The sequence below is a fragment of the Symphodus melops genome (genome assembly GCF_947650265.1).
Source record: "Symphodus melops genome assembly, chromosome: 6".
Classification (NCBI taxonomy): domain Eukaryota; kingdom Metazoa; phylum Chordata; class Actinopteri; order Labriformes; family Labridae; genus Symphodus; species Symphodus melops.
This window is the reverse complement of record NC_136696.1, coordinates 15,593,434-15,645,533: the sequence shown is the minus strand read 5'-3', so window position 1 is coordinate 15,645,533 and position 52,100 is coordinate 15,593,434. Positions and strand designations below refer to the sequence as shown.

General features: G+C 40.2%; 5 protein-coding genes across 7 annotated transcripts in view; 3 read left to right on the top strand and 2 right to left on the bottom strand.

The window, feature by feature from the left end:
* The window catches only part of znf710a (zinc finger protein 710a), a 6,735-nt gene extending 5,835 nt beyond the window's left edge, over positions 1-900 (top strand). For both annotated transcript variants that reach the window (XM_079346845.1, XM_079346846.1), the window contains exon 5: positions 1-900. This exon is cut by the window's left edge and continues 738 nt beyond it. The gene's annotated coding sequence lies outside the window, so the exon portion shown is untranslated.
* Positions 901-1,015: 115 nt separating this feature from the next.
* On the bottom strand, positions 1,016-11,935 carry idh2 (isocitrate dehydrogenase (NADP(+)) 2). Its single transcript, XM_079346847.1, has 11 exons — positions 11,618-11,935; positions 6,744-6,835; positions 5,971-6,136; positions 5,666-5,826; positions 5,436-5,579; positions 4,016-4,152; positions 3,693-3,844; positions 3,446-3,558; positions 3,117-3,214; positions 2,943-3,035; positions 1,016-1,429 (listed from the first exon to the last, which is right to left on the bottom strand). Exons 1-11 carry the CDS (start codon positions 11,730-11,732, stop codon positions 1,345-1,347), a joined length of 1,356 nt encoding a protein of 451 aa, XP_079202973.1. The 5' UTR covers positions 11,733-11,935; the 3' UTR covers positions 1,016-1,344.
* An 8,330-nt stretch (positions 11,936-20,265) lies between these two features.
* Positions 20,266-25,252, top strand: LOC306825024 (retinol dehydrogenase 13-like). The gene is made up of 7 exons (XM_079345506.1): positions 20,266-20,509; positions 21,554-21,694; positions 21,864-22,055; positions 22,163-22,324; positions 22,441-22,557; positions 22,701-22,905; positions 24,746-25,252. Exons 1-7 carry the CDS (start codon positions 20,434-20,436, stop codon positions 24,846-24,848), a joined length of 996 nt encoding a protein of 331 aa, XP_079201632.1. The 5' UTR covers positions 20,266-20,433; the 3' UTR covers positions 24,849-25,252.
* A 748-nt stretch (positions 25,253-26,000) lies between these two features.
* On the bottom strand, positions 26,001-28,823 carry ankrd34c (ankyrin repeat domain 34C). 2 transcript variants are annotated; one of them, XM_079345504.1, is made up of 2 exons: positions 28,527-28,823; positions 26,001-27,674 (listed from the first exon to the last, which is right to left on the bottom strand). In XM_079345504.1, exon 2 carries the CDS (start codon positions 27,622-27,624, stop codon positions 26,023-26,025), a length of 1,602 nt encoding a protein of 533 aa, XP_079201630.1. In that variant the 5' UTR covers positions 27,625-27,674; positions 28,527-28,823; the 3' UTR covers positions 26,001-26,022. The 2 variants fall into 2 exon arrangements, with proteins under 2 accessions (XP_079201630.1, XP_079201631.1); XM_079345505.1 differs by having other exon boundaries at positions 26,001-27,669.
* Positions 28,824-31,335: 2,512 nt separating this feature from the next.
* Positions 31,336-36,359, top strand: LOC306824960 (uncharacterized protein). The gene is made up of 6 exons (XM_079345394.1): positions 31,336-31,423; positions 33,061-33,170; positions 34,321-34,536; positions 34,685-35,773; positions 35,861-36,029; positions 36,178-36,359. Exons 3-6 carry the CDS (start codon positions 34,323-34,325, stop codon positions 36,311-36,313), a joined length of 1,608 nt encoding a protein of 535 aa, XP_079201520.1. The 5' UTR covers positions 31,336-31,423; positions 33,061-33,170; positions 34,321-34,322; the 3' UTR covers positions 36,314-36,359.
* Positions 36,360-52,100: the final 15,741 nt, after the last annotated feature.

Sequence of the window (52,100 nt, the reverse complement as noted above, 5' to 3'; positions counted from 1 at the left end):
TTTTTATTGTATATTATTGTACAGAATGCATCAGTATGTCGGCTGGTATTCTAATCAGTGCATTGCACTGAGGGCCACAGTGTCTACATTTTAGGTTTCTGCATTAACAAGCAGCATCCCATATTGATCTCTTATCCATGAATGTAATTGTTTCAGGGGAATGTTTTAAAATGCTAATGAAAAGTAAATCAAAATAACCATTTCAGTAGTAGGACCCCTTCACCAAAGAATCAGATCAAACCTTGCAGAGTAAAGTCGGGACATTGGATTTCTTGGGGTCTATTCGCAGACCTCATGAAATTACATTTAGGTTTCCCTCCCACCCATATATAGATCACTTCAAAAGATTACCACAGAGAATAGACTCTAGTACAGCACCTCTTACAGAAAATATCACTATTTTCATCCTATCCAGGCCTTGAGACTCAAGGCAAGACTGCAGCATTTCTCAAAAGCATTGCAAACCCTGTTTCCATATTGCAGTTGTTTTTGTATGGATAAATCTAAACAAGAAATGTCCCAAAAATCTTGGACAGAAATATTAAGTGCCCCAGTGTGTCTGCAAGAGCATGCCATCCATCATGCTGTACACTGCTCTGAAGTGATGAACGACAACCTCCCAACATGTGACAGGGCCGTGGACCTTGTGGAAAATGATTTGGGAAATGCTCAATATATTCAGTTTCCCAGTGCTTAGCTTTTCAAACGTGTAACCTGCAAACAAGATGCCCATTTGCAATGTTTAAATAGTGCATTGAAAATAATGAATGCTCAATTTTGTGAGTTTTTTTTAAGCCTCTCCGTTTCATCACTTGCATTACATCACTCTTTTTAGTGATGATACAAAGTGGGAGGCGTTCAGTTTAAATGGCTTTCTGTAATAGACATTAGTGTGGAGATCATGTGGATAGAAATGTACGTACAATGTTGTGTTCCAGACAAAACTGTAAAATAATACATTTATTTACCTTTAAAATGCAGTTTTGTCTTTCTTTAAAATCAACAAAGACGAATATTAAAGGTGAGTCAAACAAAGGATTTATTGGCAAACATGTTTGACAAAGACTTCAGTCCTGCCTGAGGCATTACACAGTAATTGAATACAGTACTTCACGTTACAAAAATAAAACCTTGCAATAATAGGACAGATAGTTAGGGAGGCATCAGGTGGAAGTACAGCTGTCGACCATTTAATAACCTATTAGAATACTACATATTCTACACACAGTACTTTTCTTTACTTCAGTAATACGTGGGTTTATTGACCTTTTAAGTTAAAAATGAGGTACAAAAACAGATGAGTGGAATTGCAATCTCCAGGCTAACTAAATGTTTTCAAGTTCTTTAATTGCCGAGGGCTTTGTCCAGATTTGTCTTGATGGCGTCAAGGAAGTCTGTGGTATTGACGTAGTGCTCGTTCAACTTGACACTGAGAAGGCAAGACAAGAGCAGAAAATTCAATACGATGCTTGAGCTAACTATAGAGAATATCACTGGTTCAAAATCAAAAGCTTTCTCATTACCTGTATATTATTTAGTAAAAAATTCTGAGCGAGATCCAAGCTAATGTGACATTGGTACTATTTTTTGATAAAATCTGTCCCTCTAGACATCTCCCTCAATGATTGCAGATAAAAATCCTGATCATAACCGAAAAAAGTTTCAAGCAATAACCTACAGATGTATACTTTGCCATATGTCATGGATGAACAATGCTTTAAATGTGTTGATAAGCAGGTGTGCTTGTACATTTACCAGTGATGTGCAGAAACATGTTAGTGAACAAGTAAGCACATACCTCTGCTGGAGTAAGCCAACCCTTGAATTAGGGTTACATCAAATGTTTGAGGGGGGAAAAAAAACCCTCTTTCACCTGTACTTTGATCTAGATATGAAGGAAATCATGCAGTTCCTTTGTTTATTCATGTGCATTTGTGAGAAATGAGCACAATAAAACCTTGATTTATTTTTCAAAATACAGTATATGGAAACCTTTTTAGTCACGTAGATCTACATTTCAACCTGGACTATGACCGCTAAACCACTGAAACCAGTTTTGCAGATACACTGCCAACAAACAAGACATCCAAACGCTATCTTAGGAAACATAACAAACTGACTGCAGAAGTTCCTCCCCACTGACACTATCAGCTATGGACAGGAACTAAGCTTGTTTGGGTCAGACTTTTAAGTTGTCATCTTGCATGCTGGAAGGTCAGAATAAAACACTGTGTATTGTGGTGTTTCAGACTGATAGTGATGCTCTTTTATTAGGAAACCATTCTTAAAGAGTTTGAGGAAATCTGACAGCTAAAGCACCAAGTAAGTCTTGTGTTATTGAGTGATTGACTAATCTTCAGATCGTTTCCTTCAAATGTTTTTTTTTTTTTTTTATAAATATAGTCAACACTGATCATAGCTATAGACCAGCAGGAGGGACAGGCCAGCTTACATTTGATGCTGGAACTGGGGTTCGTTAACTGACTTCAATGTTTTGATGATTATTAAAAGGTCGGCAGACACATTGACCGATCTGTCTACTCTATTGCCTTCTCTATAACTTAGGTGAAAAACAATAGTCCCTTCTTTGTAGATTAAATGAAGCAGCACTGGACATAAACACCCTAAATACAAAATGTATTACACAGCTGCACTCGTGCCTTTTAGTCTAAGGATTCACAGTGCGACGTCTCGTGGACAGAAAAAGCTTTCTGTTCCGTATTTAACCGTCAGAGATGCCATCATGTTAACTTGCAGTACCTCGAAGATATTTAACCAGTTCAGGCACGGTATATCGCATTCACCAATGTACAGTATATGCCGAATAACCGAGAGAGGATCTCTGTCGCACATCGTCCATATGGTATTTTGTAACAGAGTGGTCAAATCTGCATCAACAACTACTGCGCTAAATGAAGGAAGTAACGCAGATAAGAGCTTACTTGGACAGGCCGTGGATGCAGCCTGCAAGGTCCTTGGTCATCGTCCCGCTCTCGACAGTCTCGACACACACCCTTTCCAGAGTCTGAGAGAACCTGCAGGTGATGAAATAGATTTAGGGAAGACGTCTTTGTGTTTCAGACACATTGCATTTTCTTCAAATTGACAACTCTTACTTAATAAGGTCAGGGTTGCCATCAAGTTTGCCACGGTGCTCCAGGCCTCTGGTCCAGGCAAAAATGCTTGCAATGGGGTTGGTGCTAGTCGGCCTTCCCTGAAAAGTAAGTTGAGGATCCTTTGAATGCCTTTAAAATATTCTGCAGAGCTTCAACATTTTCTAGCATAATCATATTTGTCATTCTCAGTGATCTCCACATGGTGGCAGTATAACTCAACAGACTACAATTCGTTTGCAAGACCAAAATGTGGGACACTCTCGTTTCATTTGCTCACTTGAAATGTTTTCCAACACGGAGCCCTGAGATTTACGAGGATGGTAACTGACCTTTTGGTGCTCGCGATAGTGCCTGGTCACAGTGCCATGGGCAGCCTCAGCCTCAATTGTCTTCCCATCAGGGCACACCAGAACTGAAGTCATAAGTCCCAGAGAGCCATAACCTAACAAAGGAAAGACAAAATGAAAATTTCACCAACCCACACCAAAAAATGAAATATGCTTACAGGTAGCAGTATTTCAGAACTAAAATCATTTCCAGAGGAGCTGTACTCGTGTTGCTTTTCAAATATCCCACCCTGTGCAATGATGTCAGACTGGACATCTCCGTCGTAGTTCTTGCAAGCCCACACAAAGGCTCCAGAAGACTTCAGCACTTGGGCAACCATATCATCAATAAGCCTGTGCTCGTACCAGATCTTCAGTTTGTCAAACTCGGGCTTGTAGTGCCTGTAAGAGGAACGAAAAACATAAACTACAGTGACTTTGGAGAGTGTTCATTCTATATTTAAGGATTAATAAAATCCGATCATTTAGTGAAAGATTTTGGATGAAAACAAGAAACACAAATGGTTTTGTGTAATAAGTGAAACACTTCATTCAAAGACAGAGGACACTCACTTCTGGAAGATGTCCTCGAAGATGTCTTTGAATCGGCCATCGTAGGCTTTAAGAATGGTGTTCTTTGTGCTCATGTACAGGGGCCATTTTTTGCCAATAGCGTACTGGAAGCAGCTGTGTGCAAAGCCTGCGATCGACTGTGGAGGGAGAAAAAAGAGGGAAAAAACAGTCGGCAACTGTAGTAGCACAGAGGTTAACAACCTTCAACTTCACAAGTTGAAAGTCATCTACCATGACCTCTGATGTTGTTAAACCAAACAGACCCTTGTTGATGAAAGCAAACAAAACAGTAGATTAGCAGGGTTGAAAAGAGGTTAGTCTGCTCTTAAAAAAAAAAAAGAAAAAAAGACTTCATTGTTAATTCTGCAGATTTTTTACTGCATTATCTGGTTTTTCAGCAAGCATGAAAAAAAGTTATAAAAGTTGTAGGTTTAGAAGTACTTTAATTCTGCAGTAATTTGAGCAATAACTGCAAGAAATGACAAATAATCAGAGTCTGAAAGGGAGCTAACTGGTGCAGAAACTGGAAACTACTAGAAAGAAAAAGCCTTTATAAATTTCATCGAAGTGATCATGAAGTATTTTTTCAAAGCTATTAAAACTATGAACAAAAAAAGGCCCCAACTCACCTTTCAGTACAATGTGCAGTATATTAATCTGAGTAAAGTTGTATTCCTTCCACAAACAAGAACACTTTGAAATACTTGAAAAGACCTGAATCTAACCCCCCCCCCAAACATCTAAAAACATCTAAAAAACAAGGACTCCTCTGGGGTCACTGTTTAAAAGACAGCAGCAAGGTTCCTGTTTCGATTCATTGTCTTTTGTCATGTGCCTGCTGGTGATTTACAAGAAATACCACTATAACACTGACACATTCATCCATCAACTCTTTTCTTAATTACAGACTGAGCTCTATGCATATTTACTTTGTCATGCATACATGTTGGAAAGAAATCAATTTATGGTGTTCAACCAACCATACGTTGACCCTATTGAGATGACGTGTCCGTTGGGGTTGGGAATCGTTGAGATTCAAAGTCTATTTTTGACTTAGTACATACTTCAGGATCTACTCCAGTCATCTGCAAGACTGGTTGAATTTCTTGCAGCGGCTCCATTTGGCATTCGACTGAGTTAAAGAGCTAGCCTTAGCACTGAGCAGGGAGTGATTGATCAGCCAAAACACACACACACACACACATATATATATATATATATATATATATATATATATATCTTTGATTTAGTTAGTATTGAGAGAGAGAGGGAGAGAGAGAGAGAGAGAGAGAGAGAGAGAGAGAGAGAGAGAGAGAGAGAGAGAGAGAGAGAGAGAGAGAGACATGTTGTTTTCTTTGTTTTTAGAGGGGGTCAGATTTCTTGAGAAGGCAGCTTTTTTAAAATCACAGTTAACACTCACCTCGTCTGTGTTGTACATGCCCATTCCACAGCCACCAGCAGGGAAGTCATAGACCTCCCACTCCTTCCCTGCACTCCCGTCAGCAGGAGAGAAGATCATTTTGAATTTGCCAGGCTGATCGACAACAAAGTCTGTTGCTCTGTACTGTAAAGACAAACACATCAAGAGCTCAGATCAGATGAGCCCTTCAACTGCCCCCCCCCACATTGTTACATAGGTAGGAGAATTACCTGATCACCAAACGCGTGTCTGCCGATGGTGATTGGCTGCGTCCAGCCTGGCACAAGCCTGGGAATGTTCTTGCAGATGATTGGCTCACGGAAGACGGTGCCACCGAGGATGTTCCTGATGGTACCGTTGGGGCTCTTCCACATCTTTTTCAGGCTGAACTCTAAAAATAAAAACAAACAGTAAACTATATAAAGACGGGAAAAAAAATACCAATGACCTACAAAAAGCACAATCAAAAGAAAGACAGCATGCTTGTTTTAGGTATTGCTGCTGCAAGGAATTTGCCTGGAAGAGATTTGCACACCTTCCACTCTGGCTTCGTCGGGTGTGATCGTGGCACACTTAACCGCCACGTGGTATTTCTTAGTTGCCAGCGCGGAGTCGATGGTGACCTGGTCATCAGTCTGGTCACGGTATGGCAGACCCAGGTCATAGTACTTGAGCTCAACATCAACATTGTTCAAGATGAGCTAAACAGTGACAAAGAAAACAAGCTGATAATCAACATCCTGTCAATCTATTCGTGTCCCCCCCCCCCCCCCCAAAGTCATCTATAAACTCATCAATCTTTCTTTCAACGACAGACGTGTAAACAAGGGACCTCCTCTCAGTAGTAGAAGCCCAAGAACTGGAAAAATTATATACTATAATCAGCTTCTGCAGCCTAATTACTTACATGCATTTCACTTAGCCAGTGTTTTTATTTACATGTCTTAGCAGGTTTTCTTTTGAAGCACCAGTTGTAAGAAAAACATTAAGGTGCTCATGCGTCGCCACGTTTTCATCCTGAGTCAACACTCCATCTGTTCTCTCGGCATGAAATCAGCCAATGGCTGAATGAAACATCACACAGCCCCCCCCCCCCCCCCCCCCCCCCCCCCCACCACCACCACACACACACACACACATCATACACACATAATCTCCCTGTAACCCGTCCCCTCACATCCACGTGTCAGTCTGTGATGTAAAAATAGAAGCGAGAGTCAGACAGCATGCGTACCCTATTCCTGTGAGACTCACAGCGGTGCGTTTACTTTGTCTAACCCTTCACCCCCTCGACCTGCACTTTGTCACCTTCTCTTTGATGAACTCCCAGATGATCCTGGTCATCTCGTCTCCGTCCATCTCCACCACTGGCTGGGCCACCTTAATGCGTTTGTCGGCATCTGTCAGTAACACACATGGAAGGGTTTATGTTAGCTAGCAGCATTTTCCCGTTCCCTCCGTTCTCCTGCACATACGACAGATAAGACCTGTGTCACAGGCTGCAATTTTAAGAAGATTATTGATTGCTGCGTCAGTCTTTTGTTTGTTTGTTTTACTCAATTGAGCCTGAAGAGGAAAATTCTCAACAGAATCCTTTTTTCCAACCAAGTCCAGCACAGGATGATGTTACATTTACTGTCGAATATGATAAAGACAAAATCAAATCACAAACTGGGAACAAAAAATGATTTTATAGTTTTGTACGAAAAGTGAATAAACGCATAAATGCAACAAAAAAAAGGCTCAATATTTAGTCAATTCACTTTGTGTTTAAATGCCAGTCAAAGCTTTAAATGATCAAGTCAATTTCCCTGCAAAGATGATCTTTAAAAAGGAAAACTTTGAATTATGACAAGTGTTAAAATGAACTCATCCTTCTAGTTAAACTCCAAATACGTGCTTGTGTCACACAGGACATGCTGTCTTTGCACCTTGTGTTCTTTCAGTTCTTGATGTTTTTTCTAATCCAACAAAAAACAAGAGCAATATATAAAGCAGGGTAGAGTTACTTTTAAGAATATTTGACTTGTTTGCCTTTAAAGGTTTAATGTGTGATTTTTTTTTTACACAAAACAATATCAATTTGAAATTGACTAAACAACGGTTATATTTTGTTGAGTTCTTACATTCCCTCAAACACTTTTAACAGTTATCAAAGCCACAGAGAATCACTCCCATGATTCCACCCTCGCTGTCTGTTATTTTTTTCAAGTCCCCTGGTGGCGGAAATCGCATACTGCACGTTTAAGAGACTAAAATTGTTCATGCACGAGAGAGACTTCCTCACTTCTTTGTGTTAACACGTGATGCATCTCATCACTGCCCTGGACACTTGATCAGTGGATGTTCTGACAGCGGCTTCATCAAAAGCAGTTTTTGCCCTGCGTGTATGGTAAACAAATCAAGGCCAACGTACAATAACACTGCCCTTTAAGCCCACAGGTTAACAAAACCTCACAGAGTACTTTTAAGCTGTAGTTGTGATCATACTTCAACGTGACATTTGGCCAATCAAAGAAGAGAACAAAAAAGACATCACTGTTAAAAGTGTTTTTTTCTGGATTGTTCAAACATTCAGGAGTTATCAGTTGCGAGGTCTGAAATCTCTTTGAATGTTGACAAATTTGACAAGTTTGATCTGTATTGTTTATTTTAGTTCCATAATAAACTTTTAAGAACTTGGTCTCTTGACTTCTTTGCTTCCCCCGGTGGATCAGCACAGCTAAGAACCTTTAATCATATCTCCTCTCGTTCTGCACCGTGTGTGAGAGCTCTGCCAGCAGGACTGTTCAGTGAATAGAAAGTACAGGGGGAGGTGCAGCAAAGGATCGAGTGACCCTCTGCTTTCCCAGCCAAATTAATGTCCCCTCAATGCTATTAAAGCCTTTCCCAGAATAATGCAAGTGAACAGAACGTGTCTGCTTAAACCGTCACACAACAAGCTGTGCTTCAACACACTAGATGCATTTTTATAAAAACATACATTTAAAACCCACATCATGGGTTCGTGAAGACGTTTCCCCGGGCTGCGGTTACGAAGCCGTGGTAACACCTGTCAAAACAGCCTGCTCTCTGCCGATTACAGATACATGGTGAACACGAGGCTCTGAAAATAACCTCACAGAGACAGTCGTGACCTTCAATCTAAAACTACTCACTCCCATATAGAAGACAGTGAGAGTTTAGAAAGGCAGATGTTCGGATGACTTTGTTGACCCCTATTAAACAATAAACTGAACACTTGTTGGGCTCTCAACTAAACAGCCATGTTCAATCTGTAGACTCATCAAGTAGTGAATTTATCACTGTTAGTAGCAGTCCTTCTACATTTTATGCTAGAAGTATATGGTGATAGAATGTCAGTATAAAGAGTTTTAATAGCGTTTGAAACTTTCACTTTGTAATCGCTTGATAAAATAGTCATTCTACCAAAAAGGATTCTTCCCACACAGTATCTGTCATGCTGTAAACGCTGTTCAGGACATACAGTACGTGTGCAGGACAATCTTGAATCCTAATGTGACATAACTGGGCACCCGTCGAGCAGGAAAAGTTGACCTGATTTTCATTCTTTTAATATACGAGTCGGTTCTTCTCTATCTGCTACAGGAAAGGGGCACACTCTGCAGCAGTGCATCATGGGTAAGTCGTTAACATCTACTGTTTGGCATCATTTCTGACTCGTCTAACCTAAATCTGCTCAAATAGGGCTCTACTTTCGCAGCGGCGGGGGAGGGGCGTGCGGGGGGGGGGGGGGGGGGGGGGGGGGGGAGTACGTTACGTAACATCTGAATGTATCAACAAAAGCTGGACGCTGAAGGGCGAGCTGAAACAAAGTCATGTGGGCCGGCCCGCCCACCTACATCTTCCACACATGCTCGGTATAGTGTTCTGCAGAAAGAAGAACACCGGTGGAAGAGATAAGTTTACTACCACGAATGAAACCAAAGGCACCAGGCTGTAACTTCTCTGATCTGTGCACGTTGAATGAAATTAAAAAAAACTAACATTGAAACAAAACAACCATTACTTCCTGTCTAATACGCTTTGACAGAGCAGCTACCGTTCACAATGGTTTTATAACTGCTACCAATGCAACACCAAGGTTTTAGCACCTTGGTTAAATCCACACCGAACAAGACTTTGAATTGAGCACGACTGTGACTCAAATGCCTCAGTTGAGCGTTGACTAAACCTAACGCTTTAAGAATGGTTAAATGGAATATTTTAAAAAAACACAAAACTGGGATTTAATAACAGCTTACATTTTGGACGTCTTTTAACCCTGTCTGGAAAAAATGACACACCAAATATGAGAACTGAAGTGTTTTTATGTAAACTGAGACTGTTGCTCAACACTGCTCAACTGGTTGTGTATGCATTAATGGCAAGCAGCCAAAGAAGTGTCTTACAGACGACCGCTATAACCTCTGTCAATATGACTCCTCCATGGCTAACTTTCAACATATAGAGTCTCAACCCCGGGCGAAAAAAAAGAAAAGGCACCAGATCGTTGTCGACAAATTGACTACAACCAAACTTCAGGCAAGACTGCAGACGGAGGTGAGAAGGTCCCTTTGACAAACTGTCCAACGGTTCTTGAAATACTGACACAACAAGGAAGCTGCGGCAAATGCATGACGTTTAAATTTACAGCTTGGAGTTTGCACTCGAGGCAGCTGTACACCACCTCTTTATAAAATCCACTGCAAGGATGTAATGGCCGACAAAAGCCAGTGAGACTTGTGACAGCAGCATAAAACTATTGAAGTGAGACAAAGATCACAAGCCGTCAATGCTTTATCTTTGCAACTATTGTCACATTGCTTTCAAAAAAAAAAAAACAGTGACAATGTGTCTGTACTTTCGCCAAGTCGTCTGAAACTATTGAATTTTTGTGTCGCAGGTTTTCCTCCAACAGCGTTGAGATGTTTTGTGTGCCTAAGACATTCTTCGAGGCGCACAGGGCGACTATCATTCAGCCTGTTACAGCAACTGACTTTAAACAACACGTTGATTCAATCACACTGAACAGCCAAAGTGCCCTTCAACTGACCCCACTGCTTTCTAAACACTAACTAGTGTGGGTTGCATAAAAGGGACAGGCATATCTATAACACAGCAGAGCAGAGATCCTGCTGTGGGAAATTTAGGGATGACTGCAGAGAAACCACGTGATGCATCTTGATCCCTGCTCCAAATAACACACAATATTCAGATTTTGGATGCTACTCTAGCACTACAAAAATAAAATGAATGTCTGATTGAGATACATGAGACTGACTAACCCGTTATGCGGAGTTCAGAAGTGGTAGACTGTGAAAGTATTTGAAGGGGACTGAATATAAACCAGATGGGAATCGTGATTTAGGAATAACAGAGCTCTCGCAGTGGCAGCCATTGCTCTTTATAGCGGGTACTCGTATGACGGCGGACCTGAGGAAAACTTTCCCAAGTCAGTTTCGCATTATTAACACAACTGCAGTGGGTATTTTTAGACATTTGGCTTTGCAAGGGGGTAAAAACAATGACTGTGCTCTTTAGCGTTCAGCACAGACGTGCGGCGGCTAAAACCATATCTGAGGCCAAGGAAATGTCCTTTTGGAAACTTCGACGTTTTTTATTAAACTCGCCACGTCTCGTTTGAATTTGTAGTGAAGGATTTCAATCAACGTGTAGCATTTAGGTGACCTCAAATCTTGTACAATGTCATCAAGTCTTCTTTAAACTTTGAATGGGGAAGACAAAGACAGTTCTCCCACCCCGGCTTTGCTTCTTTTCTTTCTTTCTTTCTTTTTTGGCTCGTTTCGCGTTCTCCGCCATCATCCCTCTTTTGAGACGTAGGGCTAAATATCTGCATATTAAAACAGTCCGCTTTTTGTATACATACCGGAGCCGATAACATTAGAGCATCGTTGTTGCTAAGCGGCAAAACAACCGGTTAAACCAGCAGTTTAAACTAACAGTGAACAAGCAACACACGCAGCTCGGTTAGCATGGCAGCGCAGCTCGGCGCAACCGGCTCCTCGCAGATGTCTGATTTTGTGGCTCACTTTCCTCGGCCAGCATCAGAGCGACATTAAAATAAGATATCCTAACACAGAAGCTAGCACAGTGCTGCAGCCAAGCGTCAACATTAATGATGCTGAGGATGAGTACCCTGGTTATCTCTCAACACTCACAGTTTCTTTGTGGCAAAGTCTGGCAACTGGCGGCCGGAGCGAGCACCGCGGGGTTTCTGGAAAAAGCGGCGGCAGACCTCGAAAGAGAGCTGAGGACTTTCAAATATCCAGCCATGTCTCCCAATTTGAGGTTGACACTCGACGAAACTCAAAACGAAAGAGGGGGAAAGGCGCTCCGAGGCTCTGTGCAATATAGAGAGTAGCAGCAGAGGCAGCACCGCCCTTGTTCCCTCCCCGGCGGGACACGCTGACACCTACGTCAGTCAGTCACTCAGACACGAGCGCAGCTGCAACCTCCACTCAACCCTCGGTTCAGTCTATGGTTCAGATAGGTTCATATCAGGGTGAACTGTCCCTCCTCTTTAAGGTTGGCCCACCAGGATACAGGGCCCACCGCTGCGATTCAAACGCTGTATATAAATATAATATACAATACCAGTAGGCAAAATACCCCCATTGACTAAGAAGTACAGTGTTAAAAAAAAAGTTATTGACTTTTGAGAGATTGGTATTTTGTTATAGGTTTAGGTTTGTTTAGGTTGTATTTTGTTTTAGGTTTGAATAATTCACAAGTTTAGAAAATAATTATAAAAAGTATTTGTAAATCCGTTCCCACAGTTGACAAATTAGCAGGTAGACGGATAGTTTATGTAAAAAGGGATTTTTAAACAGATTTAGTTGAACTGAACCTTAAGGGCGCCATAGTTTGTGACAAAGTTAAAGGGTTGTGCACTTTATTTTAGTTAGTTAGCTTTAAAGGGCCACCCCGTTTTTAATTAGGGCTTTGATTTCCTTTTATTTCACTTAAATAGAGTTGGGTCTTACACAGAACACATTTTTTATAAGAAAGGTCAAAAGGTCAAAACAATCAACAAATCAAAAAGACTGATTTGCTCATGCAGATGCTTGAGAAACCCTCATGTTCAGATAGATTTGTATCTGACCTTGTTCTGGTCAAGCCTGTAGCAAACATTTATCTTGTATGGTGCATTTTTGTAAACAACCAAGTTCACACTGCTGATGTGGAATGTTAAGAATAAGTCATCAGGTTTACAACCTTGATTACAGACAGCTGTGAAGTCTTGAGAACAAAATATTGTAGTATGAGATATTTGTGTAATATGGTGACCTCCTGGCCTGGTGAATTGGACGTTGCATGACAAGCAGTCCACCCCTACATAAAGTAGCCTATGTTGTGAACAATTACAGTATGTAAGTCTGCTATCTGGTGAGGGGGCATTAATAACACCACACAGAAACCACAATGCATGGAGATAGACTAATTGCTAATCGTTCAGGTTAGCAATATGTATGGATCAATCAACTGGAACGGTGAATCATACATTTCCAAACAGGGCTCAGAGTAATTATCATGTTGACTTTCACTGCCTCTTCAACAAAGGCTGTCATTTTTGTAGGCTGAGTTGTATAGGCTGCTTCCGTAACTTTAACGTAAAGAAGGATAACCAAAAAATCTGTGAACATGTTGGCAACACATTTCCATGGGACATTTTCTGAAGGCATTCCTGCTTAACTGTGTAAGCCATTATTGATGTTTGGACACAGTATATAGTCGAAAGGGTGTGTCTTATGTAAATGTGTAGAAGTATTGATTTAAACCTGTTTGACTATTTACATTAAAGAGGACATATTATCCCCCTATTCCAAATTTTCAAACAGTCCCATGTGCTCTAAATTAAACCTCTGTGCTTTGCTTTTGTCAAAATACAACATGAATCAAGCAACAGTGGAGAATTTGAAACCCTGTATAAACCAACTCTGTCAGAAAGCTCCATTTTGGTGCATCTCTCTCTTTAAATGCAATGAAATGAATTTCCCTCGGGATCAATAAAGTATCTATCTATCTATCTATCTATCTATCTAAATGAACAGAAAGAAGACTATGCGGTACAACAACCCTGGTGATGTCTTGGCGAGTGGCTGGTTGAAAAGCACCCACATGAGGGTTGCTATAGCCTGTAGACTGAAAGTAAAAGTGCAGCAGTTAGAGTTGTAAGAAGTAGCTGCTGGTTTTCTCTGCCCAACTTGTGATATGCCAAGTTGGATTGTGGTGAGTAAATGTGAAACAGAGCAATTTTCTCTGTGTTGTTAGACTTATGCAGACCAAAAACAAAGGATTGGAGGAATTCTTTGAGTTGATAGACACTCAGGTTACCCAAATACATTTTGAAAAACACTGTAAAATGTTGGGTTAATGTCTATACAAGATGAAGATTTTAGGCTAGTTATCATAATGATACACTTTGAAATGGTGAGTCAATAGATGCACACGTTTGTTGTGACACAAAATAATAAAAAAAAACATGTATGACACATTTACAGAACTTTTTTTTACATTTCCATTCTATTTATATTTCATATTACATATATTACATCCCAATGTCATTTGCAGCACAGAGTGTACAGGATAGTCACATTCCAAAATGTCTCAACAGAGGGCCCTCTAATTTTAGCAGGGGGAAGGAAAACCATACTGGGAGAAAGCATGGGAAGTGAGCAGAGCAATCACATGACAAGTTTGGTGGTAAGCCAGCAAAAGAGACACTCAGGTCACCTCTAAGTACTCTTTCATTTTAGAATGGGGGGCCTGCATACACAAGTTAGTAAAATACAGTAATTTATAAGCACATTTCACAATTTGAATGAAAACTCCTTGATTTGTTTGTAAACTTTGTAGAGAAGGTCAGTGAAGGTCAGCTGTGTTTGTCCCTGAATGCAGTTTGTAATTTATATAATTAGAGACTGTCCTGCATAATGTGGTTATTGTAGTATTACAGTGGACAGAGGAAATTACATAATTCTTTAACCTTCTGCAGCAACCTTTGAACCTCTGGTGTAGAATTTCGACATGTTGCCAACCTCCACAGACACAAGCCTTGTTAACAGACACTTTCACATGACACCTTGTAAACCCCAAGGTCAAAGCTTTAAATTTAGTTATTGTCCAGACTCATTATGTTTGGCTACTCCATTATATTTTAACCTGTTGATAAAGTGGATGACCTAATGATCTCACATGATGTTACTCTCCACAGTAATCAAGAGGTTTAATGTTTTTTATGCTGCTCTGATGAGGCTTTGATTCACATTTCAGTGTAATGCTGAATACTGGTGCATATGGTGTACTGGTGTATATCTTGGTGCTGCTTGTTTTTTATCTTTTATCTCAAAAACAGGTCATAAATGGCTCGTAGGAGTTTAGGATATAATTTGCACCATAAAAAGTAATTTCCCAGTGTTATTGAACTTGACTGGCATCAGGGATGACACATGAAATCTCCAACTTCATTTGAAGCACTTGCACCATCTGCTGGACTCCTTTAGAAGGCAGCCGGCATGTGTTGGTGAACCGACAGGGACCTCTGCTGAGGAGTTTGTGAGAATCAATAGCCTTCTATGGATTTGTTCATTTCAAAGAACAGTGTATAAAGAATGATGAATCTAATCTGGAATTTAATGAAGAAGTTGATTGAATCAAGCTTCTCTTGGAACAAGTAGACTGCTGAATGAAGCTAAACTGGTTGAATATCTTTTTATGGAAATAATTAATTTAAAAGATCACTGAGAAGAAAAACCAATAGGATTCCTTTAGACTGGTGAAAATACTGAATCTCTTATTCTAAAGAGAGGGAAGTTGAAACTTTGTGTTACTGATCCCAGAACAGCATACCTCTGAGTTATTGATTACAGAACAGCCTACCTATACGTTACTGATCCCAAAACAATGAATCTTTGTGTTACTGATCCCAGAGCATCCTGCCTATATGTTCCTGATCCCAGAACAGTTTGCCTATATTACTGATCCCAGATCAGCCTACCCCATGTTACTGATCTCAGAACAGTGAATCTTTGTGTTACTGATCCCAGAACAGCCTGCCTATATTATAATCCCAGATCAGTCTGCCTACATGTTACTGATCCTAGAACAGTCTATATTTGTGTTACTTTAGACCAGGGGTGCTCAATACGTCGATCGCGATCTACCAGTCGATCGCGAAGGCAGTGTGGGTAGATTGCAAAGCATTATAAAGTAAACGTCAGCCTATCGTCCGTCCTCACTATGAAAAAAAAACGGCTCAGTGCTCCGCGCCTCCGTATTTTCCTCTTAAGTTTCGTTTCATTAAAACCGAAAGTAAAGACGGTCGCGATGTGACTGTATTTGCTGAATGAATATTAAAATATGTAACGTAGTGTTAAAAGGCTGCATCAATCAAGTTATCATTTGTTGCAGCAAGAAAGGCAGAGGATCATCAGGTAAAGAGGAGGAAAGGTGAGAACTGTAATAAACTAAGAGAATGAGAAACATAGTGAAGGAGCCTACAGATGAAACAGATACAAAAATAGATGTAAATGTAGCTTAGGCTGGAAAACGGAAGGATATGCAATGAATCGGAATATTTCAAGGCCATGTTCAGTCACAGTATGAATTATCCATCAATAATATTATTTGGGTGGATTAAGTAATAATGTAACTAAACATGGCATTACAGTTAAAGTAATCATTAATCATGACTCAGTGGTATACTTGGACTTTTAATTTAAAAAAATTCAACAGAGGATGAGACAGACCAGGACCCAGTTACATACAAAGGCCAGAGTCACTCTCTCTCTCTCTCTCTCTCTCTCTCTCTCTCTCTCTCTCTCTCTCTCTCTCTCTCCACAACCTATACCAAACACTTAATATACAGGTATAGAGCTAAATTCTAAATATATGTTTTGCACGTTTATATTAGGTAGATCATTTTGACTTGGTCATTTTATAAGTAGCTCCCATGCCGAAAAAGTGTGAGCACCCCTGCTTTAGACTTTTTAGACTTTTTATTTTATTGTCCCCGAGGGGAAATTCTTTTTCCCCAACATGGTACTGATCCCAGAAAAGTCTAGCTACATGTTACTGATCCCAGAGCAGCCTGCCTATATGTTACTGATCCCAGAACAGCCTGCCTATATTACTGATCCCAGATCAGCCTGCCTACATGTTACTGATCTCAGAACAGTCAATCTTTGTGTTACTGATCCCAGAACAGCCTTCCTATGTGTTAATGATCCCAGGACATCCTACATATGTGTTACTCAGCCCATTTATTTGTGTAACCCAAATATAGACTGTTCTGGGATCAGTAACACAAAGAGTCACTGTTCTGGGATCAGTAACACAAAGAGTCACTGTTCTGGGGTGAGTAACACTTAGGCAGGATGTCCTGGGATCATTAACACATAGAATTCATAAAATGTCAGGGAAAATAGTTAGGACATCAATGTCAGTACTTAATGATGGAGAGTTTGAGGCTGCTAACAATAAGGACAAAGCTGATTTCAAGATGTTCACAATCATTTGGAAAAGAGGGTGTTTGGAGAAGAGAGGAGTCCTTGAAAACAGAAAATTGGAAATTAAGTCATGAATGTGGGGAAAACAGGTCATGTAATGTGTTTTTTACTCTGAAGGAGCTAAATGATGCAGTGCAGGCCGGAGCGAACACCAATCCAGGTCAAGATGGAATAAGCTAGGAAATGCTTAAACATTTAGAAGATATAGTGTATGATGAAATTCTTGTTCTTTGTAATTATATCTGGGAGGCTGGTGAGCTACCAACAAAGTGAAAGCATGCAGTAGTGGTTCCAATATTAAAACCAGGTAAAGATTCATCATCTCCTGATTCATCATCTCCTGGAATGGCGGCAGTAGCCCAGTCTGCAGGGACTTGGGTTGGGAACCGGAGGGTCGCCGGTTCAAGTCCTGGCACGGACCAAGTCCGGAAACTGGTCTGGTAGCTGGAGAGGTGCCAGTCCACTTCCTGAGCACTGCTGAGGTGCCCCTGAGCAAGGCACTGAACCCCAAAAACTGCTCTGGGGCGCTCTCTGTGGGCAGCCCCCTCACTCTGAGACCTCTCCATTAATGCAGAGTGAAAACCGAATTTCCCCTCGCGGGATTAATAAAGTATATAAAAAAAAAATAAAAAATCATATTGGCCAATAGCTTTATCGTCTGTGTTGTGTAACGTGATGGAAAAGATGGTGACAAATAGGTGTATTTTCTTGAAAGAGAAGGGTTTTTGTAAACTATCAGAATGGTTTCCAGATAGGAAGAAGTACTTTGGACTCTATGGGAGAGCTTGTTCAGAATCAGTTGACATTGAAAATGGAACTCCTCAGGGCTCAGTAATTAGTCCAGTCCTTTTCAATGTTATGATAAATGATAATTTTCTCAAAAATCATCATGACTTTGGTACATCCCTGTTTGCAGATGATGGTGCCACCTGGAGGCGAGGGAAAAATATTCAGCATTTTTTTCTTGCAAACTCAGAAGGCTTTGGATCAGGTAGTTCAGTGGACGGATAAGTGGGGCTTCAAGATCTCTGCAGCCAAAACTAAGTTCATGATTTTTGGCCTTAAAAGTAAAATTCCCGATTTAAATCTTCTGATGTATGATTGCTGATTAGAGAGAGTAAATGTGTTTCCATTTCTTGGCGTATGGATGTGTCGTGGACCAAGCAGTCAAGGTAAGCGAACGCGGGTTAAAAGTTCAAAAAACAAGTGTCTTTATTCAAAAATGTTAGTTAACAAAGGCAACAATAAACACAGTCAGGGTGTATAAGTAAATGACTTGTTAAAAGAGGTCAAAAAAACATAACACTACTGAAAGCTTGTGCTAATGAAACAGTATGTGAACTAAACTAACAGACCTGACAAAATGAGAACTGAGGGGGATATTTAAAGCTGCTGACCAAAACTAAAACTAACACACAGGGGAGGACGACAAACAAAATAACTTAAAGTTAACCCCAAGGGACCCTGATCCCCCCTCCTGATATTTCAGCACTTGGTATGGTCCTCCTCCATAAAATCAAGCTCCACCCTCAGCTTCATCCTTTGCTCAACCAGGAAGGAGAGCACACCAGCCAGGTAACTCAAAAGGAAAAGAGAAATGAATTACAACCACTTTACTTTATAAACAATTACTAAATAAGTTGAATGTGTGTACTTAAATCAAAGGCTTTAATAAACATATGCTCAGCTAAAAGAAATAACCCGTGTCATTTCTTCGAAATGTTTGCAACTAACATGTGAGTGCAATGTTGTGGCCTACAACCTTTTAATGTGTGGCTGTGTCCATCAAAGGATGGATAAAAGACTAACTTGGAAAACTCGTGTCGAAAAAAACGTAAATAAATTTGATAAAGTAATTAATATCCTCAGAAGCTTAGCAGGGAGTGAGTGGGGGCTGAGAGGGGGACCTTGTATATGATCTATCAAGCAATTATAAGGTCTACTTTGGATTGTGGGTGTGTTGTGTATGGATCCGCTGCTAAATCTATTCTTAGCAAGTTGGATAAGGTCCAGACAAGGGCCCTAAGAATTTGTAGTGGAGCTTTTAAAACAACAGCTATTCTGGCCCTGCTGGTGGAAATGGGCGAATCTCCCCTGCGAATTAGAAGAGATAAACTGGGAGCCATTATTGGAGTAAATTAAGTGGGCATAAATACAGTTTAGCTGCCAAGTTTCTTTTGGGAGATTATTGGGAGTTTGTAGGGCAGGAGATAAAAGCTAACTTCCTTCAACACATTAAGCAATTTGCAATTTCAGACATTGGGCTTGATCAAAACAAAGTATCTGGAGCTATTTGGTCACCTGTGCCTTTCTGGTTTCTCACAGAACATGATGTAGATCTGTCACTGCTTGAGCAGAAACAGAAAAAATATTTTTGGGTATATATGTTTATATGTAATATGCAGGATTAATACACACATTACAGATAGTTCCAAGGATCTAGGATCAGGGAAAGCTGGGTTTGGCATGTATGTGGCTTCAGATTCGACAGTGTCCGCATATCTGACCATTTATCCGTGTTTACAGCGGAACTTTTGGCTATTTTATGGGAAGTGTAGTGGGTTAGGGACACCCAGCCTTCAAAGATCTTTAATCTGTTCTGACTCAACAGCTGTCCTGGGGGCATTAAGAGAGGGGTCATCAGCATCTCGTCCTGATTTAGTTCATGAGATCCATGTGCTGCTTACTTGAAGTTGAGAATGCAGGTGGTCAAATTGGGTTTTTATGGGCACCCGGTCATTCAGGGATCGAGGGAAATGAAATCTCTGACAAACTCGCAAAGGAGTCTCTGATTAAACAGAGTATTGACATGAATGTTCCTCTTGGGAAGAGTGAACATTATAGTATATGTAAAGAAAAGTTAAGAGTGTCAATGGCAGAGAGAATGGGATGAAGAGCGAAAGGGCAGGCATTGCTTCTCTCTGCAACCATCGGAAAAGGCTTCTGCTGAAATTTAACAAAAAGGACAATGTGGTTTTAACTAGGCTGAGGTTAGGATATTGTGGTCTAGCCAGTTACTTAAAGGTAATAGGTAGACATCCTGATGGCCTGTGTCAATGTGGACAGGAAGAAACGGTCCGACATGTTGTGTTTGAGTGTTGTAATTATCAGAATGAAAGAAGTCAGTTATTCAGGGAGTTATCTGACTTGGGACTCTCATCCTTCTCATTCAATTAAATGTTTTCAGTGGAAATAAATGCCCAATGTGTTGCAGGCGCAATTCTTCGTTTCTTGCACGCTACGAGCCTGTGTCTAAGAATATGAACTAATTATACACTCCTAGACTGTGGAGGGCAGCATTACACTCCACAGTGTACAGCCTGCCGGAATTCTAACAGAAGAAGACGAACTGCCCCCATAGAACTGCCCTTTAGTTCATTTCCTTTTGCTAGTTTGCGGTGATTTAGCAAACTAAAACTCCCTTTGGACGCCGTGCTTGGAGTTTAACAGAGATTACAGTTGATGGGATGATGCAGACCTTCACAGCCATTAGATCGTTTGTTTTCCACTATCCTAAAACTGTTGCTTTGGTCACACTTACAGGTAAGAAATACAATAATTATAAACAATATAAATCTCCGAACTTCAGGTTTTTTTTAATTATATATTTTTTAGGGTGAATAGTGAATAAAACGTTGCAAAATCACTTTTTAGTGATCACTCACTGAACGCTGCTGATTCTGTTACTTAACAGTCGACCTATCTTTCAGGAATTTCGCTGGCAGCAGTAGCCTAAATGTAACATTAGGTGTAGCCTGCTCCTTTCAAATTTAAGCACACTCTACACAGCATACACGTAGGCCTAATCACACCACTAATTACAATATGTTTGGGATTGCGTTCCACTGCTCCACAAGCGCTACACGCAGTTCTACCAGGTCACGTGGGGGCGGGGTACAAGCGTCCAGTCGCTGCTTCAGCTGGTCCCAGATGTGCTCCATGGGGTCCAGGTTAAGGGACATGGCTGGCCATATATATAATCACCAAATCTGTTTTGCGCTGACTTGTCACGTCTGCCCAGACTGTTGCACTGAATTCAAGGCTGCAGTGTTTTGGATTTGACCTCCAATTAAACTGATAGGAATAAAATTACATCTTATAGGGTATAATTGTATTGTGGTCTTCTCAGGATCTTTATGTTGCTCAAACGTATGACAGCAAAAAGAAAATCAAAAAGAAATCTGACATTTAATCATAATAAACTTTAACAATAATAATAAAACAATTTGGCACATTCATACATTGGATATGCACAAACAAATAAATAATAATATACAATATACAAGTAACTGTTTCAAAATGAAGAAAACTGAAACATTTTGAACAAATGACAGCTATATGAATAACTTCTCAGATTACAAAAATCATCATTAAAATCAACAAAATGTTGCTCTCATTTCACATCCAGAACTACAGAAAGCATTCGGGTGCCAAATTGATAATTGAACACTAAAAACAGAAGTTGATGATGAAAACAGGAGACACAAGTTGAAACTATTTGAAGTTATGGGCATGTTGATGTATTAGTTACGTATTAAGGCAGAGGACAATTCAGATTTTGTTGTGACAGTGGGGATGTTGTTATAGGAGTGGGCCTTTTTGGAGTAAAGAAATGGATGGCAGGTGGAGTTTGTTACAGCAAAGCTCGACTGGATGGAAAAACTGTCTTGATCACTGGGGGAAACACTGGGATTGGCAAAGAGACAGCTGTTGATCTGGCTCGAAGAGGTAAGTGACCTGTCAATTTTTTTATTTCTATTTAGATATTTTATCTTGAGATAACCCTTGTTGTGAATTGGTGCTATACACATAATTATTGATTGATTGATTGATAGATATTAGTCCTTCATTATCTAAATTTGTCCTAATAACCCTGTAATTTGCTGCTGTGTTCTAGGCGCCCGAGTCATTCTGGCCTGTAGAGATATGGATCGAGCTAATAAGGCTGCAGAGGACGTGAAGAAGAGGAGTGGTAGTGTGAATGTTGTTGTCAAAAAGTTGGATTTGGCATCTCTACAATCAGTACGGCAGTTAGCAACAGATGTTCTTGCGAGTGAAGAGAGGCTGGATGTTCTCATCAACAATGCAGGTCAATAAATAAATCAAATCTGAGCCCCGGTTGTGTTACACATCATATTCCAGCAGCTCCGAAGCAGGTGGAAGGTGATGAATAAATTTGTATTTTTTTACTTTCAGGTGTTATGAGCTGTCCAAAATGGCAAACTGAGGACGGCTTTGAAATGCAGTTTGGTGTGAACCACCTGGGCCACTTCCTATTAACACACTGCCTGTTGGATATCCTGAAGAAGTCAGCCCCAAGCCGCATTGTAAATGTCTCCAGTTTAGCTCATAAAAGAGGTTCAGCTTCTCCCTTTTCCTGCTTTTTTTTGTCTATCAAGAACATTGTCCTTTCACTTTCATGTAGTATTAAAAATGGACTCTTTGAATAAGAATACACTGCTGTGACTTAACAGGTCAAATCTATTTTGATGACATACACCAGGACAAAGATTACAACCCTTGGAAAAGCTATTCACAAAGTAAACTGGCTAATGTTCTCTTTACGAGGGAGCTGTCCAACAGGCTAAAAGGTATTTACATTTTTGGTACCCTGAACAGATATTATGCTGCATTGGGGGAAAAAATTGGTGTACTGTGTTTAAAATAACCTTTTAATATTGTGCGACTTTGACTAGATTAAGAACATCTTGCCCTCTGTCCTGTCTTTTTGCAGATACAGGGGTTAATACTTACAGCCTTCACCCTGGAGTGATCCGCACTGAGCTTGGACGACATTTCTGGCCCACAATGCCTCTGTGGAAGAGAGTTGTATACACACCACTCATGTTCTTCCTCAAGTCCCCAACACAGGGGGCTCAAACTACCATTTACTGTGCTGTGGAGGAGAGCCTGCAGAATCAAAGTGGACTCTACTACAGGTCAGTCATTGTGAATCAGTGAATGGTCGCTTAATAATTAGAGCTCCCACTAACTAAGCAGTACAATATCAAACTTGACTTCTTGTGCGGAACAGCAGCACGGCTGTGATCCATGCATAGACTGAATGCCAAAGAATGAAATCACCACACATGAGAGATCGGGCCAAAACAATCCAACATGTTGAATATCCCCGATTTGAGATCGTCCGACCAGACGAGAGCAGTCTTAACACACCACACACGGCAGGATGATTTTATAAGATTATCTTATGATGATCGGGGCGTCCTTAAGATTATCGGAAGGGGAGAAAATTGGCGTAATTATCCTGCCGTGTGAACCAGGCTTAAGTTCTTGGAGGCACCAGTGGTTGGTGCATGCCTGTGGCTCCTTTCCTGCATTCAACATTCTCTCTCCCCGATTTCTGACTGTGTCCACTGTCCTATTTTAAATAAAGGCGTCAAAGAGAGGCTCAGCTTTTGTTGGATACATACCTCTTGTCTTATCTAATTACTTGGTCCGCACTACCTCTTGTATAATTTTTAATTTCTTGAAATACATTGTGATACTTTGATACATGGGCACCTTATAACTGTGTTCTTTTGCAATAATGACAGGGTAAGTTAAACATAGGCTCGGGGTTAATTGAGCCGTATCCCTCCCTAAATAACCGTCACTTATTCACACCCAAGTGTATTTTTATTTATTATACACAGTCCAACGGGTACAATAAGTTTGTTTTTAGTTGTTATTGCATATTACTGCTAAACAGCTGTTTTGTAGCTCATAGATACCACCATTGATGTATAAAACTAATTTAAAATTATATATTTTATTCACTTCACACATAATTCTCATGAAACTGATGATAGACTAAATTCACTTGCAAAAGTGAAAAATTGTTGTTTTTTTGGTAAATAAACGTCTAACCGTCTAACGTGGAATCCATGAAATTATGCCTTCCTCTTAAATATTTGGTCAGATGATACTTTTTTTTTTTTTTTTTTTTTTACTGTTTCCTAGCAACAAGGGGTGGCTCAACTTACCCTTTGGCTCAATTTTACCCATTCTTCCCTACAGTATGCTTCTGTTGTAAAAATCAGAAGGAATATACAGTATATATTATTTTTCCCACTTGGGGGCAGCAGAGGGAGCTTTTTCCACATTGTATGTGTTAGCAAATAAATGCCTTTTTTTTTTTTTTTTTTTTTATAGCAAACGGACTGTCTTAATTTAGGACACTTTGAATGTTTTTCTAGGACATGGTGACAATATCATTTCGTAAAACTGGGCTCAACCAGAGGTCCTTATCTGGGGCACTGATGGCACAGTGGTTAGTGTGTCCCATGTTAGTCCCATATATGGAGGCTATGGTCCTCAACGCAGACGGCCCTGGTGGCTCCTTTCCCGCATGTCAATCAGCACTCTCTGTCCCTGATTTCCGTCTCTATCCACTGTGCCTATACCAATAAAGGCACAAAAGCCCAAAAATAAATCACAAAAAAAAAAGAAAGAAAAAGAAATGGAGGTTTCTTAACAAACAACAACCTATACAGTTAGCACAAACTGAGGGCCACATGAACCTTTAGACAGAATAAATACATTTGTCTTGCACTTTAATAGCAAGTCATGTTGTAGGTGTATTTTCCTGCTGTGGAATTGTCTGAATACTAATCATTATTTTAGGCTGAATAATGCACTAATAGGCCTGTTTATTTTTAAGCAACCCTGTCATTTCTATTTTGTTCGTCATTTCATTCTGAACTTCCTTATGAGGCCAAATCAGCACAGTCGGGAGTAATCAAGTCATGTGTTCAACTCTGAATTCTGCTCTGATTACAGCGACTGTGCCCCTAAAACAGCAGCCCCTCAGGGTCTGGATGATGAAGCTGCCAAGAACCTGTGGGATCTGAGTGCCTCCATGGTTGGTCTGACAAAATCATAGTGACATCAGTGAGGATGGTTTTGATGGTAATGATAAATGTCATCGTCACAACGGACTGCCAAGTGGCCTGAGGAACGACTGCTGCTTTGTCTAATGAGCATCTGCGTGGCTTCTCTCAGACGAGCTCCTACTCAGTGGGACTTGAGTAAACAAACAGAAATTCACATGTGATAGACATTTATTCAGAATAAACAGCAAACTACTTTCAAAAATACTATGGATTCTATGTCTTTCCTTAAACAGAAGCAGTGCTTCACAGGTTAGTTACATGGAAGCTGTGTGATCTTTTGTGTTGATTGCCATTAGCGTGAAATGACATTTTTAATGGACACGTTTAAACCAATGTCTGTGCTGACTAAGTATTCAAATGTCATTCAATGTTAATTAAACTCATTGTGTAAGAATGTTGTGCTTTTGAAAGTTTCTGTAACACTGTAAATAGCAACAAACTCCTTTTTTTCCTCTCCTGGGCAGTAAAGTGCTGTCTTACATGGCCCATCTCTTTACCTGTTTCATAAGGCAATATTTTTCACCTATTCACATCTGGTGGATTTATTTTGCTTCGTGTGAGACCACAAGTATTGAAGTAAAACACATTTTGGTTACGTCATTATAAATTACAAATGCTCCTAACACATGTAATGTATCTGTCCACTCTTTTTTTTTTCTTTTTTTTTTTTCTTGAAGGCACTTTGTACAAATTTGCTACAAACAGTCAAATTTCTTTTTACTCAAAGCTACATCTCAGACAAGTGCATCACATTTTTCTTTTTTTATCCAAAGAAAATCCATGAACAGTGCTAATTACATACGCACAAAATGCACCCTGGTGACCTGCTGGCTACAAATGGACCCTGTTTGTTCCCTATGTATTAAATTATCATGTACGAGAGCTAAAGTTCTGAGGAGTATTACCATGTATTGGCATTTACATTCAAAACTGTAATACAAAAACAGCAAATCTTGGAGTTAAATTATTTAAATCCTTAAGGTTGGGTGAAATACAGGGTGGAAATCTATCTATATTGCTCAGTTTCAATACATATATATTTTTTATAAATAGATTATTCAACATCTAGATGGCCATGAGTCTACACAGCTGGACCTATGGATCTACTTAATTATGGTGTTAACATCTTCACTCCAACAATATGTGCTTTACAAACATCACAGACTAATGAGCCAGCTCTTCAAAATCAGAGAGCTGCTTCATCTGCTCCACTTGCATAGAGTGCCTTCTTACGAGTTTCTTTTTGGACTTCAGACCACCTCTCTTTGGTGTGTTTGGTGCTACAGGCGCTATAGATCTAATACCCGTAGCCATGGGTGAGGAGGGCTTGCTATTCACCCCTATGTCTGGAATGGGAGGGTTGGGGTTGACGTTGAGAGGGGGCAGGTGGCCAGGCCTGGTGTGGGAGATGTGATCCAGCAGCAGTGTGCCTGAGCCTCTCCTCTCCAGGAGGCCGGGTGGTCGTCTGTGTGCCATGCTTGGAGAGGATGGGCTGGCATTGCTGTCAAGAGATTCTTTCGAGCTGGTTAGCAATGCCAGTGGAGAGGTATTTAGTTTCCTTCGCTCCAATGGTACCTTAGGTGAGTCTAACATGGCAGAGTCTGAATAGAGCTGTGAGTCTGAGTCATAGTGATCGTTCCCGAGGCGTCTCCTGTGCATTGTCTCTCTGAGAGTGACGAAGCCACTGCTGCAGCTGCTGATGCCCTCCTGTTCTGTCGGCACGGTGCTGCGTCGTGCCAGCGGTTGGTGCTGGCACAGAGATCTCTCATATGACGCTTTGGACGTAAGAGGAACTGATAGTGAGGTTTTCATTTTGCAGGCTTGTTCACCCACCAGCGGAAAGAAGCTTTCCTTCCCATCCACACTGCTCTGTCGAGATAACGCTGACCTTTTAGTCAAAGAGAGTCCGTTAACCCCTGCTACAACATCCTCATCTGAGCTGGCTTTTTTGCTCTCCTCATGGGCGGCGGCGGCGGCGGCAGCAGCCAGGACTGAAGGAGCAATCAGCCCCCAAGGTTCTGACTGCAACCTCTTCAACTGAGGCAGACGGGCCCGCTTTGGGTTTGAAGGCTTGCGAGTTGGCGACGTGGGCCCATTGCTGAGCTTGGAAGCTGAAGTGGAGGTTTTCAACTTAGTCTGGAAACTGAAGACTTTGTTTGGTTGCTTTTGCTCAGGTGTAGGAGGAGCAGTAACATCAATGTCTGACGGAGAGGTGCAGTATGCCGGGGAGGACTTCTCGTCCAGCTCTGGTGATGGGGGGACATTCAGGTACTGTTTGGTGGTTTTAGTGCCAGATGCTGACTTGTCTGTGGTGATTATGATGACCTCTTTGCCTTTAGCTTTGCAAGCATCCAGCAGCCGTTTTAACGTCTCCTTGTCATCTGCATTTATGGCGTAGACGAGGGCAGAGGCCCCGCTTCTATCCTCCAGGCTGGGATCTGCTCCGTTGCTCAACAGATGATCCACCACCTCATGCCCTGCCTTGTGGATGCAGGCGTGCATCAGAGACGTCCTGCCTGTTTTGTCCTGTATGTTTGGGTCGGCTTGGTTTTCAAGCAGATATTTCACAAGCTTTGACTTGCTCACACTCTGCTGGTCGCTGTGGGTGGACATGCAGGCCACCATGAGCGGCGTCTCTCCACGTTCATTACTCTCATTGATGTATGCTCCTCCTTCCAACAGGAGCCTGGTGAGTCTCAAGCGTCTGAGCCACACTGCCTTTAGGAGTGAGTTTCCATCTGTTCGCAGCTCTAGTATGTCTGCCATCTCCCAGCCAATCACAGATCTTCTGAGTGTTGAACTTACAGCTCACTGCCCTTTGGACAAACCATTAAAGTGTATAAGCTTACATCATAAAATACATATAACTTCAGAGTCATAGTGTGTGTGAAGCTTTTTTTTTTTTTTAACTAAATCTCCAGCAGATGGCAGTCTATTACAACTTTAAAGTTTGAAATAGACTCAAGGTTCCTATTACAGATTTCCGATATAGGAAATATAGTCTGTATATAATAAATCAGATGAAAGTAAAGTGTAATAAATGCAGTTTTCCGGAGTGGAAACTGATCACGTCCATAGCACGAAGTAATGTCTATACAGGAGACAGTATGAGCACCTGTTAGATTCACAAACAAATACCTACAGATGACTAGGACGCTATAGCCAAAAATCTAAATAAATGTATCTCCTTATTAAATCAGTTTGATACAGCTGCTGTTTTGTTTCTGTTTTCCATCTTATTAATAGAAAAGACGAAAGCATGGGCAAACCATATTTATGTGCGCAAAACACCACGTCTCGTTCATCTATTGCAATACAAATACGCCCGAAATACTGGTCGTCACCCTGTTCAATGACAACCTACATTATAATGTGACAATACGCACAAGCCTTGCCTGTCTGTATCCAAATTGGACATTAGCAGCACTGTACGACGCGGCAGTCGCTGTCCATGGTTCTAATTTGGAAAACTTGGCGACAGAAACGCACTCTATTGTAAAATAGCTGATTAAATCGGTCAATATATTACCACGAACCTCGACTAAGCGCGAGAAAGCACTAGCTTTCCCCCCTCTCAATTAACACATTCTGTTAAATGAAATATTCTCATTTGCATCATTTAAAAAATATATATATATTGCTCAATACAACTCAATTCTGTTTCTTACCTGGCCAGATGAGAGAGTGTCCATGCTCAAAGTAGTAAGTGCTTTGTCAGGGAAGAGGGAAGAAACCAGGGCGAAATTAATCTTTCAAAACACAAAGTTTGCTGCAGTTCTCCGCAGTTCCCCCTTTTTCAGCCCTGATGGGAACATCAACGCGTCCTAGTGTCGGTGACAGGGTGCCGCTCCTCTCTGCCACCATCGCACATGAGCTGTGTGGCTTTTGTTATGGAGGCATACTACATCAATCCAATGGGGAGTATGCCTTTCACTGCGCACTCAAGGATCACAACCTGGAGACGCTACGGGTTATAAATAACTTATTTTCTTGCTTGTTGAATGAAACGTGTATGATCTTGACGTCAGAGTCGACCAAAATAAACGGCTTCTGATGAAAACCTCTGTCCTGGTCTTCATACAAATGCAGGATACAAACACTACAAGTGTTTTTTCTTGCCTAAATCCAAATGTTTTGCGCGTGTGTATTTTATTTTAGATATTTAAAAGGATGACCTGAGAGAAAAAGATGAAAAGTCAGACATTGCTTGGCCTGCACATATTAAACATGAGCGAATAATATGGAGCGCTATGTTGACTTTTATTTGTAAATATCCCTCTGCAAAATGTAACATCAGTAACCATTGTTTTTAAAATGAAGACAGATAAGATGGTCACATGACGAAACACAGCACAAAATACATGTAAAATGATATGAAATAATATACAGTATATTACTACATTTCAAGTTGTACAAACAAGTAGTACTTGCACACACACACACACACACACACACACACACACACACACACACACACACACACACACACACACACACATATATATACATACATACATACACATGACATATAATGTATTTCAAAATCAAGAGGCCAAACTTGTAGCTGCTATCAGCTATACAGCCTAATAGGGACATTTCTATTTTTAGGTTGCTATGAAACAGCACCGGAGCAGTTTCTAATGAGAACAGTGATGCTCTCAGCTCTGCAAGGAACAGGTAAATCAGACACATAACATTCCACCAAGGACCACAAGGCTTTGTGATATTTACTCACATCCTTTTTTTTTGATGTCCCCCCCCTCCTTTTAGTTGCTCAAGTAAACCTTCACCATCATCCCCACTATCCCCACACCACCACATTCAATCATTAGTCCTCTGACCCCTGCTTTTTCCCTCTGAGACTTGGACTAATCACTTTATAGTCCTTCCACACACTTAACATCTCAGGATTCCAGTTGTCAATGCTAGTAGTGATTTCTCACCTGTGATTGCCTTCTCTGCCCACAGGGACATGTTGTTCACAAGACACAGAGTGAAAAAACAGTACATACTGTTGTCATCAAGCCAAAAGTGTCCCTCCCATTTTAAGGGCATGTGTGTGCAAAATGTGGGCCTTGATTTCCTCAACTATCTTTATTGTTGAGTTAAAATACTATAGATATATGAAAAAGGGTTGTTTCTAAGCTTCAAACAATAACCTGATATGCTAACAAACGATCCTTTTTGTATTTATTGGGACTGTTTGAGTCAATTATTTTAAGAAAACGTGAAGTGCGTATGTAAATTAAATGGTGGCTAAAATTAGACATGGTACACATGGTAAAATCTGTGGTTACCATGGAGGGATCTGATGGTCCCAGGGACGTGATAGACCAGACCAGAACAAGCCCAAGGCACGCTGGCTTGCACATTCATTAGCACGAGGAGTCACAGGAACGTCAGCAGTCTTCATACAGCATGATCTCTGCCCTAGTGATGGTGTTGTCGGCGGTATATTAAAGGGGGAAAATAAATAATTAAAGTGGAAAGAATAACCGCTGCCACCCCTGGGAGCAGCTTCCATTTTCAGTTATCTTACATCGCAGCTGCTGCTCATCCACCCCTCCTTTCTAAATATAACCTCTTCCTTCTACATTGTGAAAAAAATAATGTTTTACTCAAGTGAGTACAGTACACTGTAAGAAATGTTCGTAAATTTTGCGGTGAAAAACTGTCAATCGTGACAGTAAAAATCTGTAAATCTCAAAAACAGTTTGATACTGTTTATATAACACAGAATCACCGTAAATAAGTTAATCAGGAAAAAACTGTGTTTTTTACATTTTTTCTCTTGAAAAAATACGTTTCCCTACTCTTGCACAGTTTTTTTAATGGAAAAATGCCGTAATATGTATAACATTCAATACTGTGATTTTTGCATTTATTTCTTGAAAAGAATACAATATTTCACAGTTAAATGTATGTACTGTTGTGCTGATCACTGAAACATACTGTAATATTTATAACAGGTCACACTACAGTTTTTACATTCATTTCTCATAAAGAATGCAGTTTGTAACTACTATTGTACTATACTATTGTGCTGATAACCGAACAACTGAAAACTTTATTTTTAATTTTTAACTTTATTTAGATTATTTCTCTGTTGTTACAATGCTAATTGTCATTGTTTTTCATATGGTTGAAGAGCCTGTTTATTTCCCTTTACAATGAATTATATTAACAATATCTATCCTAAGACAACAGTTTGCCTTTAAATGTTTTAAAATGTTGTTTAAATTCATATCTTGAAAATAACTCTCATATGAACTTTTGTATTATATATATATATACACACACACACATTTGTTTTAAAACATTAATCTGATCTATCTATCTAAACTGAGTAGAAGTCGTATGCCCCCCTACAGTTCGTTCGACAGACTGTGCATTCTTTGATAGCGCGCCTGAAATTCAAAACGGGCCAATCAGCGCATCGCATCTGACGCATCGTACGTTAACCTCTGACACACTCCGGTTCACGGTCTTCACCAGAGGAGCAGCTTTCATCAGCGTCTGGACTTTTTTATGATTTCCAGCCAAAGCCTGTCGTCAGTACACCTCGGTAAGTACAGCAACACCAATTAAAGAGACCGAGTGACTTATTAGCAATCGTTTAATCAGTTTGACTGCTTTAAAAAAAATGCGCTGTGTAGTTAGCCGCTTAGCATCAAGCTAAAGCGGGTCCGTCTGTGCTGAAGCCTCCGGTTAGCTAACTACGCTGCTCGTGTTGTGGATATAAGCTCTGTGTGTTTTTGACTGTTGAATATGTATTCCTGTAATGTATGTGGAGAAAACGTTACGTCTGTAAAAGCCTATGTTTTACATTGCAAACTGCACCGCAATGAACCCCGACGTGTTTTCAAATGTGTTGGAACAAGTTGTAAGCAGGTGTTTTCTGGATATACCGCGTTAAAGTCGCACTTCTATCGTCACCACAGCAGTACACCAACAGTTACTCAGGATACGACTTTAGCGCCATTAAAATGCACCATCTCACTTTGCGAACGCCAGTGTGAGGGAACTAAATCGTTGGTCGCTCACTTAAAGGAGCACATAGCAGAAGGGCGTCATGTAGCTTGCCCAGTGAGAGGATGCAAAAATGTGTTCACTGCAAAAACGTCCTTTACCTCTCACATGTCCAGAAAGCACAGACATTGGTCAGAAAATGTGATTTGTCCATCAACCAAAGATACACAGTGTGAGAGTCCCACTACAAGTGCTAGCACACAGGGAGCTGCCAGCATGTCAGATGCTGAAAACATTATTGGGGATGGGTCTAATTTCAGTGACCTGTATCTGAGAAATATATGTATGTTTTACATAAAACTGCAGGGACAGCATCTTCTTCCAGTGTCTACCATTCAAAACATTGTTGAAGAAATACAGAATATACACGAGTTGGGACAGACATATACTTTGAATCAACTTAACTTACTTCTAAAAGATATGTCAGCTTCAGATGAAGACATTGTAAAAATCTGTGACACAATTAAACAATCTGACTTGTTTACAGCTTGCCACAGAGGGCCCATGAGAACTGCTTACTCAAGGGCCCAGAGCTTTAAAGACATGTTCAAATATGTGGAGCCCAAAAAAGTGTTGTTGGGCAGAGATGAGAACAGGACAGAGAGGTGTGCCTATTATATTCCTGTGCTAGACACTTTAAAGGGTATGCTGGAGTCTGGTTTTTGGCAGGGCCTCATGTCAGTGGATCCTAATGATGTTTCCAAAACAGATGTTCTCTCTGACAGTTGTGATGGTAAGGTGTTTGTGTCAAACACATTTTTTCAGGAAAACCCAAACTGTCTCAAGCTGGTTTTATACCAGGATGCGTTCGAAGTTGTGAACCCATTAGGTTCTGCAAAAAAGAAGCACAAGGTTTTGGCTGTGTACTTCTCTCTACTCAACATGCCCCCCCATGTGCGATCAAATGTTGACCACATGCAGCTGGTTTTATTGTGTAGAGAGAAAGATTTTAAGGAGTTTGGCCATGCCAAGGTTTTTTCTGAACTGCTTACTGATCTGAAACAACTGGAGGAAAATGGGATAACAATAGGAGATGAACCTGTAGTAAAGGGAGCTCTCTACTGCATTGCTGGAGACAACCTGGGCTCTCACGCAATTGGTGGTTTTACAGAAAATTTCAGTTCTTCCGAGTACTTCTGCAGATATTGTCTGATTTCTCGAACTGAATTTCAGGGTGCTGATCCTAACATCTGTGGACTGGAGCGGACTCCAGAAATATACAGATCTGCCATTGAACAGCTGGAGAAGGAGGATTCCCCACAAGTACAAGGGATAAAGTTCAGGTCGGTATTTAATACTTTGCAAAACTTTGATGTTTGTTCACCTGGCCTGCCTCCCTGTCTCGGTCATGACATCTTTGAGGGTGTCCTCTCGTATGATGTTGCTATTTGCCTCAAATACTTCATCAACAAAAAGAAATGGTTCACCTACACAATTTTGAACAGGCGAATCAAGCAGTTTGAATACAAAGCAACAGATGCTTGTTCCAAACCTTGTGAGGTCAGTCCTCAAACACTAAAACTGAGTGGACATGCTGTCCAAAACTGGAACTTCTTGAGACTGTTGCCTCTTATAATTGGAGACAAAGTGCAGGACCCCCAAGATAGTGTGTGGCAGTTAATTTTGCAGCTTAAGGACATTGTTGACCTGATTTGTGCTCAGCAAATTTCCATAGCTCAGGTCGCTTATCTGGATGTACTCATCCAAGAATATTTGGAAACCAGGAAGACACTATTTCCAGAAATCAACTTGAGACCTAAACATCATTATTTGCGGCATTATTCAGGACTGATTCTGAAATTTGGCCCACTCATCAGGCTATGGACTATGCGGTTTGAGAGCAAACATAGTTACTTCAAAAGATGTACAAGGCATCTGAAGAATTTCAAAAATCTGTGTTTGACTCTTTCAGAGAGGCATCAGATGTTTCAGGCCTTTCTTTCTGCTGGGTCAGTAAGTCCTCCAGCCTTGCAAATAAAAGACAGCTCACCATTTTACTCAGAGCTTTACAGTGAGCAAGTTAAAGGCACAGTCCTCCATTTTGGCTTCACTGAAAGAAATACAACAATTCATGTTAACGTGCAGTATAATGGGATCATTTACAAGAAGGGCCAATTTGTTGTCACTAAGAATGATGATTCCATCGAGTTTGGTGAAATCATCCTCATTCTTGTGAAAGATGAATTTGCACTTCATTTTCTTATGAGAGTGCATGATGGGGAATTTCTTTCACACTACCACATGTACACTGTAAAAAAGGACACTGGAAGATTAGATTGCAGACTTGTTAGTGACCTGGTTGACATGTGGCCTTTATCATATTACATACAAAACGGAAACCAGATTGTCCCACTGAAGCACAGTCTCTTTTCACACTAAGTGCTTTAATTACAGTGGGCCATATGCTAAATTCTCTTGTCTGTGTCTTAGCAGATATGGCTCAGTCACAGATGCCAGAGAAGCTGTGTGATGCTGTAGCAGCAGTGCTACCGGATCTTCCTGATTGCGTTGTCAAGACAGTAGAAGATACTTTGAAGGCACTTGGTGCCGATACAACAGCTGATTTAGTGTACATTACAGAGGGAGACTTGCTGCCAGTATTAAGGCCAATACAAGCCAGACGACTGGTTGCTGCCTGGGCCCAAAATGGTGAGTTTGAGTGGGCCATGAGTGGGAAAAGTTTGGGAACCACTCAACAAATTATCTAGAAATTTATAAGTATGTTACATTCTGTTACAGAGGAGAAAAACATTCAAGGTATAATGCTTTCAAATGTTTTTTTGTTGTACTTTTACAGACTCATCCACTCCAACTCCAGCCCCGGCATGTTCCTCTCCAGTGTCTCTCCTTTCCTCTCCTTCTCCATCCTCAGTCACTGCCTCACCAGCATCATCCACAGCTACATCATCACCTTCAGGAAACTGTTATGCACTTGCACCAAACTGGGTAGACAATTTTCAGATACCATGGCAGAAGCTCCCTGAAGAGTTGGTACAGAGTTTGGAAAGACAGAAAAGGCCAAGTGCCCGACTACGACGAGAAATGGTGAGGACTGTGGTCTCTGAGATGATGAAGATTTGTAAGAATCCAACCAAACACAACACCACAGAGATAGCAAAAAGGATGGTGGCCAGGTATCCAAAGTCTCTTCAAGATGTGATTGATGGTGATGTTATTGGACTTGGATACCATTCCCTGGTAAAGCAGCTCCAGTCAAGAGTTGAAAATGTCAAACGACCTGACACACCAAAGATAAAGAAACGCAAAGTAGCATCAGATGATGACACCGATGAAATAACTGCTGAACAAAGAGCAAGTGTTCAGGACACGTATGGCTGTGTCAACTGGGAGCCGAAACATTTGCCACTCCCTGAGACTGTGGAGAGTCAGCTAGAAAAAAAAGAACAAATGAAGATGTTTGATGAGATGAACTACAATTCAGATGCTGTGAAAGAATTAATCAAGTCCACCTATTTCACACAGCGCAAAGAGATCAATAAAGGTGCAAGCATCCAGAAATTATGCCAGGAATGGCCATTTTTGTTTAAGGAAGTTGGTATGGCAGCACACTTCCAGGAACTGACTGGCATTAGTTTGATCGAGTCCTTCCTTGCCAATGTGGACAAAAAGGGGGCACGTCTGCTAAACTTCTTCAAACGTGTTGATGCACATAAACGCAAACAAGTTCTGGATGCTCTTCTAAAGCAGGAAACTGAAAGAGGTCAGTCCACTGGTTGTTCAGAAGAAATCATACAGATGGTGCTTCTTTTACTGGCTCATTTTGATGAGAAAGAAGAGCATCAGTTCCATTTCGTTGAGAAGACAAGCCTTGCTGAGGAGGTTCAGATGAAGGATGTTCCACCAACACCCTGCCTTATTGTGTGTGGTAAGTAAACTGAACCAAACCTGTAATAAATAAGTACCACTGGATTTGTATGGCTGATATTGAAGCTCTTGTCTCTTGTATTTTTAGGGTCCTCCTGCTTGGCCGCTGAGACATTTATGTTGAGCATCGACCAAGAGATTGTCAACAACCACATCACTTCCTTCACATCTGCCATCTGCCTGATGTTTGGCAGTTACTACTGCTTCAACATACACTACCCAGTGGAACTACGGTCTACACTGGAGTTCCTCCAACGGTAAAATTTCTTTCTTTTTATAATATTAGAAAATACACTGCATTTGATGACCCATCTGATGTTTTCTTTCTTTCTTTCTTTCCTTCCTTCCTTCCTTCCTTCCTTCCTTCCTTCCTTCCTTCCTTCCTTCCTTCCTTCCTTCTTAAAGGTGTTTCTTTTCAATAAATCCTGAGAAAGGCACCAAAGTCGAGTGGAATAAGAAGAAGAAGAAAGTGTTCTCAGTCAATCCCAGGGTCCTCACTCTGATCTCAGACCTTGCTGACCACGAGTGGACCTACCAGTGATGCTGAGGGATGATATGATAAAAGGTACACTGGATGTTATATAAAATGCAGATATTTTGTTGTTAGAGTTACATTTCTGAAAGTTTTACAAAAGCTATATTTTTACTAGATAAATTGTCTGGTACAGTTTGTACATGTTGTTGCTAGTTCCAGAATTGTCTTAAAAATGGTAAAGCTCTCAAGTGAAGTGTTACAATTCCTTGCAGTCATAGAGATTGTATATTCTTTAGCTTTATGATGCAAGATTTGAAATTTTGCTCCCCTTCAGGGATGATTTTATTTTGATGACGTGAAAATGATACCCTGTATGTAGACTGATGTCACTTTGTGGTTATATTTGTACCAAAAAATGCACTTAAATGTTCTCAAATTAAGTCTCAAGGTTTCTTGGCAAATTGTGTCTTCAGCTACTACACAAGTTTGAAATTGAAACAGTTTCAAAGTGAACATTTCTTACATGATGTTTTTATAGATGTTTAGTACATTAAGTAATTTGACAATATTAATTCATGCTCTTTGTTTTAAGTTTACAGAACAGAATGAATGATAACAGTGGAAATGCTAATTTGGCTGAATATTCAAAGTATATTAATTTTTTTCTTTACATGTGATCTTTTCTTATTTTATATTATGTTCTGATTCTACTCTGATAAATATAGAGAAGTAAAGTATGCTTCAAACATCTTTTGTTAGATTTTTACATTGATGGATTTAAGCAGTAGTTTATAATTCATAGTACTAATTATACAATTAATGAACATGCTTTTACAGTAAAATATGGACTAAAACACCATTTTTAACCATAAAATTAGCAGCACTAGCACTCATTGCTATTACTAATAGACATTGATTTACTGTAATTTTTGAGGGGAATTTCTGTGCAAACCTTAATATTTGCAGTAATTTTTGGGAATTTTTACAGAATAAATTAGTAGTTTATATTTTAGACTGTTAATTGTCAAGCAAAAAACCGTCATATGCCATGAAACAAACTTTATTTTATGCGGTATTTCCATGTAAATTTTCAAGTAAAACAAAATTTTTTAAAGGTTCAAACTTTTTTTTTTAACAGTAAAATATGGAATGAGGCACATTTTTTAACCGTAAAATCAACAGTATCGATAGTAAATGAAGAAAATGTTTACCGTAATTTTACGGTAGTGTTTCGGCAACCACAGCTGCCGGAAGTTTACCGTTAAAACAACAGTTTTTTTTTTACAGTGTAGCTCTGAGACTATTTATAGATCCTGACATGTAGACGTTATCATCAGCTTTTACATTAGGAGTTTCTGCCAACCTCTGAGGAACATTACAAAATATGTTATTTCCCCTTATTAATGCAAATGTTGGAAAATAGGAAACACATTCAAGCAAAATAAAATAAACCTAAAATTGATGTACAAAACTTAGAATAGATTATTCCATCAAATTGGGATACCCATTCTTTGATGGGCACAAAGGTTTCAAAATAGAGAGCTAACTTATCTTCACAAGAAAACTGGGAACAGTTGGAAATAGCAAACCTTGCTTTGTTCTAACCTAAAAAAAAGAAGAAGAAAGAAACCAAAAAAGGGGAAAACAATAGCAATCGCTGGATATTTCAGATATTTCTATGAGCTACCCATTAAGTGTTTTTGTCAGAAACATTTTTATACAACAAGGTCATGTACTGTAGGAGAACTCTTATCATCCGCTCTCTTTTCTATATTCAAATCTAAATTTTCATTTCATTACAGACATTGATTTTGTTCTACTGTTGTGATAGTGTTTGTGTTTCTTCCTGAGAGCTGAATGTCTCTATTCAGACTGCGTTTGACATTCTCATGGCATTTGGTGTCTCAAGCGATTGTATCAAGCAAATGTGTGGGCTGCGACAGCGATGAACTGGCACGAACCCTTGCTGCAGTTTTGCACTGGACTGCTCCATGCCTCCCTCCTACATTAGCAGATTTGACCAAAATGCCTCCATTGCAGATTAAAAATCTGCCACCCCTCACATATGCTACAAGGTTCCCCCCACCCATACACTCATGATTATGTCCTGTGACATACAACACTTTTACACCCACTATGATCTTTTCATATTGAAAAGTGTTACTTTCTCAAACTTCAAAAATCTTGAAACGGTTTCACTCCTCCTCAGCCTCCTTCTGTTCTTTCTCAGTGCGAACTAACACCTGCCCTTCTGGCAAGCAGTAATTGAGTTGAGCATTATCCAAGACCATTATACAGATAACAATTTGCTTGCTGATCATTGTGTATGTCGGCTGTATCCAAGGAGATTGGTGCATATCTAATAAGGACTTGGTTACTCATTTTGCAGAGTGGGCACTTTGATGTACTCTGTGTTGAATTTTTTTGTTTTTGCTCAACATCCTCCCAAGGGCTTGAAGCTTCAGAATTGGTTGCTTATCAACTTTACACCCCTCTTATTAGGAGCTGTTGTGGAGCTTTTAATTGGGTATTGGAATAGTAGACATTTTATTGGCCTGTAAGTAATCAAATGGTCAAGACAGAGCTGCACAACAGTAATGTTAGCACTATAAGGACGTGCACCATCAATTCCCAAACTGAAACACTCCTACTTTCTTTTTCTTCATGTGTCTTGTCAGTGTTTCCTCTTGCTCTCTTAATCGACAAGTGTTTTCACAATTTGTCTTGTGCAGTCTCAGACATAGCTTGTGGTTTTGTACAGCTGCCTTACGAACCACAGAAGTAATTAGAGGCAAAATTGATGTTTTGGTGGGATCTGTCACACCTCCGTACACAGCATCAAATCAAGAGTCTGCCCCCCATCGAGCTAAAGCTCCCCCTGCTATCAAATAAGTTATCTAATGAAACACTGCTGGGAAAAATACACAGCTACCAATATACGTCCTAACTGTGGGTCTAGATAACTGAGTGTTGTTTGGCTTTTTCTCCCATATCGAGTTCATCTGAACCTTTAAAAAAAACTGCATTGTTTGGGTTTTATATCGCTATGGTTTTGTACAAAAACACAAAAATTGTTGATGTGTCTATAAATAAATGTCAGCGAAAACAATTTTCGGTGCTGTGAATTCATCATAAATTGTCTCAAAGCTGTATCTGTCAGAAGTGCGGCCTGTCAGAGTATGTGGGTACATCTGTGTGGATGACTGGAGGTTCTGACAGCGTGTAAGAGAACTTCACTCTGCTCACGGTTCACACCCCTGAGGCTGTGACGTCTTTGACACCATGAGGCACTCTGACCAAAATACACCTCCTCTGCAGCACAAGGTGGGGAAAAGATCTTTTTTTGTGTCCGTCGTTGTCAGTGACGTCAAATCATTCCTTTATGTCCGTCCTTGAGGATGTCAGGCCTCATGTGCAGAATCAAACAAGACAGGACTAAACAGAAACTCTGCAAAATAAACACTCAGTTAGGGACAACACTAACAACAGATCTGAGGCTTCATAAAAATGGCTGCAACGTGGATACAGACCAACTATTATTTCACACCAAATGCTTCACAGATTACATCCATCATTAATCACTGAGCATTAACCCTGTCCTCCTATAGTGAACTGGCTTTAACATCTATTTAAATATATATTTCAATGTGATTATTGTACCATTATCCTGCTTCAACAATAAAGAGCTGCTGAATGGAGCCTTTGTTCACTGAGAAGATTGTTCTTCAGGCCCTGATAAGATAAATGTGGGAAGTGGTAACAAGCGTGTGTGGAGCTGGGTCTGATCAGTTGTGTCAGGAGGTGGGAAGAGCCAACAGGTATAAGAGGACAAACAAGTCAGTAATTATTGCTTGGTGCTAAAAGAAAGAATGTGGTAGAGAATGAAAGCTGTCTCGTCGAGTGCGTTCTAACACTGCAGAGATTAAGCTCTCCTTTGCACACTTTCTGGTTTCTGATTGAAAGTCGTATTAAAGGTTCAACTGGACTTCAGACGGAAGACAGTTTGACATTCCTCATCCATACTCTACTTCCTCCTCCTACACAGAAGATTTTATTGTCAGCCTATCAACAAAATGCAATCTTTCCTCGCAATGCATGCTGGTATGAAGCACTTATTTGTGAACCTCTTTTGACACAGTCTTTCACAGTGTAAGAGTAAAGCCATTAGCTTACCTGTTCTTTAACCAAAGTTATTGAGAAGTGAAACATCAAAGATTGGGTTTATCCACTTGCATCCATCAGGGTCTTTTTAGAATGTTATGAGAATTCTTCCCTCAGCTGTTGACATTTTTCAAATTGGACTAAAGTGATGGAACAACAGACCAGTGTAATAAACTTCCACCTCACCTTTCAGTCAATCAAAGCCATGTCAATAAGCAGGGACAGTGGCTGCATGTTCAGACAAAAAAGCAATAAATCAGCACCTTATCACCACCTGCGTATCTCTCATGGACTCTCATGCTCTGTAAATCTGGGCAGTTTGGCTGAGGTGCCTGTGTTTGTTTCCTGCTGTTTAGGCTCAGAGATCAGGCAGGTTTCGTATCAGTTTCCAACAAGAGGCAAAGCAGGCAAGAGCTCTCCCTGTGTGAATCCCCACTCTCTTGCTTTTTAATCTCTTATCCTTTCTGATTTCACTTCAAAACAGGCATGCTTTTAATATACTGTCATAGGGATCTGTCAGCAAACCTATTAGCTAAACAATAGACACGATTAAAAGGCAATGTTAGCCAATAAAAAGAAATTCATCCACAGAGTGGGTACTGGTGAGACCACTTGCAATCAGATCCCTGCTGGTGTTTTCCTGGGCCAGCAGCTCTCATACCTGACTGAGCAGATCCAGACAAGAGCAAGTTATCTTTGCCTCACAGCACTCTACATCCCACAGGGACATCACCTCTCCATTACTCTCCAGGTACACACTGCAGGCCAAGATTCAACCAAACCAAAATACCAGTACCACTAACGAACGAAAACACCTTTGTTTGCCATCTGCAGTCGCTTTAAAGGCATTCATTGAAATAAATGTGGGTAAAAGCAGGGAAGGTAGAATGAATAAAGATGCCTTCGTGTTTTGAGACGTCAGAGCTTTTATCTGCCCACTGACCTGTAGATAAGCTATGCAGTATGCCTACACATACAGCTTGCTGTTGGTTATTTCAAGACACTGTGAGCAGGTCACTAGGTGCACAATAAGGATGAAGCAGTCAGCAATAGGATCTGCAGAATTGGGGGAGCAAGTAGGATTGGTGTTATAACTCCATTCTCTTCTTCAAAATAATTTACATTTGTTAAGGGTTTTATTGCACCAGTTTTATACATTTTTAGTTTAGTTTGCTGATTTCGTTTTATTCATTCTTCAAACTGTACCTACAAATGAGCTTATTGGTATTATCTGGACAATCTGGGGCTTGTTTGACCAGATTGACAGAGATGGAAACAAAAACATTTGCCAAACAGAACTTCCTGAGACCGATCATTGCTTCAGTCAGGCAATACAGCTTCATTAATTTATTTATTTGCCACTTGGGGATAAAACAAACAAAACATTTCATTGACACATATTCCCTGTTAAAGGTTTTAAAAACTACATTTTGTTGTTTTTCATTTACATATTCAGCAGTTGTAACATGAGCGTTCTCTTGAATTTCCCTCGGGATCCTTGAATTTCCCTCGGGATCAATAAAGTATCTATCTATCTATCTATCTATCATCTCTTAGCCGGTTTAAGCTGTTTAAATTCTGCCTTTTATTTTTCTAAAAACAACACCAGAAACTAAACAGTTATCCAAAATAAAGAAATGTTCTTCTTTGGGATGAGGGCAACAACAGTGTTATGTGTCCCTTTTAATATTATCGTACGTTAATGTGAAAAATATTGATTTTTTTTTTTTTAACCTTTAACAGTTTTATAATGACTCAGTCGTCGACAGATGGAGGGTAATCTGATCGAGGCCCTTTTCATTATTCTATACTCATCATTTGTGTGAAGAGGAGTCAGAGTGGTTTGGCTAAAAACTCAGGCAGACAGAGCTCCAACTGGCACATTTGGAGTACAATATCTAGTTTGGTCGGATGAAGTCATTCAAAGGTATACAGTCATACAGACGATGGAGGATTTCCTATCAGCTCAGTAAAATAACAGGGCTTTATTCTGAAGGGTCACAAAAGGAAAGTGATGGATCAAGCTCATCTTTGCATTGACATTAAAACTAGCTGTAAGGGGAAATTTAAAATGAAGGTCCTCTTCTCGGGTCAGTGATTTTATTATATCTTCTTAAATGTATTTAACAGTTGCACTCCTTAAGAGGAGTCTAGTTCCAACGTCACGGAAACAAAAATCTCCTTTCTTTTTAAAGTTACATACTTGAATGTTTTCTGAGGCACAATAGGGTCTATATCATACTGTTGTGACTCATTCTTGTCATCCTCTGTCAAATTTGCTTCCTCCTTCTACGGGGTCTAATGATTTTGACATCTCTTTTTGTGTGTCATCAAACATGTCTATGGCATAAAATGCATAATTTGTACAAGCACAAATATAGGTTAATGTTGCCTCAAATAATGATCCTTCTGTAATGTATTTGAAACATTGCCAGTGTGTTATTCTCAGACTCAACCTGGGATGATTCTTCTATTCAGTGAGACACACTGAGAGCTGAATGGAGTGGGATTTCATTAGCGCTGATCAAAGGTTTCATCATGCATTTCATTGTCCCGATGTGTCTTGACAAAATGGTCACCAAGCATAATCTGTGGTGGTGATGTTTGCAGCAACACGTTCGATCCACATAAGAAGTAAACACGTTGGGTTACTTTGGAAATGATGCTTCAGTTCAGGCATATTGAACACAGAAGATAAAGAACTAGTTATGTGTGTTTAGACCTTATCCTTCACTCCCATGAAGAACGCTTAGAAAATAACAGCCAGCTGTTGTCGTTCTGGTACAGAAATTGGTAGGTAGATACCAGGGATGAAGATTTGGGTCATCACAGTGAAATCAATTACATACTCTGCAGTTGCACAGCTCCAAAGATGTAATTTATCAAATAGTACTTTCTCTACATCTGTGCTGCAGCAGAATTAAAGCATTTGCTCTCAACTACTGTGAGCTTAAATATTACACTTCATATAAAGGAATTTTGCAAATCAGGTTTTTTTTTGGTCCTCCTATGAGCTATCTAAAAATCTGTTGTGTCATGCGTGTTGCATCTCCACAATCACAAGGAGATGTGGCTCACTGTGTGTTTTACAGTGTCACTGTCGATACAGGCACAGATGGAGGGGATGTGCCCTAAATAAATATGTAAGTAGTCATGCTGGGTTCCTGCTCCTCCTGCTGCTCTCACTGATGGTATCGATCTAATTGCTCTCTTAAAGTCCAAATGCCTCTACTGAGTCGTCCCTAGTCCAACTAGTCAGCAAAAAAATGCTTCAGGTTCCTGACTGTGAGCTCCATGCACTGTGATTATCTCATTCATATTTTCATCTCTCCCACCCTGCATGCACAATTCATTTACTTTTCTTTTAATCCCTCATTAAATATATATATTTTTTTCATTAACGACAAAATCCTCCCATCCTCCTTAAATACTGCCTTCCCACTATCTCCCCAGTTATCACTAGAACTGTAAACTCCTCCACTGTCGCTGTCTTTTAAATTGGCTGCCATTACCCCCACCCTCAAGAAATCTGGACTCAACCCTGATGACATCCATAACTTGTGGCCAATATCCACTCCCCCTTTCCTCTTTAAGATTCTTGAATATGTTATTGCCATCCAAATCAAGTCCCATGTCACTAACAGCACCCTCTACGAAAAATGTCATTCTGGATTCCGTACCCACCCCGCCTTGAAACTGCCCTCCTTAAAGTCACAAATGACCTCCTCCTCTCCTCTGACTCTGTCCTACTCTCCATCCTTATCCTCCTGGACCTCACTGCTGCCTTTGACACAATCAACCATTCCAACACACTTTCCCACCTGAACTCTCTTCTCCACATCATGGACAACGCCCTCACAGACCAGAAACCAGTTCATTTTCATTAATAACTGCTCCTCCTCTACTGCCCTGTCCCAAGGTGTCCCTCAGGGTTCGGTGCTCGGTCCTTGCCTCTACCTCCTCCCCCTTTGTCAGATTATCCATCGCCACTGTCTCCATTTTCACTGTTCCATAGACGATAGCCAACTCTACATATCCACCACAAATCCATCAACCCTCAGACCCATTCTACCCTCTCTAACTGTCTTTCCGATATCAATTTCTGGATGTAAACAAATGTCCTCAAACTGAACTGTACCAAATCTGGCATCCTCATCATAGGTCCCAATTCCCTCACCTCTACAGCTAAAGACTTCTGCCTCTTTTTTGATAACGCCCTTCTCTCACCCTCACCCTACTTTCAGTACCTTGGAGTCATCTTTGACAACAAACTCACCTTTTCCCATTGCATTAAACAAGTCACAAAAACAACTTGCCACCACCTCAATAACATTGCCCGCCTTCACCCTTCTCTCTCCTTCTGTTCCTTGCAACTAAAACCCCTCATTCAGTCCTTCATCACATCACGCCTCGATTACTGTAACAGCCTCCTCACCCATACTCGTACCCGTACCTGTGACCACATCACCCCTGTCCTCCAAAACCTTCACTGGCGCCCTATCCCTTACCCGATCACATTCAAAATCCTACTACTCACTCATAACCAGGCCCCCTAAAGACATGCTTGACCCCTTCCTGTATCCTCCGCTCTTCAGACGCTAACCTCATGACTGTCCCCAGAAACAAGCACCAAACCTGGGGAGACAGAGCCTTCTCAGTTGCTGCACCCACTCTTCGGAACTTACTCCCACAACACATCCGGGACACTACAGGCCCTACCGGCTTCAAGACCGAACTAACAACACACCTTTTCCGCACTGCTTTTAACTGACAAGTTCTTCAAAAAATGTACAGATTTAATTATGATCTACATGTGTACCATTTTAATCTTTCTCTCTACATACACTTTTTAACTGTATTTGTTTTGTTTTTATGCTTGTTGGCTGATGTACTGTGTTTGTACTGTTTTTAGCTTTGTTTATCTTGTAAAGCATCTTTGAGTTCATGAAAAGCGCTCTGAATACAATTCATTATTATTACTATTATTGAAATTTAACAGCACCACTGTTGCCTGGCAACTTGCAGTATATATTACTTTTAGAATTTTATTTGTGCACAGTAACTTTGTGTGCAGCACTACACAACTGCATTGGTAAAGCATACAATAGAAGATAAAGGGGAAGGAAGGCCAAAACAAAAAGTCCAAAGTTGGATTCATGCTATTATGTGAATCCTTTTTCTTGATTTAACACTCCGCATTTAACTTTTGTCTCCAGCAAAAGTTTGTTATGCTGTCTACAGCATTAGAAAGACAGGTTATGTTCCTTTACCCTCTTTTAACCCTTTAATGTCTAGAAGAAGAGATTCACATAAAGCTGACAAAGTCACTGTTATGCATACTGGGTGCACAGAAATAAAGAAAATGAACACAAACAGGAATAACACTAACAAGAGTAATGTGTTGTTTATTTTTAGGGAAGATTTATGTGAATACCAATCCAGGACAGGGAACATGAGAGCACAAGAGGGACTGTGGATGGGGCTGAATGAGGTCATCTAAAAAAAAAAAAATGCAAAAACCATTGAATTTACAGATGCAATAAAGTGCTTTCTGTACTTTGTTAGGGTAAGCGATATAAAGTGATGTCAAGATACATTATTTGTGTTGAGACCATTGAATATTTTATTTCTTTTCATGGCTGATTAGAGAGAAAAAACAGTTTATAGACCCAGTTGCTTCATTTACAATTATTTCTTTTTTTAACTGGGCTTTTGTCTGCACCATTTGCTGTAGCTGTTTTTGAGAATTAGAACATCACGTCTTTGTATCAGTCTACCTTGAATTTATTTTCTATCTAATCAGTAATGGTCAAACGAAATAAAAAGGTACACCTGGATGATCAATTCAAAATAATTGTCCACAACAAGAAAAATACAGGAGACGTTTCATTTTGAATGAACATCCAATGCAAAGGCATTAAAAAATGAAGAAGACATGCAGTTTTGAGGGGCTCAATGAGTCATTGTTGAGCACACATTGTCAAACAGGTTTGGCTGGATCAATGTCAGCAGCCATACACGTCCTGGTGTGTGGAGAAGCTGAGAAGCACAGGGACAGGGTTTATAAATAAACCAAATAAACGCAGATGCCGTCAGTGACCCCTGAGATGTGGCTTTGGAAGCAGAGGAAAGGCCGACGTTTATCCTGTAGAAACTAATAAAGCACTGTCTCTCAGCTGGGAGGTGAGTCAGCCCAGAATAGCTTCATTAGAGAGCAGCAGTGCTCTGATCACGTCTCTTAGGTGAGATGACCACAGGCTGCACCGCACATTCAGCCAAGACCACCAAGCAGGCTCACAGTTTAATCTGTTTCTGCAAACATCCAGGTACTTAAATAGACAAAGAAATTTGGTGTTGCAGTTGATTGTTATGGAGACAATCACCAAATAGCAGAAAAAAAAATCAATCATGTTATCAAGCTTCTTTTGTTAAATAATGATGTGTTGGCCTGCCTAAGCTGTCATTACACCTCACTCAAACACTCATCTGAAGACCTCCTACACAGTGGTGCTCTTCAGCTATGTGAATGTGACCGCTGGTGAATGCCAGGAAAAGTGCTACCCTTCTAAAGTCAAACTTGATTTTTTTTTCCTTGAATAGAAAATACAACAAATTACGAAGCATCATTTAGCATCATTTATCCAGAACATTCCAACTGGCTTGGCTTTTTGGTCATATTGACTTTCATGTCATGCAGTAATTCTAAGCGAATGCAGCCAGTAAGCTTAGAAACAAGGTGAAACAGCCTGCCTGCCTTTAAAAAGAAAAGAAACTGCTCAGCAACTGCAGACCGCACAACCAAACATGTCATAGCTTGTATCACAAATGGTATATAAGAAAAAAAGGGAGACAACAAAGAGATTGCAAAATAATGCAAGAGGACTTACTTCAGTCAAAAGATAAACATCACAATAAAACAGGAAGAGAGTAAATAGGTGTGTTTGCAGCGATGAGTATGTGTTTGTATGAGTGAGAACACAACGGTACTGAAGCCAGTCTACAGACCCTGAATCTCAGTTCTTTTACATTATGTTTCCTCGCTCCTTGGTTGAAACCAGATGTAGTTCCAGACCTTCCACCTTAAGGTGTAATCCAAAGCCCTTACTGCTGCTCAGTGGAGAGAGGTTGGAGGAGAGAGATTCTTAGAAGCCATGAGCAAGCATACATTAGAGCAGTCTTCTTCATGGCGAGCAGGGGGGGGTAGTTAGGGCTTTTGCCCCCTTTTGCCCCCTTAATTTAATTTGCTTATTTGTAAGAATAAATTGCTACACACAATAAACAGACTGCATGTTCTCCCTAAGGTCTTTGTAATCAAGTCACATACAGATCCAAAACACTTTTATTGTGTATTGAAGAATTATCACATTGCATATTTGTGCAGACACAGTTGTTGAAGGTGGCTGACAGCTAAAAGGTGATCGGCTGATTCTAACATCACAAAAGGACATGGCTACACTTCTGCATCGGAAGAAAATAATTCCCCTGTCTCTTTAACAATATCTTTTGCTCCTTCTCCTTTTCCTATTTCCTTCATGTATCTCATAAATGCATCTCTGGTGGGTGGGGCTAAGCAGCAAGAAAAAAATCCAAGTGTGGCATGCATGGATGCAACTTAAGAGAATGGAGATGCAGCCTAAGAACACCTTGCATGTCTGATTCATAGCCTCCTGAGCCCAGCCTGCTCAGGTGTGCTAAATTTCTGACAAGGTGTCAGACTTCTCCCATAATGGGAAGTTATTGTGAGCAGCAACATGTAAACACGAATAAGACTTGAGCTTTGCATGAAAAGAACAAAAAAATCAGCTTTTAATCTGACACTACAACTACCCAGTGGCTTTCTTCATTTCATAGCAGCGCAAGAACATGTCTTTTCCCCTCTTTCTGTTTGTATTGTAATGACCACCAAACCTTGAGCAGATGTCCACAAAGAGCAGGCCTAAGCCGGGAGTCAAAACCCTGAGGCAGATTCCACCATGGACGTGTCAGCTCTGGCTAACACTGCCATAATCCATCAAAGCCTCTGAACAGTTGGTCCTTAAAAAATAGAAGAAAAAAACTGCTACTGCATTATCGACAGACCTGTGCCAGACAATCTAGTGTCTCTCTTTTGAGCTAAGAAGAGAAAAAGACAGTCTGCTCAGAATTACATGAAGCCCTAAATAGAACTAATCGAGCTACACGCTACATCGATAGAAATCGCTCCTCATTCAAACAAATGACGGATAAAGTAGAAGATTTGGAATCTAGACAACATTCTCAAAAATTCTCAAACAATGGCAGGGAAAGAAAACTTTGGAGGTGTATGTATCAGCAAACAGATCTTTATCTACCAGGATCATACAGCTACAGTGAGGACAACATGGACAGCTTTGAAGGATGCAAGAGACCTGCTGCTCAGGTTTGGTCTGCTTTTTCCTTTGATGCTGAAAATGACCGAATAAAGAACAGACATCATCATAATCCTGCTGAAGTGAAGGAGTACATAATCAGCCACTTAGGGGCGAGGGACTTCACATGAATATATATGTCAGTCTGAATGTTATTAAGGCTAAGCTTAATGCCAGATGTTAACGGTCTAAGATGGTAACTACTATTATTAAGGTGTAAACAAAAAGTTAATGCAATCATTGTGCTTGTTTTTAGTTTGGCGCCGACATTATACCGTCATCATACCGTTTCTATCTGTTGCTTTTTTGATTTGGGGCAGCCTGCTGGTATGTATATACTCACTCAGTGTTAGGCTTTAATGCCACTACTCATTTCCATGTTAGTAATTTGCAGTTTTCTGAATCAAATGTCTTCTCAGTGGCTACTTGCTGTTTTGTTAATCAAGGAGGCAAGCTGCGGATATGTTTCCATACAACAAAGTTGAAGCACAGCAGAGGAGCATGATACAATATTTGCGTGTCATACACACAAAGTGTCCAACCCTTGTGCGTTTATGAGACACCAGAAATTCAGCTGCGATGTTCAACATTTCATAACATTAGAAAGTTGCACGCTTCTTTTAAAGCTCAGTCTTAATTAGTGTATTCTTTCTTTTCTTTAAGGAATTGCTGGTAAATTCTGCTACGAAAAAAAGCTTCCTTTTCTAAAGCTCTTAGTTTTTCAAAATCATCCAATCAGAAAAAATAAACTTCAATGGAATTCGACTCTGTCTTCTTCTCGAGTCGCGTTAATCCTGTTGGTCTCTAAAGCTCAATATAAGGGATTGTTGTCTATTGGTTGAATGGAAGATGCCAGCCAAACACATCTAATCCTTGATGCCCATGTCCTGCTGTTGGGGATAATGCAGACAGACAAGCGCAAGCTCACCTACTGGGAAATAAACATGCAGGTGGTTCCTGAACAAGCTAACATAACAACTCTACCATGCAGTGAATTATTGCCAGTGCAGTCTGCAAACACCAGCTAGCAACCTGTTAACAGCTAACTACAGAACATAAAGTAGTTTAGTGGTGCGCAAACCATAAGAACATAGTAGACATTTGATCTTATCATAGGTGGGAAAGGGACGTGATGAGCAAGGGAGGTAAGTTGAGGCACCTCTCGTTTGTAAAAAAAAAATAAAAAAGTAATATATGTAATCGATACATTTTGTTTATTATTACTATTAACTCACTAATTATTGAATCAGCTGTCATAGAAAATTCCCAGCATATTAATAGTATGTTGAACAAAATGTGCCAAGGTTAATTTTCAGTATAAGCCCAAGTAGACTCAGTTTATAAATAAGCAATTTGTGTCTATAGCACCTTTAAAGAGCAGATATAAGAGGCAAGGCAAAAGGCAAACCAATAGATAGCAACAGAAAATAATAAAACAGAAAGATGATAAAGCTCATTGTTAAGTACAAAGCAGTCCAACTAAAGTAAACAAAACCAAATGATTGATTGTGACCAAAATTAGTTCAATAAGAAGAAGACGAATATGTGTAATACATGAAAATAGCTTTGACGTAGAAAGCTACTTTTGGCTATTTCTCCAGGGAGTAGCCTTAGTGTAGTGAAGCTTATAATTATATGTACAGTATAGTCACTTGCCCTACACTGTGCCTACTCTTACTGCAGCAATGTCGATTGTCTAAAAGCCCCAAGGTTATTTTCTCCTTTGTCTACTCAAGAGCCGGCGGATTTAATAACACTTCATTTGGTTGTTCCCTTTTTTCCCCCTTTCTAATGTCAGTCATAAGCTGCAGTTCAAAAGGGAATATACAGTATGGCAGTAGTTAAATAGTATAATTTCATCATATTTTATCTATTAATTAACTCTATCTACTCTGCTCCTTCTTTTCTTTGTCTCCTTCTTTCAGTTCTCTAAAATGAGTCTTTATTTTTTTTTTTTTTAACATTCCTCCAAGCCCGCAGCTTAGCTTCAAATCATTTTCCCACCAAACCCGGGGGGGGGGTTTGGTGGGAAAATAAATTGTAGATATGAACTTTTAAATCTGAATCCACTTCACAAGGGCTTCACTTCCAGGAAATATATTGTCATCCAGAGTATTGATCCACCAACAAGAACTAAAAATCTGGTGGTCTGGAAACAGTATCTGAAAATAATCATTCTTGAGCATGTCTGGATGGACTCCTTCGCTGATATACACACTTATGATATCTAGGATAGTTAGGGTTAACTGAAGGGTATATTTGAGCCAGTCTGTTGTTAGGATAATAAATCTAGTCTCATTATGCCACATGTTCTGGTCTTGCCCTCCAATTGCTGGTCCTCCCTATTCAGCTGCCTTTCACCATGGGTGATTAGGTCTTTAGGGTAGAGCCTGTGGAAATGAATTTATGAATTTAACGCACAGGAGTGTTGTCATTACTCCAGCTTGAGAAAATTAAACCTGATAGAGGATGGATGGTTTTCGTGTGGTTGTATTTTAAATTGCAGGGAGAAGCTGATGTGCTCTTGTGCGAAGACTTTTCCCACATAGTTGCACACATACGTTAGTTTTTCTTCTCTCATTCTATCCTTGATTCAAGTAATAAAGTATTTTGTTTATCAGAAAGAGCTAGCCAACGGAGAGGTAGTTGATTTGGGTAATGAAAATGAACTAAGTCACTGTGTGGCAGTAAATCTCCAAATAGAAACCCTTTTTGAAAGCTAATGCACAGTGAGACACGAAGATGTCCCTGGCATACTGCTCATGTGCCAACTTCTCAGTCGTGTTAGCACTTTTGGAACATGATGAATTTGGAAAAAAAAATATGCAAAGTGTGAAAGAGCAGCTGGAGACCTTCAAAAATGAATTTGTCAAAGGGATGGTACAGATTTTGTACAAGGTACAAAATACAGACTTTTTGTGTTTTTATCCTTGGTGTCATTGATTACTCTTGTGAGTAAGACTCTGACGTAGGAGCAATTAATGGTAGAAGTCTTCTGGCTGCATGTTGAGCCATAGTAACTGCTGAGCTCCATACCAAACACACGGATACAAACCAGTCCCAACAGGCATGATGCTTAATCAAAATATTAATTGCTGGGCTTCTAATGCAGGTGTCCTGAACCCACCCCAGGATCATTTCAATGGAATCTGTCAACAAGCCTGTCTCCCTTGTGGTTGGCTGGTTCTTGGATGATGCAGGTCTGAAAAAGCTGATTTTTACGTCAAAGTGTCTGAGGGAGAGGATGCCTGGATAAACACTTAACACATGGCAACAGATGGTAGTAGGGAGCTGCAAACATTAGT

Excerpts from the sequence above, each read along its gene's own strand:
- idh2 (XM_079346847.1), bottom strand. The coding sequence starts at position 11,732 with ATGGCTGGATATTTGAAAGTCCTCAGCTCTCTTTCGAGGTCTGCCGCC. Across the intron at positions 4,153-5,435 it reads GCATGTACAACACAGACGAG|TCGATCGCAGGCTTTGCACA; the intron begins GTGAGTGTTAAC and ends CTCCCTCCACAG. Across the intron at positions 3,215-3,445 it reads ACTATCGCGAGCACCAAAAG|GGAAGGCCGACTAGCACCAA; the intron begins GTCAGTTACCAT and ends CTTACTTTTCAG.
- LOC306825024 (XM_079345506.1), top strand. The coding sequence starts at position 20,434 with ATGATGCAGACCTTCACAGCCATTAGATCGTTTGTTTTCCACTATCCT. Across the intron at positions 22,056-22,162 it reads TGTTCTCATCAACAATGCAG|GTGTTATGAGCTGTCCAAAA; the intron begins GTCAATAAATAA and ends TTTTACTTTCAG. Across the intron at positions 22,906-24,745 it reads CAAAGTGGACTCTACTACAG|CGACTGTGCCCCTAAAACAG; the intron begins GTCAGTCATTGT and ends CTCTGATTACAG.
- ankrd34c (XM_079345504.1), bottom strand. The coding sequence starts at position 27,624 with ATGGCAGACATACTAGAGCTGCGAACAGATGGAAACTCACTCCTAAAG.
- LOC306824960 (XM_079345394.1), top strand. The coding sequence starts at position 34,323 with ATGGCTCAGTCACAGATGCCAGAGAAGCTGTGTGATGCTGTAGCAGCA. Across the intron at positions 34,537-34,684 it reads TGCTGCCTGGGCCCAAAATG|ACTCATCCACTCCAACTCCA; the intron begins GTGAGTTTGAGT and ends GTACTTTTACAG. Across the intron at positions 35,774-35,860 it reads ACCCTGCCTTATTGTGTGTG|GGTCCTCCTGCTTGGCCGCT; the intron begins GTAAGTAAACTG and ends TTGTATTTTTAG.